Below are 63,087 nucleotides of genomic sequence, written 5' to 3' on the forward strand. Positions count from 1 at the left end.
GCGTATGCAGGAGGATCAGGCAGAAACAATCACACAGCTATACCAGAGAGCATATTGCCTGATGGAAAACCCTCCTTTCTCTCGTTCAGGAAGAGAAAAAAAAAAGTGTTTCGCTCACTTCTCTTTCCATCTCAATCCTCTCAACCGTTGAAGCATTTTGACAAATCTATTGCACACTATTTCACAACAACACCGCCCCGACGACGGCCACACATCGATCTTGTTACCGCAGGAGCAACAACCACTGTTCGTAAGTCAGTCCAAGAATATGCTGCAGGCTGAGCACAGGCTGTCTGATATTCTATTACAAATTACTGAAATGAATCCGCCACTGACATCGTTTTCTCTCCTCGAGGGCGAATAAGCAACCTTTGATAGAGACAAAGAAACGCATCTTTATTTATCAAAAAAAAACATTTTGACACAGCATGTGAATCCCCAGCAGCAAGCCTTAAACACCACCTTTCATTGAGTATTATCAATACGAGAAGTACTGCAAGTCAAATGCAGTGGTTTAGCTTGTCGAAGCTACTTCAGTGAGTAAACTATTTTAAGTTTTAAGAGAAATGCAGCTGCACTCTGAAGTGATACTCCAAAAACAATGGAGTACAGCAACAAAGTTTTGATCCAATCTTAATCAAATACACTGTGTTGAAAGGAGAGGATCTTATTCTGCGAATCAGACTAACATACTACTGAGCTATGCGTTGATGGATTTGTTATCTTGCATTTCATTTTTGAAACGCTAATTGATGTTTTGATTTCAAACTGTTGCAACTGTTGCAATTCTGGATGGATTGCGCGTACATGTTGTAGTAACACTGGGCTGGCCAAACTACGGCACGCGGCTGTTTTTAAATGCTCCGCGATGACTTGTTAAATATAAACTGCAATATGTCTTCAGCGTATAATGAATTGCATTGTATGTACATTGCACATCAGTTTAAACACTAAATGTTGACTGAATTTAGCAACATTATCTCTGTCTTAACTTCTTGGCACAGAAATTCATATTTTACCATTTCTGCCTGTTGTGTTTGTTTCATCTTAATATTAAACTTATAGATTTTCATCTGACGTTATATTTTGTATCGCAATCTTTTATCTGGGCCCATGAACAGAGACCAATATTTGGCAATATCTGCCTGTTTTAGTTACTGCTTAGTAGTGTTTTTGATAGAACATTAATTTTCTACGGCCCATGGGGTTTTCTGCTCCAGAAACACCGTGCCTGTGACTCCTTATTTTATTCTGCATATGACACACAATCAAAAACGTTTGGCCATCCCTGAAGTACCAAGTCCTCCAAATTAAACAATACACTGTCGCTCTTCTTGAGGACAGTCTCTAATTGATTTTTGAGGCAAATCGGGCATTAACTCTATATCAGGATCTTGTCTGTTTAACGACAAAGATGTGATGTTGAAACGCTGAAGCTGTGCTAAATAAATATTGTTAGGAGCATCAACTTGTAGTATCTATCTATAGAAAACAACTTCTATTTTGGTAATGCATTGTGGGCTTTTTTTCTCTCTCTATTTGTTGTAAGCCAACAACCAAAACCTGTCACTCAAATTCAACTCATCAAAACAAGGCAGATTTTTCTCAACTTGCACGGCAGAGAATAAATGTAACAACAGAATGTGATGGTATTTACTCTACGCGTGCGCTTCTGTGTGCAAAACAAATTAAAGTAGAAGAGATTAGATGGAGAGATGAGGAGATGAGAGGACGCCAGAGTGCAAACAGTGACCTTTGGGAGCCCTTGCAATTCTCCAGATGAGATTCATCACCGCCAACAACAGATTAAGAACGTGTTAGATTGCCTTGGGATGACGGACAGATGCTCTCCATGCAGGTGGCGAATCGGAGAGTACCATTTCTGTCATTAGTCAGCCGCTAATGCTCGACTGTTCATGTAACAGAGCGACTGAGATGTATTGCATTCAAGAGGAAGTCTGAGACAGCTCCTTTATCAAGGACCTCCATTCATATTTCCAGACAGGGTCCCTTTGGGAAGGGCTGGAACTGCATTACATCGCTGAGTCATCCTGGATTCGCCCTCCTGCCTCCTGTGAGGCTCAGGAGCATCTTGCTGCCCCATTACCTGCCAGTCTTCAGGAACAGCTGCCTCCCTCCGGCTGTAAATTATGCAACAGTGGTGTTTACAATAAAGCCGCGCAGGCTGTAGAAACACAAACAAGGACGTATGCCCTCAGTAGGGTGAGGATGGAGGCGGTTCCTGCCGTCGTACAGTTAGCACGAGAGGAATTTACAGCTGACCTGCTCATCGACTGACGCTCCACGCAGGATGACAGCGAGACCGGAGGTCAAGTCATGTTGAGGAAATTCTAAGCAATACAGACAGCCCGCTGTGGCAGCTAAGAGGTTTAGGTACACACACACACACACACACACAAGACAGCAGAGGAATTGCAGAAGTCAGTTCTTCGCCTGTGTTGCTAATCCTGCCGCAGTGGCAGAGCAACACAAGTTTCTCTATTACATCACACATCTTCTCTCTAAATCCGGCGAAAACACACAGCACCGACGTCCCCACGTTAAAGAACAGGGAACAAATCAATCTGTTAAACACAGTGGTTCATTAACAGATGTGATTTCGTACGGTAAACGTTGTGTCATACCGTGTACAACATACGAGGAGACGGTCATGGCATAATGAATGTCTGGTGCTCATATGTCGAGATATGTGGCTTTGAGTGCTACTTAAACACAACAAGCTCCACTTTGGGCAACGAATGAATGCACCATGAATAATATATGTTGAGAGCATACCGAAGCACACAAACACGGGCAGACGTCGTATGTGCTGATGCCGTTTTAAGTTTGAAGAGAGCGAAGATGGGACCACATTGTCATGCAAATCTCTTGCCGTGCTAATCGCTAAGATAAAACGGAGAGCAGTGGATAGAGTATCAACTCGGTTTGGGAGGATTCATGCCCCAGGGATTAACAAATTGAAAAACCCTTCGGAATGTACAATTGACAAAGCACAGTTGTCTGTATAGATAGGTAAACTGTTCTATAAGGTTATAACAATAACAGCATCCAGGCTCACAGAACAGATGCACTGAGGGCCAAAACTTTAATAACAAATAAAACAAATAGTCGCACACCTTATGTCATATGGCAAACTGTTCTATTTAGCTTGAAGGTTATAGTGAGGGTGAGTGATCATGAGAGTGTTTGTGCTTAGCCGTCCTCGGGGACGTGTTGCATCTATCTGTGAAAAGGGAGACATGCTTCAAATTGCCTCACCGCTGAGGATGACACTGTGCACGATCACTCTACCTACGGTCAAAGTTTGTGTGTGTGTGTGTGTGTGTGTGTGTGTGTGTTTGTAGGATGAGGTGTGTAATGTCACAAGGTTGAATGTTGTTCTTGACTCTTTGTGGCCCTGACAGTGAAGGAGCTGTGTGGGTGCGCTTGAGAGTCTCTCCTGACCAAAAATTAGTTGCGAGTTACTGAAGCAGCAAACAAAAGGACGGGTGCAGCAAAACATTTAGAAACCATCTACAAAACCCAACCTGAAACATGGATTGACATTATGATGGCTCATACACGGTGAAACTTTGATCCGGTCTCTGAGAAATAACACTCATATAGTTCTAATTTGTAGCGTAGATTATGTTCCGAGAAAAGCAAAAAGTCACGTGAATAAAAACTGATATTTTGTCATCAAGTCGATGGTCTTGTTCAAAAAGGATCACCTGACGAGGTGGATGTGAAAGGGGTCACTCAGAGTACAATACAACAATTACTTTATCGCCTGCCTCCAGTTCCCCTCAGCTCTATGGAGCTTCATGGCAACTTTCCTGTTTTGATTTACTCTCACCACTCTTATCACGCTCTGATGTTTTCAGTGACAAACCTCTAAAATAAAAAACCTGTACACTAACTGCTCAGCACCCAACACAAGACCACTGTTAACCACTAGCTGGCTAACATAGTAACGCTGCAACTTAATCTGAACATAATCCATGCCGCACTAACGTTGCGCTACGTTTTCGGCAGTAAGTTCTGACGTAATTTCGAGGAGACGAGGGTGTACCCTCCAAGAACTGCACCTTTATCTGTGTGTGTTTTTTTGAGGTGGGTAAATCATTTAATGGGAGTAGTGACTGCAGAGTTACTGCTTTCACAGTAGAGTTACATTAACATATTAAAGGTCATTGTCCTCCTTGAGGAGAAATGAAAAGTCTACTAATGAGAGGGGAACATTTTTTAGCACATGAAGACCTAGATTTTGTTGTACTCTCTGACAATCTCTCCTGCTTAATGTGGAATGAAATGCCGAAATCACAAAGGCGTGAGGAACTTTCACAGTCCAGATGTTATGTTTTCGTTGCCATATGTCCAGTTCAGGGGGGAACTGTTACCTGAAGTTTAACATTAATTATCACAGAGACTCTGCTCTCTGTGTTTGGTTTGATAATTTGTTTACATTTTGGGCTGTAATTTATATAGTACTATTTTTTATATCTATTTTAAACAGCCCTGTATCCCTCGATCGTAATTATGTCAACATTGGATGATTCAACAACTCACAACTTGCATCCGGGGACAACACGTTCAGTACCAATCAGGCGGCAACCTCCGGTTCTGAAGCCAAAGCCAAAGTGCCTAAAACCTGCATTCCTTCTAATGGCCATCAGGGGGCGACTCCGCTGTTTGCAAAAAAGAAGTCTGATTGTGAAGTCTATGAGAAAATTACTCTAATACTCACTTGATTTATTACCCAGTAAAGTTAATCTTCTCAATCTCTAGTTTCAAGTCTTCTTCAATACAGCGTGATGTTCGTTTAGGAAATAATGGTCCTGTTAGAGTAAAATAGACAATAAAGCAGGGCATGCTTTAGGTCAGGCTACCTTGTGATTGACAGGTTGCTACGACGTCACTCCTCCGCAGGCCAAATATATCGTAACTGCAGTGCAACTGCAAGCAAGAATTGTGTATACCAATTTTATGTGTTTCCAGATCAGTAATTATCCTTCTGAATAGAACAGAATTGTTTTTTTGGTCGTAGCAGAGTTCTCCCTTCCTGTGCTGGAATCAGATCGCCCACCAAAGCACGAGGGATCCACACAGGAAAGTGACGCATGCACATAATCCAGCAAAGTTTGAAACATTCAACTGGCGAAACACAGAGTGGCTTTGATTGTGAAGCAGCCACAGGAAACGCTGAGGGCAATCACAGAAGTAGAAGTGTCGATACTGCGTCAAGGTGAGTACCGGCACACTTTGAGCACTGCTTTCAGCTCAAGTGTCTTGTGGAATGAATAACAAGCATATATTTTAGCAAACAGACTTATTCTTTCGTAATAAATGCAACCAGAGCCACATTTACAAATCTACATCGGTCTTGTTCACGTGTGTTAATTATCTCTATTGACCCCGATGCTGGTATCTGTGTATGAAACAAAGTGAACCTCCTCCTCCCCCCCATCCTTCATCAAAAGGTGAAAACAGTCTTCTGGTGTGGCGAAGGGAGAAGCAGTGATGGCAACTGGCGCGCTAACACGAGATGTTGTGTCCATATGGCGCTCGGGGCCGGGGCTGTGACACACACAGGCAAACCCGGGGTCAGGTCTCGGTTTGAGTGAATGTAATCGGAGGCAGGAGCCAGAAGGCAGCCATCCCATGGTGTTAATCTTCAGAGGGCTCCGATCTGCTCTCTGACTCCATATCAAGCTTGCGAACTGGAGACCTCGCAGTGAAGCTACATGCGAACATTTCAGCGTAAGAAAACTATATTCGCTAGTCAGCGAGTACGATATGAAACTAATGAGGAGACAATCAATTTAACTTGGCGTTAATGAGAGGGAATCTTGCTGCAGGCAGTTCTGAGACAGGAATTGATCTTTTTTTTCTTTGCACAATGCAGCAAGAACTTAGTAATAAAGTACGATTTTTTTCCTTCCATCTTGTCTGCATGCTCGTTACCACAATGTTCCCACATGCTTGGCCATCAACACACTGAAGTCAATCTGCCATCCTGCACTTCTCTGTAATATGGATGTGAATTTGTAGCATTTGCTTTGGACCTGCCAGAGGGAAGCGGGTTTCCAAAAGGCACAAATCTGTTTTGAACAACAGGTTTCTTATATTTACAGGGAAGTAATTAAAGCCAACTTGTGATTCAAGGGCAGCGGATATTACAATGAAACCCTGTGAGCTCTGTCTCTGTCCAAAAAAGGTATTTTTATATCTGCACACAAACCACCCACAGACACAATCACCAAGAAGTGCCCCAGAAATTCAAGCAAAGGTTATAGAAATTCTCTTTGTAGTGGCAAAACAAAATATCCCTGAGCTTTGAAAATCACCCTGCATTATTTCTGCAGCATCCTTGGCGCCTTTCTGTGTTGCTTCTTCTTTCACACAGCGAATGCCTCTCTGAGTCGTGTGAGGCAGCTTCCCCATCAAGGCTGTTTCATTTCTTGTCCGTATCAGTTCGTTTCTTGCTGCATAGGATGGTGCATCAACCAATGTCCACGTGATTTAAACTCCAATTTTAATGTTTAACGTCCCCGAGAAGTCTATAAATCTTCGTAAGTTGAACGAAAAATACGGACTTCCATACGAACACTGACATTTACAAACAGCTGTTTCTGGGACCTCCTCACATTGGACACATGAGACATTATTAATCACCAGGGGACACCGACTCATTAATTGCTGTGTGCTGAATAATCGTCCCTGGTGAGGAACGTTCAGCTTAACATGCAAATTTGTGTCAGAGGATCCATTCAGCGAACCCAGGCAGGGACTTATTGTAAAATGACAGATACAGGCGCGATAGCAAGATGCGTGTCAGGGGCCTACTGTAAAACAGTTGTTTCTATTTTCAGCTCTTATACAAGAACTTGGATTGGACGAATACTGAGATGCAACGAGGAAAGACGGTTGTTTGGCGTGACGTAGCGAACGGTTTGTCCTTGAGTGAGGAGAGGAAAGGATGAAAGGAGAGAAGAGGAGAAAAAGGAGAGGAGCAGTGAGGAGACAGAAGGACAGGTGAGGAAACACAAAAGGAAAGGAGACGATAGAGAGGAGAGGAGGAGGCGAACAGAGGAGAGGAGAGGAGTAGAGTGGAGAAAAAAAGGAGAGGGCAGGTGCAGGGAGGTGAAGGAAGTAATGGAGACAGAAGGAAGTGAGAGGAGAAAAGAGGAGAGGAAAGAGAAAAAAGGAGGAGGGGAAGAAAAGAGTAAAGGAGAGGAGACGATGGAGAGGAGAGAGGAGAAGAGAGGGGGAAAAAGTAGATGGGAGGTGATGGGAGGAGAGGAGAGAAAAGGAGAGGAGATGAATGGAAAGGAGAGGAGAAAAGAGGGGGGGGGGGAGGAGGAGGAGGAAAGCAGAGGAGACAAAAGCAAAAGGGAGGAGAGGAGGAGATTGTTGAGTGCAGTGACCTGATGGCAGCAAAGGTCATTGACTCAGCAGCACAGAGCAGCATCAGAGGAGGCCGACTTTAATCACCTCCAAACACTTCACCAGCTCCTGCACGAGACGGACTGAGAGCTGCATTGCTGAGGTCATAAAACCTCTCTCCTTTGAGGTGATGCAGAGCGAGATGAGCCGCTCTCCTCTGGGACGGAAATCACACTATTTTGCTCTCCATTTGAATCCTCTTCATCCACAAATTGTAGAAGGAGGCGCTGAGACAACAGCTGATCAGATGGAGCTCTAAGACACGTCTGCCACGGAGAACGGGAAGTGTGCACATGGCTGAGCTCAGAGCAGCATTCTTCTGCCTGAACTGAAGTTACACCGATGGCTTGTTGCTATGGCAAATATAGAGAAACAACAGCTTGAAATTGTACATCTAGTGTATTTAGACAAAGTCAAAGTTACTCACACAGGCCGTAAACACATTAGTATTGTCCTTTCAAATCCTCCATACTGATAACACGAGTGTGATACATCATAACGTAGGAAGCTAAATAATCCATACTGGCTCGGTGAACAACACTACATCATTCACTACAACACAGCGTGACGGGTGACATGGAAGGCTGGTGATTCTGCTGTATTGTAATTACCTTGTTGTGTTGGTCAACTGACCTTACACCCAACACAATATGTACGACTGATATAGAGAGACCGGCAAAGAGAAGCCATGCATGTTAATAAAACAGAAAGATGAAGAGAAAAGGGAGAAGAGGCTGCGGCTTTAGCGTCCCTGTTCATTGAAATGCCAATTAGGCCAATACCTTGTGACATTTCTGCTCTTTCTCTTCTCATGATACAGCTAATGCGCCCCCAGCACGGGCAGTCATACTTCAGGAGGTCATATAATGCAGAAGCTCGAATGCGAGACGAAGATCAAAATGTAAAAATGAGAGTAAATGGTTGAAATAAACCAATACCAAATGTCAGCATCATTTACAAATAATGTTCCTCTCTTCTTAAGAAAAACAATCCATGATCAAAATGCTGCAACAGCGACACCTGCATGACATGTAAGTAAATGGCGGTGGAGGACAGAGATAAACGAGCTCCTGCTTTCCTTCCTTTAGGGCGGGACATCAGAAAACACGTGAAATTAAGCTACCAATCAACAACCAGAATACAATATTGACATTGCGTTGGTCCAAACATCACCTTCAATTTTCTTACATTGTTTGTACGTGACGAACTGGCAGTGAAATGATCGCAGCTTATTAGAAAATAAATTATAACTGCTTTAACACAACACTAAATAAATCCATTTTATTGTGGCCTTTACAAACAGAGTCAAATTGTTTTCCAGATTTAAGTGTCCCCTTTTTCATCAAGCAGAAGCTAGCTATAGCATTAGCCATCATAACAGCTTGTTGTTGGGTGACAGAAACAATTGAGATATCGCGGACTAGTGGATTAATAATAAAAATATACTTTTCTAGTTTGAGCACAAAGGGCTTTCCAGATTCAATGATTAGCAGAGTAAAAATTTAAAACAAATCTGAAACACATGATTTCCAGAAATCATGACCCGGTCTGTGGATTATCTTGAGTAACCGCATCATGATTTCTGGAAAGAGAAAAGTTTTCCACATGCATCTTTTAGCGCATTGAGCACCGCAAGCTGAGTGCCATATAGTCCCATTACATTGTAAGTAAGTAAGTAAGTAAGGTTTATTTATGAAGCACTTTTCACAAACATTAGTCACAAAGTGCTTAACAGGAGCAGAATTACAAACGTAAAAAACATAATGTGACCATGTAAGGGCCAGTAAAAATATTGTAGAGAGGGCAGACATCTCTACGGTCGATACCTCCAAAACTAGCCAACTCACACCAACAGATTGATAAACAGCACTACAGGTAAGAGGGCGGAAATATGTACTTTTGATTTTGGGATGAACTGTCCCTTTAATGTATTCAATATCACTGTTTGCGCATGTACTGGTTCAGTTATTGTAAGACTCCACAGGGTCTTGGTCTGAAAAGACTTTTCAAGCTCTGTGCCCTTTGACGTCATACTGATGTGTGTGATACTGTACAGCATCCTATCTAATCACTCCCTGCAGTAGCCCTGACTAAGCCAGTTAAAAAAAAATAAAACACCCACCATTCTGGATCGGAGCCAGCTCTGGGTTTTTCTTCAAACTCTCTGGTACATTATCATCACGGCTGTTGGCTCCTTGGCAGCAGATATGACACCTGAGTGAGAGCCTATAGTCCACCACCGCAGAGCTGCTTCATACAGGAAACCCACAGCTTTTTACAGTATACCGTTTCTACTGCTACACTACTATGTGTGTGTGTGTGAGTGTGTGTGTGTGCTTGGATTCTCCAGCTGTTTATCACACAGGTTCAGGAAACAGAAAAAGGTGTACCATCAAGCTTACATCATGACGTGTAAACCCATTAGCCTGCCCAAAGCACTCCTCTGCCAGCAGCAGAGGCTTGTACACTGCTACACTAACATCCTTCGGCGTGCCATCCACAGATTTGTGGTCCTATTGAGCTGCGGATGAATTATTAATCAGCCTTCCACGACAACAAAATGGGCTTTTAATTGTAGTGACTCCTGTTTGACAACAACTACTGAAACACGGGCCTCGATGAACTGGTTATTGATCAAAACCCTCCTAAGTGGATGCAGCCTCATCCGCAGCATCAGAAGAGAAGTGTGCGTGGTGTCCACTCAGGGAACCAGAGGACATGGGGCCCCAAGAAACATGTTTCTCACATATTACTAACATTTAATACCAGAAAACAGTTATAGTTTCCAATTATTCTAGCGGTGAGAGCAAGGAAACTTCAAAGCGAAGACATAGAAGCTGCGGTCATTCAGATTTTGTACTGATTTAAAAAAAAAACATGCAACCAAGTACAAGTAAATGGTAATTTAGTGTTGATTCATTCAAAATCTGCACTGAGTTAAAAGCTAACAGAGATGCGCCTAATTGTTCTCAAAAGAGACGTGTTTTCGAAACTCTAAATGAACTTGCTGCTTTTCCCCCCTAAAGAGATCACGAAAGCAATGGATTAACTTTGTCCAACACAGGTTATACACATTACAACTTCCAAATGTTTCAGATTTAAATATGTTGCATTGCCATTCATCCCTTTAGTGAACTGATGATTTTGGGCTCGAGCAGTCAACTTGACATGGCTGTTGACGTGACATTTACGAGTCACATATCGGCATCTTGCAGCTAAACAGACGCACTCGCGAGTCGACAGGTGAAGAGCGACCTATTTAAAGCAGGCAAATCGTTCATTTCAACTCAGGAAAAAGAGGGGGGGGGGGGGATTGTCGCTGCAACAATGCAGCTTGATGAGCTCCAGTCGAGCCGTCAGTTTCTATTTTATTATTTTTGACAGAAACCCCGCAACGCCCGCAATGTAAACCCCGAACCTGACAACAAGCTTACCTTTTTCATGTTATGTGATGAGCTGCAGATGGGAGTCGGTCACACAGGAATAGTTATCCAGCTCTTACATGTCGACCGTAATATCACTGTCAGCCGGCTGTTGATCTGTCGGGAAGGTAAACAAGACGATCCTATAATATTGCTGGAAATATATATCTTCTTTTTTTTTTTTATCCCTTAGATGTATGGCACATTCTCGCAGCGGCCATCGCTTGTCGGTCCTTCTCACCCCCCCTCCCCGAACAGTTCAGCCGGTCCTCTGGTAGCAGCTCACCGGTTTACACAGCGATCCATCGCGGCAGGGAAAACGCAGTTTGGAGGCTGCTGCCGGTGATGCTGCTGCAGCAGCGTTTGGTCCGTCGAGACGCGGGATGAGAGAGGTGGGGGGGCGGGGGTAGGGGGGGGGGGGGGGCGGGGGTGCATCCGAGGACCCACGACAAAAAAAAAAACGCTCAGCTCCGAAAACGAACTATCGGACCCAAAATCACTGTCTCGTGAGCAAACGGTGGTTGATGAATCATTCTGCGCACAGAGAGGCAACATGCGCGTGTTTTTTTCATTCTTATTCCGTCTCGTGTCTGAGGAGTGATGCTCTCCGATGAAAGAAAATTCATTCATAAAAATGCATTTGTTGCAGTCTAGTATTTTCGACTGTCATTAATGTGCTGAGTATTTTCTCGATATCGTCAACATGAAAATAAATATGTCCCCGATCCCAAAGTGTCATATTCAAATTAAGTAATTTTATCCAAACAATCCTCAAAAACCCAAAGATGTTCGTTTCACTCGTAGCCATATATGGCAAATCACAGAACCATCATTTTTGCTTCACTCAAACGATTTATTGATTATCTGAATCAATTTTCAACGAATCACCACATCACCAGTAATCTCAGCGCGGTGGGAGAGACTAACTCATGGACTCAACCCCTTTTTGTTTCAGATGTTCTTTTCAAATGACTTTTATGTGAATGAGTCAGAGAAAAAAAAATCCCCACAGACGGGATTTTAGAAAATACTGACGTCAGAGCCACACACCTTAACTGATCATTGACTTAACTGACTTTTGTATTAAAAAGTATTCTTAAAAGTAGTGTAGTATTATAGGCCAATTAAAAATGGGAATGTGTCAGTTTTGTTATTGATAGCACCCCCCCCCCCCCCCCCAAATTTACTGAAAGAAGACAGAGTATGATCATGATGGTATTCTGTCTCCCCATATTCTAGACAAAATCACTGTTATGGATGCTCACAGCTTCTCTATTATTTCCTTATTTTGTATGTTTATTGACGACCACTGTGTATGTTGGTCTCAATAACACACATACCCTTTTAATCTATGACTCTATGGCTACTCATGAACGTTTGTCAAAGTGAATGATGGCCAGACACACGTTTGAAGGCACAAATGCAAATAGTATGTCCACATACACACACACAAAGAGAGGTGTGGGCCAACAGCTACTGCGTGAGTAATGCCCAGTTTGAAATCAAACTGACAATAAACGACAATCTGTCCACTCCAGAGTAATGCCCATATAGCACAAGCATTAAGGATGGCTGATTGGATAAGACCATGACAAATAACTCTGCATCTGATCCAAGGGTGGATATCCAAAGCAGTCAATCGTAAGCTGAACACTTTTCTTTTGTTCAACTTGTCCAGTTAAGGTATCTAACAGTAATCTACTCATTACCTCCCAATAAGACAATTAATTTAACCTGCACAGTACCTCCACCTGCACGGGGAGATTCAGTCTTTATTAGCAGCCTTTCGTTCCAGGTGATTGAGTTGTTATTAAAAGGTATCCATTGTGTGTTTTAACAGCCTGCAAAGCCTGACTGGATATGGGTCATGTGACATGTGCACTACCAGGAATTAGGCCTGATGTGGCCAAACTCTGGTTGGGAATTTTTGTGCTTTTATATTATTATTGTATATATTATATCATAGTATCCTCTATGATTGTTCTGTTATACATATTTCATGGTATTGTACTGTAGAGCTCAGCTTACCTTACCTTATTTTATCTAATCTAAGTTCATTTTATTTCATTTTAGTTTGGCTTAATTTAGATTAGCTTAGTTTAGTTTAACTCATCTTATTTTAGCTTAGCAAGTATTTATAATGCAAAACAATAATAAGTATGCAGGAGCTCAAATATGTTGTGGTTTCTTCATAAACAGCAAAATGACTCAAGGGGAAAGCAAAAGTTCAAGGCTTTGTGATCTTTATCAGTTACAGTTATCAGTCCTCTCCAATGTGTTTCATGAATAACAAATACATGTTTCTTCTGAATGACATTGTTTCAGACCAACATTAAAAGCAAATGCTAGGAAAGCGTAATGGAGATCCATATTTGCAAGGTGTTAAATACAATTCAACAGCTTTGATGTGATACATTATTTTCTGGAGGCAAAACAAACCAATTTTTACAGTCTCACTGCAACATTTTGTTTAAAAATCGTGACACGTCGTTGGCAGAGAGAGTGAAAATAGTGGGACAGTTCTTGCTTTGTCTCTGGCCTCCCTGTGAGTAGTGCATGATGTATAGTGAGTGTTTTGGAGGAGGGAGAAAGCTGTTCCACCATCAACTGCCAAACTCTGTAGTGAGCTTGATCAGATCGGTCCGTTCTGTCATTGACAATCTGTTTCGTGTAACAATTCCCATATTCAGTGTTCGCTCCAGGACGAACAACCTGCTTTATCATATGACTCCGAAAACGTATCTGCCAGGTGTTTGTGTTGCGTCCACGCTCCGTAACGCTTGCAGCTGCTTATTGAAGACATTCTGGATCTGCGATTATTTTCAGATTGAATCGATGATATTTATTTTGTTGTTTTAGGAAACACGGACAAATAATGAAAGTCTAGACAGCATGCTAACATACTCACAGTGACAACATGCTGAGGTTTAGTCGGTGTAATGTTGACTTTGTTCACCAGCTCAGTTGTGTGTGCTAGCATGCTAACATTAGCTAATTAGCAGTTGAGGCCAACATGGCACTAGTCGTGCAGGTGTTTGGTCAGAAATCTGATAACAATTTTGACCTGGTGATGGTTAAAAAGTGAAGTGATCACTAAAGTTTATAATAAGCCTGAAGGGAACAACACTGTCTCTAATTTCAGGGCAATCCATCCAACAGCTGTTGAGAGATTTCACTGAAAACAAGGAGAATGTCACCTGATGATGCAGTCGAAGAGTCAGGAGATCAACAGAGTCAGTGGACTTTAACTACTGGGCACCAAGAATGTCGGCACAAAATGTTATGGTTATCCATCCAATATTGTTGAGATATTTCAGATATCAACACTGCAGACCAACACTGCCCTCGAGTCAATAATGTACAGAGATGAACTGCTGTCATCTGAGGGTGAGATCTGCATTCCAGCTGCCATCCGAGTCTGTTAACTGTTAATCAAACAGAGACAATGAAGAACTGAGTAAATCGTAAAGAATTCCAATTAAAATACTTCTGAACAGCACATGTTCTATTTATTTTACGTAAAAATCATGCAGCCGGTATGCTGCAATATCACAATATTTTCACTTAACCAAGATTATTGTCAATAATTGTATTAATCACCATATACTGATGTATGGTTAAACTCCATACTCTGTCTTGAGCTCTGTTCCAATAGCATGTGTTTCCCTAAAAACAGAGTCCAGAGAGCGTGCCCACTGGCATGCATAACTGGGTTTCTTCCTGCGGAGGATTGGCATTACAATGCAGACTGCTCATCCTGCTCGAGCCCCCAAGATATCGCGCCAATTATTCGTCTCTGTGGGAGCAACCTATTTGCGGAAGATCTCCTTAAAGTAAGAGTGGGGGAGTCACAGCCGCTGTGTATACATTCCGGCTCCTGACTGGACAGTTTACGTGGGCACGTGTCACCGCTCGCTGTCACCCCGCAGGCCCATCCAGCTACGGCTGTGGAAAGGCAGTGACGTTGCACTCTCACCTTACGAGCACAGGCTTTTGGTTCTGTTCACACCCCTGCAGGGAGAATTCAGTCCCACTGTGCAGCTCTGCATCTCCATTTTAGTGAGGTAACAGATCTGTACAAGTTGCCCACGGCTCTGTCAAACATGAAACCTAACCTTTCTTCTGCCACGACAAACACACACACACACACACTCAGTGTTTATGTTTTGGATGCCACAAATCATAAAGACAGATACTGTCACTGTGTCATGATACCACATTTTGACTACAGCGTATTGGAGGTACATGGTCTTCTTTAGAGGTGCATGCTTTGCATCCCACAGAGGTAATGTAGTGAGTATTATACAGGCTGGCAAAGACAGTCTGCAGAGGCAGTGGGATGTCAGGGGCAGCTGACAAGAGGATGTTAGGTGGGCGAGTGGCATTTCATCATACAATTCATGTGCAGTAATCAATGACCACTCACCGGTGGAGTGAGAGTGCCAGTTGGCATGTCAGATAAAAGCGTTGAAGGAGAAAAAAACAGGGAACAGGAGGAGGTTGCATTGAAATTGACAAAGGGGGTAAGATCGGGAGATTAAAGTAAGCAGATGATTATATAAGCAATTACTTGACAGGGGGAGACACATAAAAAGGCCAGGGAGACTGTGCTAATTAAAAAAAGCTGAAGAGCTCGCACCTCCTCTCTTCTGTATAATCCTTCTCTCTGAGATCAAAGAAACAAGCTTCTTTTTTTACCCGAATTAAATGTCTTTTGTTTTGACATGTGTTCTTTGTTCCTATGTGTTTTCCATTTATTTACCCATCAGTGTTCTTTTAGGAAGAACCAAAACCCACACTGTCCATGTAGTTTGCAGGAGGAGAATAGTGGATGTTTTACCTGTTACTATAGCTTCACGGTGTCTCATTGGGGCAACACTGGATACGATTCTATTTTAAAATAATAATAAAACACCAGCAGCCTTGAATGGTACCATTCAGGCAGAACCACAGATGGCTTTGTAAAACAAGCTCCAACATCTCCTGCCTGGATTCATGTTTGAGTAAAAAAAACAAACAGGAAGTGCTGAGACAAACTGCTTTCAGAATAGCTGAGCTCAATTTCTGCCAGCGAGGAGGCAATCCATCGAACGCAGGGTGATTTTGAACCCATGAAACACAGCCAGACGTCAATCATAAGTCACGCACGTGAACAACAGTGTGTAAACTACGCTCTGTAGGACATCGGCTCTGATAGAGAATTGGATTTATAGAAGATTAACGATTCAGGAAGAATAGAAGATTAGTTACAGACAATAGCGAGCTATTCTGACCATTGACTAATTGTATTGTGGGTGCTCTGATGTGCACCAGATTAATGAACATGTGCTGAGAGACTTCAGGCACAATATGCCGTCAACCAGACCATGAACACATGGTTACAGGGCTATACTGCTCCATTTGATGTCTTCTGCTTTCCTGGCTTATAGTGCTGTAATGTAAAAAAAACTCGAGCCGACAATTAAGTTACTCATTTATCCCATCAATCATGTGACAAAACAACAAAACAACCAGCCCTCGCAGAAAACAAGGGAATCCATCATGAAGCGGAAAGTCATCAATCATATTCTTTGTTTAATAAAATAAATAAAAACACCTCACAATAAACCTGAAGCACATTATTTTCAGGTCAAGAGGTTATTTCCTGAAGTCTTCCTTTTGGCCACATTGATAATGTATCAGCAGTTTTCAAATATCATCAGGGGTAAAAGCCTGCAGGGAACCACATCACACTGAAATGTAGTTTATATTCAAAACACATGAGTGGACATGTCCCTGGACTTTAGTCAAATCAACTTACCATTTACAGCAAAGGCCAATTTTATGGTCATGTTGGGCAGCTCTGCTCTTGCTTGACCATATGATCCAATTACTGACCAACTGTCTGCTCTATAATTAGAGAAACACTGAAGCCTACAGAAGCCTCTGGGTCTATACTGAGAGATTAACTGCTGTAAGATAATTAATAGAATTATTTCAGCTGCACATTTATAACGCTGACTCATTCAGCTAAATATTCCTGGCAGTGACAACTTTTCACCATCACTATCAGCCTGGTAAAAATGTTTTATTTTAAAGGCTATGGTTAGTGCTATTTATTGTTCAATAAAAGCCAGAGAGGATGTAGGATTTAGAAGAGGAGTGCAACCAGCACAATTCAGATCTCTGACACTCACAGAGTTATTGTGCCATCTGTTGGATTTACAGATAACTGCATCAGTGTGTGATTAGTGAGGACAGAGCTTCAGGAAGCAGCCACCCACTAATGGAAACAATCAACACTGCCATATTGAATGACAAAATGTGATGAATGATTTTTGCTAATTTACCTGGTTGAGATTCTATAAAGGTATCATTTTGACTATGTGTATGTTTTTCTTTTTTTGGGGCTTCTATAAACCATGCTGCACAGCATTCAGAATGTCATTTTGGCATAAATAACCATTTTCACATATACGAACCACAATTTGTTTTGCTAGTATAACCGGAAGCTGAATTCTAAAAACTAAAGCAGAACAATTCAGGTCAAGTAATATAATATAGTTGATGTCTCTCTCACTCTTTATTTTCCAAAATGAATTCACATTTTTAGCTCTTCACATCTCAAGGTCCCATACTGTTGTGTTTAACAATAAAACGATGGGATGTTTGTTGAAATTGATAGGATGGCCCTACCTAGAAAATGTTCTCTCTCCACTGTCTCTCTCTATCTTACAGTCATTCAGGTCTTAGGCAGTCATTCAGGTTTTACTGCCTTGTGCCACAAAGCCACACTGAATAAAAGCAGCGGCAGCGCTCCGGAGGGGGCGGGGCTGACCCGGGTAGAGGGGCGGGGCCGTTGAGAGGTCAAAGTTGAATTTGCATTTTGTCTTTTGTGCCAAGCAGAAGAGTGGAGTCCGATCGAACAGCGGCGTCTCTTCCCTTTTCCCCGGATCCTTTTAAAACTCCCTCCCGAACCTCTCCCCTTCCACCCTACCCTCCCCCTGAACAATCTTCAAGGGACGGTTCGGGTAAGACCTCTAAAAAAAAACATGGATTTGTTTCTGTTCCAGAGTGAAGGACAGGGATAACACGGCGTACCTCAGTGCGCCCGTAGGCCGCGGGACCAGACTAATTTCTGCATCAGGCGATGCTAATGCTAGCCAGCTTGATGGAAAATTACAGTCCTGTGTTACACTTTATGGCCGATTAGGAGTTGGGTACTAGTCGCCGTGTTTAAAGTGCGTTTTATTACATATCCTCACAGCCTAGTCATTCCTCTCGGTATAAATGTAGGACGTTACAGTCGTGATGTTACGATGCTAACTTAGCCTCCATTTGTTGCTTGCGTGACTAGCTGCGATGCTCTTTCTGAAATAGGATCTACGATGTAAACGTTATCCCACGAGCCTCCTTGTTGCTAACGTTATCGATGGACGCGCGGCTTAAAGTAGCTAACATACGGGTATTTTATTTTTTTTGCTGTCATGCCTTTAAATATAAATTATAAATAATTATAAATGTCGCCACAACTGTTTGATGCCAGGAAATAGACGTAGCCTCGGTGGAGACAGTGGGTCATTGTGCTAATGAGTGAACCCGGGCCAGTCTAACATGAATTACTGCACTGAAGCGAGTCATTATTTAGGCGTGACGAGCTAAAGTTAAGGTGTTAACCGCCCTCATCGCTCCATTGATCTGCACTGACAGCTTCTTCTTACAATTGTTTTTTTAGGAAACCAGGCATTCTGCCGACACGTCCTCATAGTTTCCAGTAACTATATTTGTCCCTGACGGTCACATTTTCCACTCTATTGCAGACGTTCAACCAGTGACCAAAGACTTAACCAGTTAACCAGTTGTTAACCAGTTTTCAGCCTGGATTCAGACGCAGAAATGGACTCAAGCCTGGTCGAAGGAGGACTTAATGTCACCCTAACCATCAGGCTACTCATGCATGGGAAGGTGAGTGTATGACTGCATGCAATGTTTGATAACGAGTTTAAAAAGACCCGATTACATGAATGTTTTTCCTCTTCCAGTGACCTTAGGGCTTGAGTTTATTGCTTTAACATGCATTTTTGTATTTCTTCTGTAGGAGGTTGGGAGCATCATTGGCAAGGTGAGTTGTTTTTGCTGCCAGAAGGATTACTATCTACATCTTGTCCCTCTGTGTGTTTTGTAAATATTGTGCGTTTGTGCTATCCTTACAGAAAGGAGAGTCTGTTAAGAAGATGAGAGAGGAGGTAAGATGTTTTTATTTATTTTAGATGTAGGGAAACAAGAATAAATACGTCCATAGTTTCCGTGACCATGACTCATTCATCATATGATACCACTGTGACTGAAGATACTTCCTGTTTTGCTCCCCTGTCTGTGCAGAGTGGGGCTCGCATCAACATCTCGGAGGGGAACTGTCCGGAGAGGATCATCACCCTCGCAGGACCCACCACCTCCATTTTTAAAGCCTTCTCCATGATCATTGAGAAACTGGAGGAGGTTAGATTTTACTCGCTGCATCTTAAAATCTGACACGTTGAAGTTGTCGTGTTGTTTTTTTTTTCCCCCGTAACTCTTCTTGTCATCCCACCTTCCCTCCAGGACATTAGCACCTCAATGACTAACAGTACAGCCACCAGCAAACCACCGGTCACCATGCGCCTCGTCGTGCCTGCCAGCCAGTGTGGCTCACTCATTGGCAAGGGCGGCTGCAAGATCAAGGAAATCAGAGAGGTTTGTCGTCGTGTTTTGTAAAGTTTGTGTCTCATCCCTGATTAGTCCTAACTGTTGTTGTTTCTGTTTTGTGGATGTGTCTGTGCAGTCAGCAGGAGCTCAGGTACAAGTAGCAGGGGACATGTTGCCCAACTCAACAGAGCGTGCCATCACTGTTGCAGGGACCCCACAGTCCATTATTGAGTGTGTCAAGCAGATCTGCGTTGTCATGCTTGAGGTACAGTGATGATGATTGTTAATGATACTCTTGATGCTTTATTGTTTTCTGTGTTTCTGTTGAAGTTACCTCGATTCTCAGTGGTGGATATGTCTGTGTTCTTAGTCTCCACCAAAGGGAGTGACCATCCCGTACAGACCCAAACCCTCAGGCTCTCCTGTCATCTTTGCAGGTGGTCAGGTAAACAACATTTGTTTGTTCTTTAGATCTGTCGCTTGTTTTATTTGTCCCAGCAGAGTTCATGTTTTCGGGGTCAAATGTTTCCAGTTTTTACCGTGTAGGTGTGCGTGCTTTCTGTAGCATGCCTGGCTCTGTTCTCGTAGCACATTAAGGACAGAGGACTGATGGATATTGAGTATACTTTGTGTGCCACTGCCACGCCCTCCTAAGTTATGTCGTCTCCTTTGCAGGCATACGCTGTCCAAGGGCAGCACGCCATTCCACAGCCTGATGTAAGTGAAGGGCCCTCTGTAAGTGATCCAACATATTTGCGTCTTCGGAAAGCCATGCCACCTTCTTATTTCATCCCACTGAATCATTATTTCTCCAACCCCCCCACTGCCTGATATCCATTTAACAATTCTAAACATTCTACTTATTCAACATGTTAATGATATATATTTTTTCCCCCTTTTTAGGCTAACTCATGAGTTCCATTTCATATTTTCCTCTCATCACTTTAACCGCTTACAAATAGAGAAACCATTTCAAAATTCCAGCTTTGACGCGTATTCTGGATCGTCCTCACTCGTGCTTTTGTTTGCTCTCTGCGTCCTTTCCTCTGTTGTTTCAACAGCTCACCAAACTTCACCAGCTGGCCATGCAGCAGAGCCCCTTCCCCATTGCACATAGCAACCAGGGCTTCCAGGGTAGGTGGACAGATTGAAAGAGGGAATGCGATTTACTGTAGATTTATAATAATCCACCCAGTCAACACTCTCATGGGCTTTCTTTGCATTTCTTCAGCTGGGATGGACGCCTCTGCACAAACTGGCTCTCATGAGCTGACCATTCCAAACGATGTAAGTTGCATTTGACTGCGTTCTGCTAATTTACTCTTTGTTCTGTGCAGAGACGTGATTGAAGCGGTTTATTTTCTTGCCGTTTGTGTTTTCGCTTGTGTGATTGTGTGTTTTCACATATTTCTTCTTCTCCCTCAGCTCATTGGCTGCATCATTGGCCGTCAGGGCACAAAGATCAATGAGATCCGTTCGATGTCAGGGGCGCAGATCAAGATCGCCAACCCCGTGGAGGGCTCCACTGACAGACAGGTCACCATCACTGGCACCCATGCCAGTATCAGCCTGGCTGAGTACCTGATCAATGCCCGGTAAGAGGCTTTATGCCACTGCAACACATCATCACAGAGCAGCTAGTTTACACTGGCGCACAGCCGTGTTTTAGGTCTCAACTGTTTACTTTGTATATGAAATAAGAAGTATTCTCTCGAGTGCAGTTTACAGGAGTTCAACATTCACAACAATAACAGTTTCTTTTCAGCATATGTCAATTTCTACACCTTCGTTCTTATTGATCATCTGGAAAATATGCTGGAGATCACGAACAGTAGAAACTGACCTTTCCAATACTTTAGTAACAATAACATCACCAACTGTCAAATGTAGATTTTAAAATAACCAGTTTAGCCTGGTTTCATGGCCATTCTTTTATTCCCTCTTTTTTTCTATTTTACTTTTTTTTTTTAAATCCATCAATATCATTAATTTCACAGCAAAATAAATCTTGACAGTAATTTGACATCAAACCAGCAACAATATTTATTTTTAACCCATCACCTCCTGTTTCTATTTCAAAATAAAAGCCCTCCAGTGTCTTTCTGTGGACAGAGAGACTACCGGCTTTTAATTTTTGGATCGCAGCAACGCCGTCTGTGAGCACTACTTGCACAAGAGACGCAGCAGTTTAGCGAGGCAGCTGTTACGCGCCGCTCACCTGAGCAGAGAACATTCTGCAGGAAAATAAGATCTCGCAGAACTCAAACTGCCTGCTGAGCTGATAACAAGCAACGTGTCACATTTAAGCTTACTGTGTGTGTTCAAGTCAAACATTATTGTGGTATTAACGGTTTCCTGTTTGTTGTCGCGCTCCTCAGGCTCTCTTCTGAAGCTACTGGACTCGCAGCCAACTGACATGGAGGATCTTCATCAGCACCTAACGTAACCCCTCCCCCTACTTTTTACCAAGAGGTCCCTTATTGAACTAAATGCAAAAACCAAGTACTATAAACTCACTGTTTTCTCCTCTGCTTTGGTTCGACACCTCCTCAGTTGTAATTACACCATCATCATGATATTGGTATTTTATTTATTTATTATGTTTTTAAATTCCCTTTGCTTATAGTTTTTAAAAGACTTCCTTCTGTTGTATTTTTCCTTTTTATTTTACTGTATATCTGTATGATCTTCTTGATATAGGTAAAAGTTTTAGAAAAATCTGAAAAGGCATAAATAATGTTTTTCTTATGTCAGATTTTTCTTAGAAAATGTAAAAAAAATGAAGAAAAAAGACACACTGTAACATTATAGATGGACTGTTCTTTCCCTTTTTAAATATCTATTTATTTTTTATTTAATACACAGCTGTGTGTAAGAGTAGAATTCATTGATATTTGCCATCTTCTATTTGAAGCTGTACTTCCTAAATGAGGCATTGTGGGTTTAACGGGTTCCGATGGGTGTAAATGATGTCCATGTGAAGATGTATGCAGGAAAATACTTTATTTTTTAAATTTTTTTATTTCTTTTTTTTAGTCGGAAGGTAATTCATCCCTCGTTGAGTGCGTCAAAAGGAGAAATCTCACCTCTAATTTGCTGAGTAATTGTTTTGTGTCATTCCTGTGTTTCCATCCGTTTTATTTCTCGATCAGGACTTTTTGGCGTTGTTGTGTATTGGATTCTGATAAGGGTGGGTGGGCGGGCCTTGGTCACCAGGTGGGGGCCTGAATGAGAGGAAAATATTTTCTTTTCTCTGAAATTACTAAGACCATAGTAATGATGATGATGATAACATTGAAATGTTTGTTTTAAATAGAGAAAATATTTTTTTTAACTGCAGGGCTGGGGGAATGCTGCAAGGGGCAAAACTACAAGACTTATTGGTCTTTATAAGTATATTATGCTGAGGTATTAAATTATGAACTAGAAGGAGAATTATAGAATTAACACTAGTTTCCTGCAATCCTTTTTTGCCTGGGTCAGATTTATTTTTTATTATTCTTTGAAGAAACTCAAGTTTTTGTGCACGTTTTCAAACTATTGTAGATCTGGGTGCAATTAAATTGTTGAAGAAATGAAATGCAGAAATAAAAAAGATGTGAAATGCTTAAACGATCCTTTTGAAAGTTATGTTTACGTGTTCATGAAGGCAGCTGACGGGACAACTAGATGACCCTGATATCAAGATCATATTTATTAATAATCTCAAAACATGGTTCTCTCTTGTGGGGGGGATTATTGTTTTATATATACCATGGTTATGAACGTTGTAAATCAAGAAAAGACACTGGAACAGGTTGGACGTGCTTAAAGTCATTGAAAATAGTCGTTTATTTCTCGTTCAGCTGTCTTCTCGGATGCAGCAACAGAACGAACTGCAGCTATGACACGGCCTGCCTTTTCAAACAAATGTCACACTTTTTTTTTTTTTAACCAATACATTATTTATTGTTACTCATATTTTTCTTTTTGATATAATTACTATGTTACAGGTACAATGTGCAATGCTGTATAAAAAGAAAACATTTCTATTTAAATCCAAAGGATACTTAGTGTACTAGTAACCACCACAGAGAAGTGCTCTATTCCTCATCAGTCATCTTAAAGGGTAAACGGGACGGTCGAGGCTCTTTGAAGCTTATGAACGTCATGAACTGCAGGAGTCCTTTTGGTTCTAAACTGAAAGGGGAACTCTCACCCATTTTACACATGAAGACTTATAAAGTTGTAAAAAATCATTTTGTGGGTTTTATACAACTAAACTACCTCGTGTGATGTCATTTGAGTCAGAAATGGAAAAATAAGAAGTGTGGAGTTAGAAAGAAGTGGTCTTATGCTCCTCATCTCTGCCTAAAGCTATGTTAGCCGCTGCTAGCATAACGCAAACCGAATTGCATTGTGGGTAATGTAGGTGCTAGGTTTTGACCAGAAAGAAGAGTGTGTGGGTTAAAGATGACGATATTTCTGGTTCTGCCCTTTTATTTATTCTTAAACAGCTCATCAGCAGTCTGATGTTCTAGGAGTGCAATGCTAAATTGGCGGAGTAGTCCTTTACTAGAGCACCAGTGTTTGTTACCTATATAGTACCTTAGTTAGCAATGGTAGTGTCTGATATTTCACATCCTACTAACAAAAACACAATCAAACAATTTCCAAACCATACAATGGCAAAAGTGCATTTTCTGAGTGAACCCAAAGGTCTCCCATCATATCATTCTTTGATAAGCTTAATAAAAAACCTCTATCATGTCTTAAGTGTATTCGAAACTCAGTAGTAGGAGGGTTAAAAATAATAATATCGTACCTACTGAGAATCCTAATTAAGAATCACGATCGACGTCTCGGTGAGATTTTCATTCCATTTTTTTTTTTTTTCTTGAGTGCTGACATTTATTAACAAAAACAAAGTAACTGAAGTCATACTTTCAGGATTAAAAAAGTGTAAACTTTCACAAAATATAAAACTGACACATTCGAATCATAAATGATAAACATGTAGTCATGCATTTGTTCACAGGGCTGCATACTGTTTAGTCTTACATCTTTATCTTACAAATAAAATAAAGTTAGATATTTCTCATGTGGTATGTAATGGATATTTACATTATTATTCATTAGTATTTGATGCATTAGTGTGTGGAGTATCATGGAGGATGCTCCCAGAGTGAGGATTAGTGTTTAAAGGACAACAAGTGTGGTACCTTGTGCGTGCGTGTGCGTCTGTGGAAGGGTTTTTGCCGAACTGGAGCAGTGGCTAAGTTTACCTCAGTAACTATTTTGCCTGAAACAAAAACCCGACTGAACTTAAATTACATTTATCTGATGTCACAAGCTGCCAAAATATCTGATGTCAGGTTATGACAAATGTCCTATGTCATCTGGCGTAGGTTTGCCAGCCAACAAACTTATGAGACACCATAAGTCCACTTGTCATAGTCTGAGTGGTGTAGTAGGTGTGATCCCTCATGACAACAGTAATGTACTGCATTACTAGTAGCTTGAGGTATTGGCTATAGCAGCCAGTGATCTACGGAGGTCCTGTAGGGGGGGCCTGTGGAGACACCCACGCTGCAGCACTGCGGGGACGACTCGGCTCTCCACTACCCGACTGATCCAGCTCTGCACTGTCGCAGTCAGAGTCATCACACACGGCCCGACTCTAGAGAGAGAGAGAGGGGTCCGAGAGGTTGAAAACCACTGATTTAATCTTCAACAATTCATTGTATTTAAAGTCAAAAGTCCAAAAGAAATTCTAACATCACATGGACATTGTTGTTAAAGTACAAGTAGGCCTACCTTCAATATTCAACTTAAGTACAGTTATTGAGTAAATGTACTGAAGGGAATCTACATCCGTGTAAGAAGATGACACAAACTGAGAGACTTTTACCTCACTAGGATTCTGCTCGACGTCCAGCTGAGCTTTGGTCTGTCCCGGCGCTCCGTCTCTCTCCGACAGGCTGTCGGAAGCCTGCGCCGGATCAGTGTTGTCCGCCGGGATCTCCGACCCCTGAGAGAGGAGATCGTCGCTGCGGTCGTCCAACTTGTCGTCCAACCTGTCGTCTGTGTTGGTGCTGACCACGTCGGGGGTGCCGCTGTGAGAGTGGTCAGTCGTGTGGCCCTCCTCGCCGTCCGACACCGACAGGTTCTCTGAGCTGAAGGTGGACACTGACTGGCACTTGGTGATGCTCGTCGGACGTCTGAAAGAGATTCAAAACAAACCAAAACGTGTGTTTGTTTGTTTTTTCAATCACAGAATTGAGGCTGTAAAAGAATGACGCAAATCAAAAATGTATTCTTTGTTCTGTGAATGAATCAGAAGCTCTGTCAGAGAGCGGAAACATGGCTCGAGGATATTTTCCAGAGACAAAGGACAGCAAGTTACTCACCGTCTCCGTGGTAACTCAACCTCACTGTCAACTTCCCCCTCCTCCTCTTCTGATGACACTCCGCGCCTCTGTAGTCAGAAACAGGAAAGATGAACAAGTGAAAAACGATCAAAGTACCAGAGGAAAGTGAACAGATGCCCGGCTCCGTACCTGTTTGCGTGAGATAGCTGCCCTGTACAGAATGGCTGAAGGAGTGAGGTGCTGACTCCCGATCCCCCCAGACGCCCCGCGGGGCAACCTCACAGCCCCGGCTCCCTCCTCTTTATCCTCCCCATCATGAGGCAGGCGAGCAGATCCCAGAGAGCCCCGCCCCGCCGCCGCCCCTCTCCCGCACGGCGAGTCCGGGCTGCTGGAGAACGGGAACGATGCCGCATCCTCGCTCGGCGTGTCACTGCGTGGAGGGGTTTCTGTGAGGTCATCTAGACCAGCTGCCCCCGCCTCTGATCCCCCTAACCCCGCAGAGGCGCTGAGGCTGCCCCCTCTCTCCAGCCCGCCCACAGAGGGCTCCCCTTTCCCCTGCCCCTCGGCCTCCAGCGTGGTGCAGATGAGGTCAGGGCTGGAGGAGGACAGCTGCCTCTGCTGCTGCTCATGGCTGAGGCCCCGCAGCGCTGCAGAGGGCTCCAGGAGCTGCTTGGAGGTGTTAGTGGTTGAACTGTTAGCCTGGGCAGTTGTGTCCCTTTTCGAGGAGGACTGATTTGCCTTAAGTCCAGCCAGGTCCCCACTGCTGCCCTTCCCGGGCTTGCGATGGCGGGTCTTTACCCTCCGAGACCGGCTGGGAGAAGTGGAGCTTCTGTTGGGGCAGGCTGGTATAGTGACTTGCATCACAGAGGAGTCCATTTTGGGAATGATTACCTCAGACTTGAGGATGTCTGGCCTGGAAGAGTAGGAGGGATTAGTCAACAACTACAATCCACAAGAATAGTCATTTCAGTATCAATCTTTCATCAAATAATGACTGAAATGAGATCTCACACCTCTTTCCCGAGGGCAGTTTCTGCGGGACATTTCTCTTCTTGATGAGTTTGTCCATGGTGTTGGAGGAGCTGGTCTGCCTGGAGCTGTGATGCTTAAACAAACCTGGATACTTTTTATCCAAAGACTGCTCTCTCCTGAAAGAAAAAGTTCCCAAAGACACCAAAGTGTAAACACATTGTGGCTTATTCATTTGAAAACGAATGTGCACCCTGTGTGCGCGGATCTATTTGTACCTCTGCAACTCTTTCTCTTTGAGCTCCAGCTGCAGCATGACAGCACTGAGCTCCATGTAAAGGTTGTTGGCTCTGTCCAGCTTCCTCTCGTAGTGCTCGCGAATGTCCAAAGCATGCCTGAGAAGAAAAGAGGCTGCTGATGTCATTGTGCATCTGCATGAGGGACTCCAAATCCTGCACAAAAGACGTGCACTCAAGGCTCTCATTCCATCCACATGGGCGGACAAAGGAGCGACATCGAGAAATGGGACGGAGTGAAAGTGGCCTCAAACATGTCAGCTAACCTACAAAACTACCATCGTCCCCTGGTTGCAACTAAGCAGAGTACGTATGGGAGATCTATAAATAAAACAAAAAACAGACCTGAGCTCCTCTCTGCGTCGGTTGATCAGCTCCTCATCGAGTCGGTGGATACAAGTCCCCTCAGATTTAATCTTCTCAAAGTGCTGTTTCACCTCTTCTCGCCATTCAGCCTGATGAGAGCACATTTCTGTTAACCAGCGCCGTCTCGCCAGAGCTGACTTTAAAATCCAATCCTCTTTTGCAAACAACATTAAAGTCTGATTACTGGGCAAGCATGTGTGGGCGCATGTGTATTTGTGTCTGTTTGTGAGCACCGTGTCCGTATAGATGTTTTGTCCGTGTGTCTTTTTGGTGCAGCTGCAGAACTTCCATATTCAGACGGGGATTGGGGAGAAGCAACCGTACCTGAGACTTGAAGTACGTCTCTTGTGGAGTGGACAGCACGTCAGCTGACGCTATATCCAGATGAAGAAGGATCTGACGGAAAGAGGGCCTATTCCGTGGCTTACAGTTCCTGCAAAAACCAAGATGGGAAAGACAGCTGTGTACATTTACAACGCACTGTAAAATCAATAAAGTCCTTAAAACAGAGACTAACGCCTCCATGTGCGTCTGCTCTCAACCCTGGCTTTTACTGCTCATTTTCTGCCTCTCTTGTCCTCTCTTCCCCGCTGTGCTCATTATTTTTCACCCACCAGCACTGTCTGAGGAGGATCTTGAAGCCGTCGGGGCAGCTCTCAGGTATGGGCAGCTGCAGGCTGTTGTTTCCCACTCCCCAGATGATGGCAGATGAGTCCACGTCTTTGTAAGGGACCTCTCCAGTTAGCATCTCCCACAGCACCACTCCGAAGGACCTTCAAGTTAAGTCAAGCTTTATTCATTCGGGAAGTCTCATTGAGGTCAAGACCTCTTTAACAAAAGAGATTGGAGAAAAAAACAACTACACACACGCAGTCTTTGAATCACTGAAATAACAAACTATTAACTCACAATGTTGATACAGTATCTGCTATCCTATAGGGAAGTCTTTGTGCCGATGTATTTGTAAGCTAGAAATGTCACTTTTAGTCAGACTTACCAGATGTCCACCTTTTCCGACACTGGCTCATTCCGAATGACTTCAGGAGCCATCCAAGCTACGGTGCCGGCGAATGACATCTTGGTGCTCTTGTCACTGAGCTCCTTTGAGGTGCCGAAGTCTGAGATCTTCACCAGGTCATCGTGTGTGATCAGCATGCTGCAAAGAGGAGATTACATGGAAAGAGTTAGGAATGAAAATTCCAGGTCTTGTGTTGGTCTGAGTTTCTCGTTAAGCCAGCTGTGTTGAGTCTGTCGACTTACTTGGGGGACTTGAGGTCTCGATGGATGATTTTGTGGAGGTGCAGGTAGTTCATGCCACCTGCGATGCCCATGGACCAGTCAACCATGAGGGACGGGGTGATTTTGCGGCCCGCCCTCAGCACCTCATACAGCTGGCCTTGGGCACAGTATTCCATCAAGATACAGTAACAAGGAGCCTGGGTGCACACGCCCCTGGGAGGAAGCACGGCAGTCAGATGACATGATGCACGGGTCAACAGAAAGGGAGAGCACGGGAGATTCATGCAGCTAAATGACACGAGAGACCCTGCAGGATATCGTGTGTTTCCTCACTTGAAAGTGATGATGTTGGGGTGCTTGAGTTTGCGGAGGTGTTTGATCTCGGTCTCTTTGATGTCCCGCACTTTCTTCACAGCCACGTCGTCTCCGTGGAACTTGCCGAGGAAGACGGCCCCCTGTGCCCCGCTGCCCACCCACTGCAGGTCGGAGATTTCCTCAAAAGGAACCTCCCAGGACTCTAAACTCAGACCAACAAGTCCACAGGAAAGAAACCCAATGAATAAAGGAGAACGAGGAGAATGAATAAAGGAGAACGGAGTCAGAGGGGTTTGCTGAGCAAATGCTAAGTCCATGCAACACGTTAGAACGGGCTGGCAGGGCACAATTACATCCCACAAAGTCCCTGCCATGTTCAAACAAATGGTACATTGATAACTTCCAGGAGAGCATTACATTTCTATCCAGAGATAAGAGAAGAATTGAGGGAGAAACAACAATCCAGTCATAGTCTAATGTGTCTGTCGTCTGTCACACTGACACGACTTTAGCGACTGCGAGAGCATGGTCACTACAGAGAGACGAGCTGGGCGGAGTGAAAGAGACAGATCAATTCTTCATCAGGTCCACTGAAGTCTGGAGAGCTGCTGCAGCGGAGGCAGATGCACATGATGCTTCCTGCTGGCCAGCTGTGAAAACTCCCTGCAGCATGATGACTGGTGAATGAACCGGGCAGTCAGACAGCAATGAAAATAAAGGGCTGGTGTTGGAAAATAAGAGAGTAAATTTACTCAAGTACGATTTGAAATACTGTACTTGTATTTCCTTTTATCCGCTACTTAACACTTTAACAATATATAACTGAGCGAAATATTGTCGTTGTATTCGTTACTGGTCACTTTTCAGATGTTGCTAAGTAATATGATACGTTTATAAATAATTGTCTGAGGCCCAAATATGCCAAATCATCCAAAATGTAACAGCAACAAAAAAAAGCGAAGATCATCGAAAAGTCTAAAATATTAATGAAAATGTTTTCCCTTCTTCCGTACTGCATTAAACATCTCACCGGTCCTCAGATTTATCTCGAGACCCTTTGAAGGGCCCCGATCCCTAGATTGGGAGCCAGTGGACTAAGCTACCTGACTGTTAATAAACTATCTCCACCTCTAACAGCTACGTGTGCATCACAAACACATGTACTATAAAGTAATATATCTGTCACAGGTGCAATTGATTCTGCAAGACTAATACTTTTACTGTTGTTACTTTGAGTACATTTTGCAAATACTTATGTGCTTTTACTGAGGTAGGCTTTTAAACGCAGGACTTTAACATGTAATGGTATTTGTTTGAATGTTGTGTTGGTACTTTAAGTTAAATAAAGGATCGGAGTACTTCTTCAACCACTGTGGAGTTCAAGCTTCATCCATGAGCTCAGATATTTATTCTCTGTGGTGTTTCTCAATGGTAACACAGGCACCACAATAATTTGATATATGATATTAAAAACACAGCAGAGGGCCGGATAGCATAGGTGGACCATTTACTGTCACATACCTTCATGGCTATGTTTGTGTTCAGTGGAGTAGGCCTTTCCAATCATGGTCCAGACTGGTTTCAGGCAGCCAAACAGTCCCTCCAAAAAACCTCCACTTCCTGATTGTAGCCGAATGCTGTCCGACTGGCTCCGGACAGCACCAGCCTCCGGACTGTGCCTGGCCTCGGCGCCGCCACCACACTGGCAGGCCTCATGTTCATGTAGTTTTAGCACGCTGTTGTCAAAGTGGGCTGAGGGTCCATCACTGGGAGTGGGGCTGCTGCCGCTCGGCGCCCCCGGTCCACCGGTGTCGATGGACAGCACGTTACGGAGGACACACTGTGTGGGGGTCAGGTCCGTTTCGGGGGTGCAGGCAGGGGTGTCTCCATCGATTCTTCGATAGGGGGGTTCTGAGATGGGGGTGCTGAAGCCTGACAGGGAGGGGGAAGGGGCACGGGGCTCATGGATACAGGTCCCACTCATTAGGGGTTTCCCCAACACGGCAGGTTAGGGTGGATGGAGGATGGAAAGATGAGAAACGTAAGCCTGAAGAGAGAAGATTTATGATAAGAAATGCATTCGAATTATTTATAATCGTGATCATGTGTATAAATGCTTTTCAACATAAAAACAAGTGAAGGGTCATTTCAGCACTGGACAGCTATATTGCAGTGTGGAGCTGTCCAGTGCTGAAATGACTGATCCCTTTACTTCTACTTTTATTTTATCCCATCAATGCAAAACACCAAAACAGCGGAGTCCTGCCGTGAATTGGGCATCCAGCCCGTCCCCCAGTTTAACTACTCCATTCCCACAACCGGATTCTGTCTGAATCATGCAGCAAAAACCTCTTCTCTGTGCCTATGAATGGGAAACCCAGTGGAGCCATCACCCAGAGTGGAGATGGGCTTTATGAATGAATCTACCAGAGGAGGTTGTGCAGCCCACAGCCCACGCTGGCACCTGTTCTTTAACCTTCCCTCTGAGGGGCATCAGTGTCTGACAACATCAGGGCAAAGCTACTCAGCAGCTCCCATATGCCGTTCGTCATGCATCAAGTAAAGAGCATTGTGTGCATCTGGGGAAAAAAATTACGAATTGCATAACCTCCTCAGTGTGGATGTGTACGGCTGAGCGTGCGTGCCTGCATGTGTGAGAGAGAGTGACTTGGAGGGAGGGAGGGAGGGAGAGAGAGAGAGAGAGAGAGAGAGAGAGCGAGAGAGAGAGAGAGAGAGATAGTGAGCACATGTACCCAATTCACATATTTTGCTCCATTTCTTGTAGGCTACTGCACCACACGAGAAGAGCCACGACGAAATGAGAGCGTGAAGAAACGGGCAATAAACAACCACTGGCCCCGTGCGAATGAGCACTGCACACACACACACACACACAAACGCAGGAAGATCAATCTTTAAATAACCGAGGATGTGATGATGACACTCAGCAGCATCATAACCGACGTGCATGAATTGCCAGCCCGATATACTATACACTCCATGCCAAGTGAAAATGCCGCAGCGTCTCAACATGTTCTCAACGTTGGCATGAACACAGATATTTCGTACTGTGGGCTTTCTCGCTGCACAAATATGATTTTCTAGCATTCATCGACGATGATCCGTTTCTTGGCAGCATCAGTTCGTTGGTGCAGTGTGAGCGGCGTGAACGCAACGGCACCAAGCGACGGCATCATACTTTGAAGTCCCGAGATACCTGATTTATAAGTTAATAAGCATTTAACCGGATAGTATGACATTCCCATACCTTTCTGCCTGGTTGATGCCGCGTTGTCAAGTGAAAGGGTGCATGGGCTCGGCTTTCCTATTTTGTCGGTGATATCGAGCTATCGTTGTTATTCTTCGGTGCGGGCTGTCTGCCGTAGCTCCAGTCACTATGTCCACGAGGTTCACGGCACTAGGATGGATTCCATCGGGGAAAATTGTGTTATCAATAACCGGGGACCAATGCAACGTGAGGCGCGCTGGGTTTTTTTTGGGGGGGGGGGGGGGGGGGGGGAGCTGTCTCCTTCCCAGTGCTGAATTGACGTCACGGAAATGCGAGTTGCGCCGCGAGGGGGCGCTGCCACTGCCCTTTGTAAACACACACACACACACGGGGAATCAGTTTTTTCCATCACAACATCCATTATTATCGTGTCGTTATGGCCGCATTTGATTTACTGATTTCTATGCTTCAAACAGGCTCATACCCAGTGCCAGCCACCGTGCTGCCCGCTGCTGATGTGTCTTTGAGCAAGACAAACTGGATCCCTGCCAGCTGCAGGGGGGCTGGTGTGCGACTGACCATGTGCTTTGCCCTTCTCTAGTGAGGAGGGAAAGACAGAATCATTATTCTTCATCATGATTAGGAATCAGACGCTCTATTTTAAGCTTATAATGTGGCCAATAACATGATAATGAACGGTTATATAGAATACATATACTCGAATAAACTCGTATTGGTTAAATAAAATGACTCATTATGTATTTCAAGTTATCTCAACTATCTAACAACAAACAGTTCGTGCCTGTTTGGCTCAGTGTGGATGTAATGTCGCTCTGTGTCCTGAAGGGGGCAGCACATCAGCGCTCTAAAGCCGAACTCCGCACTGTTTGTCCCTTTGGCGCTTCTGTAGTCCGCACGGCGCGATTAACTTGAAGTATGCTTCGCGTACGGACCCGTGAAGTGTCATAACAGCGTAGCGTGTACTTCTATTTGGTTGTTTGGAAACACAACGCAAGATAATTGACTTAAGGCTACAGGACACACTACAAGGTAAGTTTTGTGACACATAAAACGACGAATAACGGTTACTGTTGTTAAAACTAGTTAGCTAGCTTGAACCAGTTAGCTAACTTTAACCATTTATTAGCTAACCAGCTGTTTGTGTAGCGTTACAGTCAGCTGTTGACATCCACTATTATGTGTTTACCTGGCTGACCCATGGTGTGTTTCCAGGCTCCAGTGGTCCGTGTTTCCACCGTGTTGAAGATGTGCTCTCTGGCGTTGTTCCCCGCTCCGCTGCCCTCCGGACAGACCACTCTGTGCGAATCCAACAACGAGCTGCTGTCAGCAACCGCCACAGACCACCGACTGAACCAGGTCTGATTCAGAGCAGAGTATTGCTACCTGACACATAATCCCTCCTGGACATCACAGCACCAAAAACCAGAAGACAATCCTGTAGCTAATGTGCTGTAGTTAAAACAAAGTGTGAATTACATGGTTGTGTGTTTTGTCTGCAGGAGTCTAGTCCTCTGGGTTTGTATTTCCCACGAGAGTCTCTGAAGCTCCACAGTCGCACAGAAAGCAGCAGCAGCAAGGCGGCCTTCCTGGACCACTCTGAGACACTGTGGATGAGGAGTGCAGCAGCATGGTAGGACACACACACACACACACACACACACACACACACACACACACACACACACACACCAGGTGTGGGAAATGCAGCATACATTGACACACTATAAGTCATATCACAGTATATTGTAATATCAATAATTTGTTCCACGTCTTTCACAGACGAAGATAATTTATGCAACTTATCTCTGTCCATTTCAGGCGGGACGGTGGTTTCACAGGACTACTCGATGAAATTACCAACTCAAATACAGAAGGTACTCAAAAATCGTCCTTTTTTCTGATCTTATAGATCCATTGATGTGTTTATACTTTAACTCTCCAGTGTCTTGTGTTCTCGTAGTGCCTAAATGTCTGTCAGTGAGTTCTGGTTTTACACTGGCGTTGCTGCGATGGTTCTCTTCCTTTCACGGCTCCCTGTTCCCTCATCTCACAGTAAGTTGTGCCTGCTGGTTAAATGTGTCGTTGACAGCAATACACTTTATTGCCAGATGTTTGTTGTGATGCGTTTCAACGTGTATTACCTGTTGTTCGTTTGTTCTGTAGTTGAGCAGTGACGACATGCACGCTGAGTTTTCACAAGTGCTGAACTGGTATGTGCAAACTTTGTGATCTGTAGTTTCATTTTTGTTCTCAAATGATTGAAGATATTGTTTATTATGACAAACTGGTGGTGAGCAGACATGTTTATGAAGACCTGGCAGTTTAGTATAAATTAGTATAACTGGAGGGTAATTGCTGCAACAATTTGTTGATTAGTCTTTTATTGATCAACAGAAAATTGATATGCAGCAATTTTGACAATCTTAAATCAGTGATTTAAGTGACTTTTCTTCCACTTGAATCCCTCTTGCTTTACCAGGTCTGACTGTGTGGTGCGAGCCTTTGCCTGGCATCCCCATGCAGATAAGTTTGCTGTAGCCCTGCTGGACGACTCCATTAAGATCTACAACCCCAAAAGGTATCGTGACTCGGCTCTGAAGAAGGCGCACACTTGCCAACTATGGGCTGTAAGGCATACCACCTGGCAAAAAAAAATTAAACTCGCCGAGATATCTCCTTGTGTAGCAGCGGCCGAGTGGTGGTGATGCACTCAGCAGTGTCTGTACTGGTAATGGAGATAATAATGAAACTGTACGTCTCCAAACACAGACCTAAAATCTGGTCGCATGTCAGCCTCATAGAGCAGCGTTGTTCTTTGATCTCTCCATCGGTCTGTGACGGTGTTATTGTCACTTCCTCTTGTCTCTCAGTGCCACCACCCCCACTCTGAAGCACCGTCTCCAGAGGAGTGTTGCAGCAGTGCAGTGGAAGCCGCTGTGTGCGTCCGCCCTCGCTGTCGCTTGTCAGAACTGTTTGCTGGTCTGGCACGTGGACCCCTGCTCGCTGTCGACCAGGTACGTACACTCCAGTGAACCTGCACGTCTTGAGAAGTCTTCAAATCTCTGGATTCAGTTTCCTCAAAAGCAATGAAAAAGTTACTCCTATCTTTTTTTTGCATGTGGTTGCTGAATGTTGTGAGTTGTTATGCATCTCTAAACTACAAGTGTGACTGTGGATTTTGCATGCAGGAGGCTGTTAAATCCTTTTCTGTGTAGTCAACATCATCGGGCCTGTATCAAACACTGTCACTACTTCTAGCTACAGTAATCAGCCAATGTTTAGGCTTTTACCTGTCGTATAAAGGCTGTTGCTAACATGAGGCTAAATGAGACTACAGAGGTTGACGCAATATCAATCGTCATCATGCCGAACACGGAGACTCACTCTTCCCCCTTTACAGCCTCGTTGTGTTTATACCCGCGCTCTTGCAAACTTTTCTAACTTGTATGGAAAGACTTTGTAAGAGAGGTGAGCGCACAAAATCAAACTACAAGTTGGAAGCTTCGTGGTTTCATAGCCTCGTTTATAGCCTAACATAAGCTTTTTACATCTGCTGATTGCATTAACGCTTCTAAAATCATAGAAGTGTTATTTATGGAGATTATCTTGCGCCTCTTTTTCTAAACCGTGATACAATCCGAACCGTGAGAGTTATGATCCCCCCCCCCCCCCCCCCCCCCTATTAGATTCATGCTGTAATAAAAAGGTCTTAACTTTTTTCTTGTGCTGTGCTCTTCATCCTCTCGACCCATCCAGGCCTTCGTCCGGTTGTGCTCAGGTTCTGTCTCATCCTGGTCACTCTCCTGTCACCTCCATCGCCTGGTCTCCAAGCGGGTCTCTCCTCGTGTCGGCCTCGCCCATGGACACTGCCATGATGGTACGAGGCGCCCTCCTCATCCTCGAGTCCAATTCATGTCGAAAGAAAGTGCTTCACACAGTGACGGTTGTACCTTTTGGCATCCATGTGTTTCAGGTTTGGGACGTTGCTTCAGAAAGCGGTGTGCCACTCCAGCGTGTTGGAGGAGGCGGGGTCACCTTCCTGTCCTGGTCCCCTGATGGCAGCCATGTCCTGGCCTCTACACCGTCGGCCCTGTTCAGGTCAGACGCAGCATGTTTTATAATCCACCTCCCTTTTAGAGCTGCTGCAGCACTTTTCATTTATAAGATATCTAAAGCTGCCAGTGAACATGTGTCAAATCTTCTGTCTTGATCAGTGCGTGTGGACTCGAGACAATTACTGGATTATAATAGAGGCCCACTCACCTGTCATGAATATTTATGAACATGTAAGGGATGAGTGACTTTGTCTGGAGATTAGCAGCTGTTAAAAGGTAATTGAGTGGACAGAGTTTAGTTTTTACACATGGATGAGTAATATTTCTTTCTTCAGGGTTTGGGAGACCAGGATGTGGACCTGTGAGCGTTGGCCGTGTGTGAAAGGGCGCTGCCAGGTGAAAACCTGTCGCCACATTTCAACGTTATTGCCAAATTAGGTACTAAATAATCTTCTAAATCATGTATTTATGAAATAATGCGTCTGGGTTTGTTTTTTTGGGGTAGTCCGGCTGTTGGAGTCCAGATGGGAGTCGACTCCTCTTCGTCGTACAGGGAGAGACGGTCATCTACGCTCTGACCTTCAGTGATGCAACAGGTTATCCGTCTTTACATCAAATAAATAGTTGTGTTGCAGAATATACAACCTGGTTGGTAATTGATGTGCAGTTTGAATTGCAAGTCGATTATGTAAATTTACCTGTATGATGATGATGATGATGTTGTTCAGCAGGCGTACCTACATGCACATCTAAAGGACCTCAGGCAGCAGCAGTGGTGGCTGACCTATCAGAGACCACCTTTAACACACTAGACGGAGACATCATGTACGTGTTTAAACTGAACTGCTTAAAAAATACAGTGACGAACAAGGTGTTCGAAAAGGCTCCGAGACGTTTTGAAGCACGTTGTTCACAAAAACAATGACTCTATTCCAGCATTTGATGAGCACAAATCAGCAGGCAGGCAGGACTCAGTGCTGCTTGACTTCATATCAGGAACATTACAGCTACGACTCACTCACTGTCTAATTTGTCCTCCAGTGTTGGTGGAGAGATCCAGTCTTTATCCTGGGACCCAACAGGAGAGAGGCTGGCAGTGCTTCTCAAGGGTTTGTCTCACTTTTCTTCTGTTCACCCCGATGAACCCAATCAGTATTACATTGGTGTTCCTCTTAGTTTTAATAACTCATCTCAGTCTCTGCGTCTTATCTTTTCTCAGGTGATCCACAGGCAGCAGACCGGCCTGCAATCATAGCCGTGTTCAAGACGAGAACCAACCCCATTTTTGAGCTTTTACCTTGGTTTGTACTTTACTGTTACATATTTGTGGCGCTTTAGTAGAACTCAAAAATATTGCATTTCTCAGCGTAGTACTACAAGTGCTGAGTGTTTGTTGTGTTTCTCTGATTTAGTGGTTTTGTTCAAGGGGAGCCTGGCGCAGAGCCGAGACTGATGCAGTTCCACCCAAACTTCCAGCACGGAGCTCTGCTCACTGTGGTCAGTTTCACACGATAAATTCATATTCTATTTCAGTCAGCTATAAATAGAGCTTATGCAGGTCTGGAAAGTCTTCGAACAGGTGTTAAGTTGCTTTCTATGGAACATATCTCTCTGTGTTCTCAGTGTTGGTCCAATGGAAGAATTACCCACGTGCCTTTCTACTTCCTGAGTGCCGGCGTCCCACATTTCGGCTTCAGCGGCAGTCCGTCACTGCCGCGCCCTCAAGAGCGGCCTGCAGACTTTGCCAATCAGTCGCTCTTCACAGAGCTCCTCTCGTGACTGACCCTCACCCACCAGCACGCGCTCACAAGTCATTTCTGTTATTATGGATTATCAATAAATGTGTAAAGTCACTGCTAAACTGAGACTGTTTGTCTATATTGTTTATGTCACTTGAACCAAATAGACACCGTTGTGAGAAAGCTGAATCTGCTCAATTCTCCCACATAAGAAACGTAGGAGCTAATATATTGTGGGTGGTCTTGAACCGGCTCCAAAATATCTTGGAATATCTTTTTAAAAAGTCACACATTGACAACCAGTGTGACTGACTAAATACTGATAAAACAGTATTTTAGTTGTTTTAGAATTATGTTGTATGGATTTGTTACAGCTTACTTTTTTTATTCCATGCATTCAACTACATTACCAACAATGCAACTCATCCGCCAACAGCTCAGTCTAGCAGCTAATGTCTCCTCGAGCTGAAATGAGGAGCAGCTACAGAGTGCTGGCTCGATCACTTCTTTCTAACTTCAAACCTCTGATTTTATTTTATTTTTCAAAATATTTAGTCATCAGCCGCGACCTGCTGTCACTTGAGTCAGTTTATCAGATGTCACGCAGCTCTGATCCTTAAAAGAAGCTGTACAACAGTTTTTTACATGTAGTACTCTCCAATGCGCCAGTCCTAATTTTTATTGCCATTGTTTTTTCAGAAAATGAATAACTAGCATATTTCTGTCGGTCATAACTTTTTATCTGCATACGTATGAAATTGTGCGTTTATGGCACATATTTGGAATAAGAATATGTTGCTTTTATTACTCGGGACAGACCGGAGAGGAAGCTGGCCACAGTACAAGACGCTGATGCATCATTACTCTACAAAATACTAGATTCCAGTCAATAAAATGTTCTTTATTTATGCCTATTGAGACAAAACAGGAGCCGTCTACGCCCAGCCCCACCCTGACACCGCAGAACAAATACAGTACGTCTGTTCCTGTTATGAGATTCTCTCATATGAAAACACACACTTGCATCACAGTCTTTAACTTTCACACACTCACACACACGGACTATGCACTCACAGTCAAGAGTAACAAAGGATAACAAACAACAAAAATAAAACATTTAAACACACATGAACGGTTCTGGTGAAAGAAGAAATACGTTCCCACGCCATTTCTGTTTTTATTCAAAACTCAATTAAAAATCAACTTCATTCTTAATTCGGTTTACCTTTTATTTTCCAATTTACATCAATTAGAAGTGTACCAAAATAAAAACAAAAATGATCATAAAATTAATTTAAAAAATGTACACGCCCTCACACACACACAGAGACAACCCACCCTGGTTGTTTTCTGAGCAACCGTCCTCGGTCGGCCTCTGAGTATCCCGTCTCCCCCGTCTTATCCCGACTGCACCCCTCCTCCAGGGTGGAGTGTGAGTGTGTGGTGTGAGGCTAGTGGGAATTGGGGTATTGGGTGGGTGGGGGGGATTGAATTACAGAACTTATAGCACCTTCTGAAGCGAGAGCGACCCAAAGCAAAGATGGCCATACAGCCCCAGATTCCACTGAAAGCTAATTTTTGGTCAGCGCAGATTTAAACTCAACATTTTCACTTTGTTTTTCAGCGTGAGGTAGCTTTAAACAATCTGGATGACTACAATAAAAGAAATCAAAACAAATTTCCCTCAAATTCTTTTGAAAACTATTTATGGATGAGAACTGGGCCTTGCTCTGATGTACATCCCAAATGTAACCTCACTTTCCAAAGTGTTGGTGTACATAAAGACACTTGTACACACATAATGTGGAAATATATATATAAAACCATCTGGTTGTTTATAAACACAGACTTTTACAACAATAGAACCAAGGATGTATAATACACAGCAAAGGTTTTACTCCCGCTCGCGATGTACAAGCCCGGAGCACCTGGATTTGATTTTACCGAGGATATTTATTTTGGTCTACACTGATTCAAAACGCCGTATTTGTGTGTCAGGAGGGAAACATGGAGGGAGGTGGAGTAGGACTGGGACAGAGGCTGCGCGGCTGTTCTGTAGTGGAAAGGGGGCTTGTCTTACTTACAAAGTAAACCCGTCCAGTCCTACCTCAACTCTGCCCATTCGGGTTAGACAATAAATAAGTGACATCAAGTCATGTTTCTGTTCTCCATAACTTGTTCGCTTGGTCCCTCTTCCTCCTGGCTCTGACTCATTCCCGTCAACAGTGGGCCATGGGAAACATGACTGGATCTCAGGAAGCAGGGTTGACAGAGAATGCTGGTGTGGTGTACGGATATTGCCGGTGCCCTTCAGCGCTAACATCCAGGGAGTACAACTTGGAGAGCACTTCGTTGTGAGAGGAAAAAGTATCAATTTTCTTTTATAATTTCCAGTCTTCTTTATTGTGGAAGTGTGTGTGTAATGTTTCATGGTTGAGTTTATTTATTTCCTGTGTTTTCTTTGGGGGGCCATTGTGATATTCCACTTTACAAGAAGCAGACTGCGCCTACTTCGACTCCGAACTCCTGATCCGCTCCGCCGATGTCCATGGGAGCAATGTCCACGATTGGCAGACGGGAGGTCTTCTGTGTTTTGTACTCAAAGACAGTCTTGCCCCACCGGCTTGTATGTTTCTGTTGGTTGAGAGTACAGGAATGTGTTAGCAGCAGTCTCATGATACAATGACAACATATAAAACACAGGAAAGATTCATTCTTCCTGGCTCTATTTTGCAGAAGCCTCGCCTTGCAGCCGTCCTCCAACACGGTGTACGTGAAGCGACTGGTGCCCTCTGCGCGGATCTCCACATCGTTGGAGCCCTGCAGCTTCAGGGCCTTCTTCAGGTTGCCTGTGGCCTGGTCCAAGTAGGCTACGCTGTTCTTGCAGTGGTAAGTCAGGTTCTGGGACGCTTCGGTGGACAGAAGCCTCAGGAAGGTCAGCTGGATGCTGCCAGCGTTGGCAATGGGGCCGTCGTCAGCGTAGTTGAACTGCACGACAGGTCGAAGGGAATTCATTAGCAAGCTTTCACGTTTAGGGATCGTTAAGTTCCACTTCGAGATCAGTTTAACGGACATTATCCGAAGCATTGCGTCGTTAAAGTGCACTCACGTGGAATCCTCCGTTCATGGTCTCTCCGAACCAGACGTGTTTGCGGTCATTGCCCTTGCTGGTCCACCAGTTCTTCTTTGGTACCTCGGCGATGCTTGCGGAGACGCAGGTCTCTCCGCTCTCCATGTTGCAGAAGACCTTGATGGCATCAGCTATGCTGCCGATGTTGGGGTCAACCCAGTAGTTACCTGGAGAGATGAGAGAGATGTGCGTCAATAAGGAGCGACGCCTGTTTTTATTCTAGAACAAAAAGCATATATTAGCATTTCTAGATCAGGTTTGGACATCAAGGGATCTGTGTTTTGTTGAAGATGAGAGGAAAGCTGATCTTGTTCACAGAAGTAATGACATTCCGGTCTTGGTTTTAAACATTTTCACACCAGGATGTAATAATATCATTTTTGAGGTGTTGTAGAAAGACATATCTAAAATAGAATAATTCATAATTTGCTAATATGCCAGTTAAGAACATTTTAAGGCAAAATGAGGCACAAGAGTACACTTTAATTTCTTCACATCTTAGACTCCCCAGCCTACTCACCACTCTTCCACTCGGGGTGGCACAGTTTCAGGTCTCTGCAGGTGCGAGCAGGGTTCTTCTGGCTGCCGTCGGGGCTGCGCAGGTTCTCAATCTGGCTGTTGAGTGTCTTAAGTGTGGAATCGACCTCCACGTCGTGCTGCCTCAGGGAGCTGGAGGCCTCGTCGGCCCTCATGTACCTGAGAGGATCGGGGGACTTCTCGATCTGACCCAGACCAGCGAAGGCCGACATGTCGATGCCTGGGCCAGGAGGACCAGGTGGGCCAGGGGGTCCGGAGTTACCAGGAGGCCCCTGTCAGCAGGAAATGCATCAGGTGGGCATTCCGGTACAATCAGGTGTAGAGAGACAGCGTTGGAAAAAGCCCAGTATAAAGGCTCAGTGGAGTTTAACTTGTATTTAGGACATGTTACGTACAGCAGGACCAGATTCTCCAGAACGTCCACGAGGTCCAGGGGGTCCAATGGGGCCAAGCAGTCCATTTGATCCGTCTTTGCCAGCAGGTCCGGATGGTCCAGGTGGTCCCTACAGAAACAGCGAGTGTAAGTGAACATGTCTGCGTTTATCTGAAACATTACTTTATATTACGAACTTGTGCTTTCTATTCAAAGTGTGGAGCTGTGCTGGTTACTTTTTTTTAGATCCATCATGCAGTCTGAATAAAAAAAAAAAAATCAGATTCAGCAATTCAAATGTGCCAGCAGTTCCTCTCTATTACCCCAATCACCTCCAAACCCTTCTGCCTTATTATGCATGAAGAGTATTTGTGCGGTGACGTTTCTCTTCATTTTCCTTATCGGGCTCAGCGCTTAGCTCATCTAGAATAGATATTGAAGTCCATTTCTCATCTCAGCAGGAGCGGTTTCACAAATCGCGGCCCCTCCTGTCCGTCTGCCTCGTCTCTGAGCAGAGAGTAATAATTCTGAAATGCCTCAGCAGCCCCTCTTATCACAGCGGTGGGTAATTAAAGCACGTGGCCTCTCCTGTCCCCGTCTTCTTCAGCTGATTTGAGAATTACAAAAAGACTAACCCGTGCCCTTCATTACCATCACATATCTGAGGCGTTAAAGCTGCAGGATGGAAATGGAAGAAGAGTTTTTTCTTCTCTTTCGCTTATTGCTTTTTTTTTTTCTTACCTTAGCTCCGTTTGGTCCGGCAGGTCCGGCAGCTCCAGAATCTCCAGAGGAACCCTGTCCGGACGAGGACAACGATCAGAGCAGACAGATCAGAAGTGGTGTGGAGCAGGGGTGAACTATTAGATGTGGATTACTCACAGGAGGTCCGGGAAGACCCTGCAGACCAGTGAAGCCGCGGTGACCCTTCTGTCCCCTCTCTCCAACCTCACCACTCTCTCCCTTGTCCCCACGTGGTCCTTGAGGTCCCTGGAGTAAAGGTGTAACATGTATTAAAATGCATGGCTGCCTGTGTGTAGCACTCTTAATTAGCTTGATGAAATTAAAATAAAAACATTATAGTATTGTTGCCATTAGAGGTGATACTCACAGCCATCCCTCTAGCGCCGCTGGGTCCAGAGGGCCCTGCGGGTCCTTGAGCGCCCTAAAGAAAAGAAACAACAGTGTGGGTCAAAAATACGGATCGGTGCCCGACACTGGGCCTTCTGCCTGTGGGCCTTACAGGATGTTGCGTGACTTACGCCCTCTCCTCTGTCTCCCTGCTTGCCGAGGGGTCCGACAGGTCCGGTGGCACCGGGGGCACCGGGAGCTCCAGGGGCGCCGGCGGGACCGGTGTTACCTCGCTCTCCCTACAGGAGGACAACAAGGTGATGACTCAGGAAAACAACAGATCTAGTCGACTTTAGTCAAACTGTGGGATTTGCTGGAGTTTTTCGTGAGGCTGAAGTCTCTCACCTTGACTCCAGTAGATCCGTCTCTACCGGGAGGTCCATCTGATCCAGAGGTACCCTGAGATACAGAGACATGTTTTTAATGATATGACTTCTGATGGATCAAGATGAATATTGTAAATGCTGTTCCTACAGCCATAACGTGACGCACAACTGACGGGACAGCTGTCCTGCCATTCGTAACATTTTGTTGTTGTTGTTATTATTCTGTAGGTCTGACCTCTCTGCCAGTCTCTCCAGAAGGCCCGGTAAGTCCAGGGGGTCCCACAGGTCCAGGAGGTCCGCGGTCGCCAGCAGAGCCAGAACCTCCTTGTTTACCAGGCTCTCCCTAAACACAGAGGGAATATCTTCATTCGATTCCAGTAGCTCCTTTGACATCGAAGGCAGACCGAATAATCTGCTGATCTTCAGTGGATCAGCATTTTGTGTCTATTCGCTAAGAAACTAGAGGATAACTAATAAGAATAAGACGCTTTATTGCAAACTTACAGTAAGATTAAGGTTTATCCGACTGAATTGAATTGAAAGTTTTTTTTTAAACATAAGGATCTGGCTCTTATCAAAGCTAAATGTTGAAGAAAACACTTACAGAATGTCCAGGGAGACCAGCGAAACCTCTCTCTCCACGCTGACCGGGCAAACCAACAATACCACGAGATCCACCCAGACCCGAAGGACCTGAAGGCCCATCGACACCCTACAGAGTCAGGAAAGAGAAGACTGAGTCTCACACTCTTGTCACCAGTAGACAGGTACTTAATGTGTTCCTGTGAGGCGCAAAATAAAACTCACAGGTGGTCCATCCTCTCCAGCCTCTCCCTTCTCTCCTTGTGCGCCAGAAAGTCCACGGAGACCACCGTCGCCCTGTCTTCCTGGGAGGCCGGCGTCACCACGAACACCCTTTGGTCCGTCTTTACCAGAAGAGCCAGCAGGGCCGGCAGAACCAGGGTTACCCTGTCATGGAAAGAGAGAGGATTTAAGTGGGTGAGAGCAGAAATACACTCAAAAACAAGTACAAATCCTTTCAGATCGACTGAGTAAATTGATTTCCCTTTCTAGGAATTTGTTATTGATGAAACACTCACATTAGGGCCGGGAGATCCAACTCTGCCAGCAGCACCAGGGAAACCAGTAGCGCCCTTTCAAAGAGAACAAGACTTCAGTAAACAGAATCATACCCAACCTGTCGACCTGTGAATCACTCTCATCACCAATAACTGAGGTCAAGTAGGAAGAAGTGCTGTAACCAGGAAGGATTCAGCAGTTTTTACCTGCTACAAATACATGTCACCTGACTTGAGTTAAGAAGGCTAGCTCCATCAATATTTTCAGGTGGATCAATGTAGAATCATTTTTAATGTCGACAAAGATTTGATTGACTGTATGTATTATATCTTAGCTACCGCTGATATTGTGTGTGTTGTGTTTTGTCTTCACATGTTTAGACATTCCTTTAGGGCTGCAACTGATGATTATGTCAATCATCAACTAATCTCCCGATGCTCTTCCCTATTCTCCATTCACTGCTTGGTCAACAGATGTTAAAAAATGAAACATGCCTTTGACAATTTCCTAAACGCCCAAGTCGCCGCCTTCAAATGGCTAGTTTTGTCGAGTCCAACACCCCAAAAATAAGCAATTCACTGTCACATGAGACGAAGAAACTAGGACTTCATCACAACCGAGGAGTTGGAATGAGAGGATCAGTGAGCGTTTGATATTTGTGCTTTAAAAATCATTGAAATGATAATTGGATTGCTGATAAATCGACTCATCGTTTTAGCTCTCCAATCCTGATCTTAGCTCTTAAAAAAGTCAATGAATGAATCGGCATTCAGCTGAAGTATCCTTCATGTGATTACGTAAACATAGGAGTTACTTACAGCAGCACCCTGACCACCACGTGCACCTTTAAGTCCAGATACACCAGTGGGTCCCTGAAAAAGACAAAGAACTATTAGTCATCTTGATATGACACTACAGTGACTTCAATTCATATAATAAGAATAAAAAAATACCCACCACAGGTCCAGGAGCACCAGATGGCCCCTGAGGTCCAAGAGAACCACCTTCTCCCTTCTGTCCAGACTCACCAAGCTCTCCCTTAGCACCAGGCTGACCATCTGAACCCTGGACAACAGAAGAGTAATGTTATGATATCAAAACCATCTTTCACTTGTTTCATTTTAACAGACGCTGCTGCGTTGACTTTACTTACAGGAGGTCCAGCAAAGCCGGCAGGCCCATGAGGACCGATCTCACCACGGTCACCCTGCAAGAGGACAGAAGAGCTCGGGGTGAGATATATTCATGCTGTTTTCATTGTTATTCTTTGACACCATGTTTGTTTGTGTTTTTAGGTATTTTAGAAAGCGGAGAACAAATATAGAATCATATTAAATGTATCACTTCCAAAAACCCACTTGTGTTTTCAGACATTTTAGTTTGTTTTGCTCTCTCGTTTTGGCATCGAGTTCATATCATCCTCTTTGTGTTTTAAATGTGTTCTGTGTTTTATCAGTTTGTTATTGTCATTACTGTACACTTGACAAGAAGAGGTACTTACAGGAGCACCACGAACACCAGTGGCACCATTCGGGCCACCAGCTCCAGTTTCACCCTGGATAGGAGAGAACCAGTCAGTCAAACCAACCCAAATGATTCAACTCAATTGATGACATTTCCCTTTAACAAGCCAAAGGGTGACACTGTTGTTCTTACCTTGGCTCCGTTGGGTCCAGATGGGCCAGGAGGACCAATAGGACCAGTCAAACCCTGAGGAAGAGCATGGATACCAGTTATAGACAACAGAGTGATTGAAGGTGATTCTTCTGTTCGATGACTTCACTCGGAGACCAAGGATTCATTCAACTCACTCTTCCTCCGTCCTTTCCAGAAGCTCCCTCGGGTCCTTTCTGTCCGTTGTCACCCTGTTGGACAGAGAAGAAAGCAGCGTGTTAATTAAACACGGAACTACAACGGCCTCTGGTCGTGAGATTTGCTCTTTTAAATGTGCCATTTAAACTCTAGAAATAATGCATGATGTCAAACTAAACGTCCACTTTGAAGAATCCACCACTCACTCTGTCTCCCTTGGCTCCTGACATTCCACCAGTTCCTCTTTCTCCAGGCATACCCTGCAGGCCGGGGGGGCCCTGGGATCCAGCAGCGCCATTAGGTCCAATGGCTCCCTGAGTTACAATGAGGAGACAACTTCTCAGTCAAATGTGTTCACGTCTACTCGTTTCTTATGAACGAATTGAGTTGAGTGTGGACATGCTGGTCCTCTTTTTCCTGGCACAACACGAAATATATGAGTAATGTGAAAATAATTAAATATGTCCTAATATAGTTTCATTGTTCATTTAAAATATGTCAACGTTTCTCTTGAACTTGACCAAAGCTGCAGGTCCATGTTCAACATGTCCACTAAGAAATGATTCGACCGGAAAGATCTTCAAAGCTTTTTCTTAAATAATTTCAAGGCACAGTTTGGCATTTTGTAAAAATATGCTTATTCGTCCTCTGCTGAGAGTTAGATGAGGAGGTCTCTTATGTCTGCCCAGTAAATATCAAGCGGCAGCCAGCCAGTTAGCTTAGCTTAGCATAAAGACTGGAAACAGGGGGGGGAACGGCTAGCCTAGCTTAAATTTGGCCCTTTCAAGAACATCAAGGGAATTAGTTGTTGGGACAAGAAGTCCACCTTGATGAAACTGACTTTTGCAGATCTTTTCATATGTTTTTCTTGAACAACAAACATAAATCTAGTCGACTCAGAGCGACAATTTGATTCTCAACACAAAATCTGTATCCACTGACCTTGGGTCCATCAGTTCCAGGTGTTCCAGGAAGTCCACGAGGTCCCTGAAGACCCTGAGCTCCAGCACCACCCCTCTCACCAGGGAAACCACGCTCACCCTGTCAGGAGACAAAGAGACTCCGAGTCAACACGAGAAACAAGAGACGCTAGCCGTTGCTCAGGTATGTGATGGAAGGAGTGCTTGTTGAATCCTCTTGTATAAAAACAACGTAAATAAGTCGTAATATTTACGTATGAATCGTGTGTGTTTGGAAATGAAGACAGGGAGCTTTAACATGGAAACTCACTCTGGGTCCAACAGCACCAGGAACTCCGCCCTCTCCAGAAATACCCTGCACAGAGAAAAGACAGAGTTACACACATCTAAACATCTGTGTCGTAAAAACATCTGCTGAGCTTTCATCGTTAGTCCGAGTAAGAATACGACAATGATAACTAAATATAACTTCAATCCCGAATGTTGCAATGTAATGAAAGTAATCTGAGCTCGAGGAACATTCAGCAGTACGGAATGAGGCTGTTACAGAACTGTACGACAGAAAGATCCTCATTGCCAACAAAAAATACATTCAATTTTCAGTTTGAGTAATGTAGTTATGGATTGACTTGAAAAGAGCTGATAGATGTTTAACTTTAGCATGTTGTTTTTTAGATGTATAGAATGTTTTACATATTATTTGTTTGTTACAGCAGCCACTGCACATAAATCACAAAAAGCAAATGAGGCAGGTAAGAAAAAATAAGACCAAATTATATGCAATGATTAAAATAGAATATATATTTATAAAATATAAAATATGAAACAGAATATAATAAAAACTGAGAATAGAGACGATAATGTCAACTCAACTGTAACGTTAAACTAGAAGAAGAAGATTTGATTCCCAATTTGTGAGGTCGATTCGTCATTTCAACTTAAAGTTTAATGTTAAAGTCTAAAAATACCGTAATAAGATTCATGAGTGTGTTCAATAGTCAGTTGGTGATTGACATTAAGCATTCGCACTGCGATCTTCTTCCTGTTACAGAAATACATTGATTTATTTTGACAGGCTTGAACCAGAGACTGTTTCAGCTCATCGTTCACTTCCTTCATTGCTACATTATGCTGTTATTTTCAGTAGTGGTCTTCAGAAAGACCATCATTTGGCATGTAGCTGGACACAGCTTGTGTCAAAAGGGTTGTCGGCCGCAATAGACCAACAGACGAAGCAAATCCAAAGTAATGTTTGTTAGTGAGTGTCACTCACCTGGTCTCCAGCTTTCCCAGCCTCTCCTGGGGCACCAGATGGTCCAGGCAGACCCTGTCCAAGAAAGGGATTCATTATATGATATCTATAAATATAGACCTAAGTCTGCTGGCTTCCTGAATAACAGTCATATTGAATATCAATCATTTTCATAATCTCGCTTTGATTTTTCCCAGACTGGCGTTTTCTGGGATTTGAAGAGAAAATGAACTCACCTGGAAGCCGGAAGGTCCAGGCTGTCCTTGCTCTCCTCTCTCTCCAGCAGGCCCCTGTGACAGACGCAGGGGATCAGTCGAGGGACAAAGAACAAGTGAAAACACACATCTCACAACATGTAACGACACCGAGATACTCACAGCGGGGCCAGAAGGTCCAGAAGAACCAGTCTCACCATCTTTTCCAGACAGACCCTGTTCAAAGAGGAGTATTTAGGTTATGAAAAGGGATCTGGAGACCATGAATCCATTTGTGATGTTTTTGTATTCATGGGGAAAATGTACTCACTCTCAAACCAGGACGACCCACAAGACCCTTCTCTCCTGCCTTTCCAGCTTCACCCTGTTGAAGAGAAATCACAGGAAATGATCCGTAGGAAGTCTCTTTAGCTTTGAGTGCTACAAGCTAACCGACAGTAGCAGCACTAGTAGTAATATTTGGCTTCTGAAAAGCTGCATTACTGATTTGTCCCATCTAGTCATGGATGCATTTAGACCGTATATTATCAGGTTTTCATCATCCTGGATGTGCTCCTACTGTACTCCTCTAAAAACTCACGTTGGCTCCCTTTGGTCCAGGGAATCCCATCACTCCTGGCTGTCCACGGGCTCCCTGAGGGCCGGGGGGGCCGGGGCGACCGTCCTCACCAGAAGCACCCTGTCAAAGACACAAAGGTAGCAAATCAGCACTCAAGCAGTGAGAGTTGAAACGTGTGTTTGCTTGCATACGTTCATTGTGATTCACACTACAATGTAAAGTCTTATTCAGTACGAGGCTTTCATTTTAGATCATGTGCTGAATTAAGGGTTGTTATATTTCCTGTGTTTGTGCAATAAAGTGCTATTTTTGTTTGTTTCAAAATACTGCTGGGAAGCCACTTTGCATGGGTGAGTTGTACTATTTCTGTGTGTTTAAGTGTCTAATTATAAAAGTAAATAACCACATACTCACTTTTATTATAAAATCGACATAAATAAAAACATGTCACACTGCTGCTAGTGATGATGGGATGCTGCAACCTTTCATGAGCGTGACAGGATGAATATGGTACTCACAGAGGGTCCACCTTTGCCTTGAGGACCAGCATCTCCGGGACGACCGGTGAGACCCTACGAAAGGACCACACATGTTAGAGATCATCAGCATCAAAAACAAATAAAATCAATCCGATCAAGCCTGCCACACTGAACATCCAAAGACTACATAACGCTGTCTGACTGCTCTGACTCACTCTGGCTCCGGGGAGGCCGGACTCTCCTGTGCGTCCAGGGTCTCCACCAACACCTTTGGGCCCAGTAGCACCAGGAACACCACGTTCACCAAGGGCACCCTGAAGTAGAGAAGATATCAGCCAGTTCAACAACAACCTGGGAGACATATGGCAGCTAGTTTTATGACCATAACAGCATCTTTTTGGTGCTGCAGTGCTCAGATCATCTGTTCACGGTGTCGGTGAGCTGAGATCAGTTCTGGCGGGGTCATACCTTCGCACCAGCAAGACCGTCCTGACCTGGGAAACCACGGTTCCCAGGACCTCCCTGGAAAGAATCAGAGTTGCATTTGATTAGATTGTGCTGAAAATAGCAACAAGCAATTTAAAATGTTGTTGAACATCCTGATGACTGACTCTCTCTCCTGGAGGTCCGAGTGGTCCGGCAGATCCAGGCTCTCCTCTGGCGCCTCTCTTTCCTTCTTCACCAGCGGGACCAGGGCCCCCTAGAGGACCAATGGGGCCCTGGAGAAATGAAGATGTGTCAGTAAATCTCCTGTGTGGTCTAATTCTAAAAGATGCTTCAAAGTGGTGTACTTAGCATATACTTACGAGCTCTCCCTTGGGTCCAGCTTCACCTTTGAATCCAGGAAGACCAGGGTCTCCCTAAACACAGCAAGAAAGAGGACAGCCACAACAATAAATAGTCACAACACAAACAAGTATGAAGGTTTCACAGATGATTTCGATTATTCCCAAGTGACTTACAGACTGTCCCTTTGGCCCCAGAGGTCCTGTGGCTCCCTGTGGTCCAGGGGGGCCACGAGGACCGGGGAATCCAGGAGCACCAGCAATACCAGCACCACCCTTCAAGGAAGAAAAAAAACCACAAGAAAATATCAGAATAAGATATAACGGTGATATCATGAATTACAAAGAAACTATGGAGGACTCTAAAACAACGAATACAGAGAGTGGACTCACAGCAGACCCTTTAGATCCAGGGATACCATCAGTACCGGGGTTACCCTACACCGACAGAGAAGAAGAAGTCCATGAGTGACAAACACAGTATAAGAACAGTCACGTTATATGTAGCCAATCAAAAGTCTGGACGATCAGGTTGATGGTTAACGAACCGATGCTCCGGAGGGTCCAGGGGATCCTGGGGTACCGGCCTCTCCGCGAGGTCCCTGTGCTCCTTCAGATCCACGGCCTCCAGTAGGACCAGCTTCTCCCTGACAGGACACAATAACTTATCATTAACATTTAATTTATCTGTGAATCCAAAATGTGTACCTCCATTTAGAAAAGCTGAAGATAATGGTGTGTTTAGTACCTGTTCTGTCTGTTCTTATATGGACCCAAATATAGATATTTATGGACAATTACCTTTATTATAAGTAAGTTAACTGAATATGGCATGACTATTAATGCATATTATTCTTTCTTGAAAGGATAATACAGTAGTTTGTAGAATATACTACTGAAGCCGATCACCTGTGTATGGAAACACTCGCCAGACTTTTGTAACGTAATGTCTGCCACAGATATGAAACGCTAGTTTGTGATAATGTGATGTGCACAAACCTTGGATCCTGGAGATCCTGGGAAACCGGGAGCTCCAGCAGGACCAACGGGCCCCTGTAGACAGAGCAAAGACCTGCTGGTTGGGCTTCATGTCTCATCACTTTGTGGATGTGTTATCCAGAGACATGGCATTATAAAACATCACAAACTAAATTGGGTGCAAAGTGGGAACTACGATACTCACAGGTGGACCAGCAGGACCGGACAAGCCATCATTTCCACGGGCACCCTGAAGAGTAAAGAGACAGGATAGTCAGTGGTGTACTCCACAATGGAGAGATTATATGTTTCTTTAAGTTGTTACAGAAAACTAGAGACATATTGATGCATCAGTTTGTTACTCACTGCAGCTCCGGTAGCTCCAGAACGTCCCCTCTCACCGGGCAGACCACGTGGGCCCTGTGACAGAAGATCAGTTCATCTTGATCATTATGAAACACACAGCTTCAATTTATTCACATTCTGCAAATATCAGATAATATAGCAGACCAGAAAAAGCACTGGAGACTCACCATGGGTCCAGGGGCGCCGTTCTCTCCAGAGGAGCCGGACTCGCCCTGATGGGAACAGAGAGCAGAGAAGTTCGAAGAAGTGAGCGGAAACATATTGGGAATATTTGCAAAATGATTCCAATGATATTTGTCACAAAAAGATACACGTGGTGGTCTTACCTTGGCTCCCGCGGTACCAGTCTCTCCCTTAGCTCCATCCAGACCAGAGTGACCCTACAGAGACACATCAGTCAGTCATCAGGGTGCAATGAATGAGCATGAGTTGCATAAGCAAGTTTGAAACACTCACTCTGTGTCCTTTGATTCCAGGAAGTCCAGGAGTTCCAGGGAATCCACGAGCTCCCTATAATAGAAAATAAACACACAAAATCTTTACACGAGGAACGCTGAACCGCATCTCTATTTTCCTCTTTAGACTTTGACATGCGTGGTAATCCTGGAGTTAGTCACCTGAGGCCCTGCAGGTCCACGCTCACCAGCTTTTCCAGGTTTGCCAGCATCTCCCTAAAAACAAACAGGAAGTGGGATGATTATTTCCTGAAGCAGCTGAGATGTAGCAGCACTGCACTTCACAGCAGTGCTGGGCCGTCAGGGCCAGCTAAGCCTTCTCTGCTGGCCTAAACACAATCACAAAGTTATAGCTGTTTCATCATTTCATAATTTAATAACAATAAAGATTCAGCCCCTATTTCTCTATGCTGTGCTATTCTAACCTGAGGACGCCGGCAACAGCTGTTTTTTGTTGTTGTTCCGGTTCAAAAGGTCACACATCCCGTTGTCTGTCACGTGAGCGCAGTCCACCGAAAACATGATATTTCCCACAATTTAAGCTTCTGCATTTTCCAATTGCACTAGTATTATTCAAACGAATTGTTCGGTTCGTACGCCTCGTACCAAATGTTTTAATACGAATTAAACATGGTATTATTACACCAATAGAAACAAATAACCGTAACTCAGTAGGACAGCACAGAAGGCCCAGGTATAAAATGCACAGGCCGCCATTGGTTTAAACTTTACAGTAGAGGAAATATACCATCGTTCTCAGCAGCGTTGTTAAGAGACTGCCCTCTGGTGGTGCATTTAGAGGGTAGGGAGCTTAAAAGTTGTTGAAACGACATGAACGTGAGGAACATCTGAAGGCCGTCAAAGTGAGGAGTTACTTTTTTTGACCTTAACTTTGTGTGAGTGTTGTGCTTATGCTTCACTGAGCTGTGAGTTTCATACAAAGATGAGGCCTCGACACTTACATCGCTACCAGGTTTTCCAGAAGGTCCAGATGGTCCACGAGGTCCCATTGCTCCCTACAAACAAAGGTGAATCATGAGTAACAGTGATGTAATTGCTTTAAATACATTTAGAAATTAGACTTCAGAACACCGCCTTCACACCGTTGAACTACATTTTGAGGAAAATTTGGTGACGAAATCACAGATTTTCACTGTGTCAGAGAATTCAAACAGCTTAAGTATGCTTATAATATCATTCATAATCAGCATTTGTTTCTGTGGAAGTAGATGTTGCTGTTAAACCCTAAACACTTCAGCAGTACGGTGTCTGTTGGGCACATAGATGCATTCTGGGATACGTGTTAATACTTACAGAGGGACCATTCTCTCCTGCCTCTCCAGGTCCACCTTGGAAACCTTGTGGGCCCTGTACGTACAAATGACAAAGTAATAAAGATCCATTCATGCAAACAACTCTTCTCTATATGTTTCTACAGTCGCTGTTTGATTATGATGACCGGTCACATTGTGATGTAGTGCTGTAATGGGTGCACTTACAGGAGCTCCACTAGGTCCAGGGGGACCACGAGGACCCATGGGACCCTGAAGGAGACACACAAGACAAACAGAGAAAGTTAACCCGGAAATCTATCAGGTAGCTTGAAGTGAATCTACTGAACCACAAGGCGGCAGCATTGTAATCATTATTGTTCTCCACTTATCTTCAGCAGCAACTCTGAGACCAGGTAAATGTGTGTAATGAGTTTTATGCCATTGTGAGAGATGAAACTGTTTACATAGCAACAACGTACACACTTCCTGTTAGATGTATCCACTGCACACGGCGCTGCTTACCATCGGTCCCTGCATCACACCCATCTGAGCGCCTCCGGACTTCTCATCGAAACCTCCAGCCATCTGAGCAGCAAAGTTCTGCAACACGCAAAACAGACAGAGACTGAGAGTCAGTTATTATCCGGTATCCGGCCTGAGCTAAGTGGGTCATTACGCACAGCAGCAAGTGAACTGCATTAACTGAATTAATGACCCAACAGGTGGATCAGTTACCCTGAGGGAAAGTAGAAAGACAAGCTTCACATTCTTCTAGGTCGGTCCGGCATGAAGCAATTATCAGTCGACAAACACTTTTATGATTTTGCTGTCGAATTGATGAGTTGATTTAATCTACAGAACTGTGAAACTGAGTTTCTCTGCAAATAATCACACAAAGGCACCACTTTAAATCTTGTGTTCACCAAAGATGTGTTCATACATTTCTTAAAAATAAGTCATTTACCATGAAAAAGCAATAAAAAATGACTAATCGCTGACAGAAATCTTTGTCGACTAAGATCAAAATGACCAATTAATCGACTAAGAAGAGACTACATTCTTCCCTCTTACTTCTTTGAATAACAAATCAACTCATTTGGGGCTGTTTCTGTGTATCGACTGAGTCAAATGTAGCCAAAGAGAAGAACAAGGCATTCAGTGATTGTTAAGACACTGATGTGCCGGGCCGATTTTATTTCTTAATGACTCGCCTGGTTAAATAAGAGTTGAACTTTTACATCAACAGTTTACTATCAAGTCATATATTTATACCTCTGTTTGAATGTTTAGCTCAGCATTTCTATCACTGTGTGATACGGGAATAAGAAAATGGGATTTTGTTAAATTGTTGTTGGTGCCATTGTGTTACAGGAGTGCCCCAGACTCACCCCTCCAAGTCCTGCTGGTCCAGGTGAGCCGGGGGGTCCGGGGTTTCCAGGGATGCCGGGCTCACCATCTCTACCACGAGGTCCAACATTTCCCTAGGGACAAAGTGAGCAGGTTATCTTCTCTAAATTCATCAGGACTACTGGAGAAGATTCCAGGTCAGAAATGATATCATTTTACAACAAAACATTTGCGGAAGAAGTCTAATGTCTGTTGCGTGATGATTCGATTTGGATGTTCCTACACTTGAGGAGTAATAACGCTGCAATCTCAAACTATTACAGAACTCTGCCAGCTCAGTTGTTATGATCACCAGAGCTGCTGTTGCTTGACTCAATATTTGTCCGTCTGATGCTGCACTCACATATTAACACCAGGCAATCCCCTGTGAATGCTGTACTGAGAGGTGTTTCTTAGGGCACAGCGTGTCGGCTCTTACCGTATCACCCTTAGCGCCAGCTTCTCCGCGTCCTCCCTGCTCACCTGAGGGGCCCTGCAAAAAACAAAGATATGTGTCTCAGTAAGAGCCCCAGGATGAACTAAACTCCTATTTATCATCAAATTATTGTCAACCAATAAATATTTATCATCAAGCAATGCTTGAATAAGTTTAGAATAAATGTAATAAGCTCAACCTTCTCTGTGAAATGAATGAAGTGTGTAATATTTACCATAGGGCCCGGTGGTCCTTTTGGTCCTACAACCTGCACGGTGAAAAAGAAAGCTTTTGTCAATTACTCTTCATTAGAAGAGCAGTCGTTCATATTGTGTCCGGTTAAGTTCAAATGAGAGAAGAACATTCCAGCTTCGCAGGAGGTGGCCATCAAGCTAAAAACACAATCTGATGAGGATTTCATTTGACAGGACAAGTTTTCATGAAAACATCACCTCCTCTTAACCTCTGGTGCGGCCGACTCTGGCCACCTGACATGTGCACTTGCAGCAAAGTTGCTGAGAGGATCTAAGAGGATTTGATTGGGTTCATTATGTCCAAGGAATGCGGGGTTTATCCTCGTGTAATATAAAGTTCAATGAGGGATTGTTGGGCATTGCAGTTAGCTTCTCATGAGTGAGAAATTGCCCCTCTAATGATCAAAAATGCTTAAAACTGGATCGTTTTTCAGTGTTTGGAGATAAATCTATGTCAAGAGAGAAGAGTCAAATTTGACGACGCAAGAACTTGTGAAATATGTGTGTTTTAAATGTGTATTGTGTAGGTGGTGATTGTGGAAACGAATGGGCACAGTGTTGGACATTTAAAGTTCCCAGAAAAAAGAAAAGTCTGCAATTGTTCATTCCAAATAGCAGCAACATAGAAAAGGAAGGTTTGTTGGATCATGTGTTCTCAGGCCCATCATGGCTTTGTGCATAAAGCAGTTTGGAGAGGAAGGTTGTTGTACAGCAATGAGACGTTCCTTCAGTTTGACAGACTGCAGAGGATTCATACTTACATCTGCGATATCTCCTGGTGCACCTTTCTGGCCCTGATTGATAACAGAAAGAAGTGATATCAGTGGCCTGAAACACTTTACTAAGAAACAAACTACTAAAAGCTCCAGATTTGACAAGAAAAGTTATTTTTAAAGTTACTTGTTGAATGAATGGATACCAGTATTTTCCCACAATCCCCGGCCTCACCTTAGCACCAAATGTCTCTGATGTTGCAGACGGATGTGTGACGGGAGGAAAAGAAGAGCAGAACATTAAAAATGAACAAGTCAGTAAAAACACTTCAGACGCTTGACTGATTTAAATCCTCGTTTGTGATTCTTAGGAAAAGAGACGGGGAAGGAAATCTAACCACGCTAGAAAGGGATCAAACACCGTTCACCAAACCCAAAGGCCAACAACCCATCCAGATTATATTTATGGTGAAATGTAATTCCAAGAGGGATGAAGCAGAAGCAAGCATGGACCAGCAGATGAGATTAAAGTGTTTCGATCATTGAATCAAAATGTGAAAGAAAGTAAAGCTGTAGCTAGATAGCTGGTGTACACTTGTGTATCTTATATTGTTATAAAAAAGACTGTTTATAATCAAATTTGTGGAAATTAATTCATATTTAAGTGATCTTAAACTTATTCTATTTCAAATATAAAACCACAACCCTCTCTTTAACAGCTTTGTGCCTATTTATTTGGATAAATCTGCCAAATCAAGACGACAGGAACACAGTGTCTCTTTACACGGAGCCTTCGATTCGTCGAAATAGTCTTGACGTGAGGCCTCATACATAGAAGGCCTGAAGACGCCTTCATTTTGCAGAAGACCTCCAAGTGGGTCAAATAAATCATGGAGTTTAGGCTGAGTATGAAAGTAGGCATCATCTTAGTCATGAGTTAAAAAAGAAGAAGAAGCAGGAGGGCGTCTCTACTGGTTTAGCTGAGAGCCAGACAACACATGACAGGATTCATCCAATTACAAGAGGATCCTGTTAATGTTGCTTGTCCGGCCGCCGTCCAAACCAAGCATGTAGAGGGGCCACTTTGGAATCGGGAACATCATTATCGTTAAAGCTAAAATGTTTCAGAGCAGCCAAATCTGTTCAAAATCACATTGAGAGACAATGATCAGTGACTGCTGCAAACCCCCGATCGGGCAGGAAATTTGGATCCTAAAGCAGTTCCCCATTCTAAAGTGTGAGCCAGGGTGAGATAAATGCAAGCTGAGAGAGTAATTTATTTATAGGTATGTGAATAAATAAATTACAACCAATGGGGGCACTGGCATCAGCAGGGCAGATGGGACAGCACTCTCCAGATGGGATGAGAGGGTTGGCACATTCTCTGATCTCCTCGCAGATTATCTCATCACACAGAACCGCTCCGCTGTCACACACGCAGATGCGACACGGCTCGGGCTTCCACACATCCTTATCATTATACTGGTGGCCGTCCTGGATGCAGCCACCTGCCTCCTCTGTGGCGGCCAGCAGGGGGCGCGTGGCAGGTGGACAGAGGAGAGGGGGGGGGAGAGACAGAGGATGGTTCAAGAGAGAGAGAGAGTTAGAAAGGTATTGGGGTTCATACAGTGTTGAGGGTACAAGTAGATGTTAAAAAAAAAAAAGTTGTGAGGGAGTAAGAGGATGAAAGGGGGGGGGGGGGTCAAGGGGTACGGCAAGGAAGTAGGAGGAGTAAAAGCCGTGTCGGGGTGAGATGGAGGAGGAGGAAGGAGAGAGATAAAAGTTATCCTGCATCAAAAAAACGCTCTGAACACTTCATGATGGAGTGCAAAGTACACGAAAAGGTGACATTCAAGAAACAGCATTACATGATAAAACACATAATTGATGTCAATGAATAGGAAGTGGCCTTGTTCCTTTGATGCTGATGAACAGGTGGTGGTCTGACCCAAAAACACACTGGTACAATTCAGAAGCTGTGGACTATAACTCACACGTTTTCAAAAATAACTAAAGAAGTTATCATAAGGAGAATTTTTTGACAGCCGCATAAAATGTAATGTCAACAGGAGCCACAGTTGGCAGCTGTGTCTGAAGCCCCAGTTGAGGTATTTCACGTGGTCGGCTGAGTATATTTGACCTGCAGGCCGGCTCGTATGAATGAACCTCTCTTACAGGCATACTGTGCCCATTTGACAAGCTGCTGCCTTAAGTAAACACACGGGTCCTTCTAAAGGTCTCCATCTGGATCCCGTAGCTGTGTCGAGCGCCAGTGCAAACACCTTGGGGAATTAAGAATGGGTGTTTTGTTTAATATGTACAGCTTATGGCTGTGGCCTTCCAACCGCTGTTTGTTTTTTAAGCCAAAGTGATACTTAGCGCATACACGTCACAAGGAGGTTTAGTTCCTGACAGAAATTGGCTCCTGAAACCTTTTCTTTCTTTACCACCAGTCTTCTTTTTCTTTTACAATCTATGTTTAATGTAATGCTCAAAGCCTATAAATGCTATAAGAGAGGGAACTGGAAGCAGTAAAGCCCATCTTTCTATAAATACAACTACGTGTCCGTCATCTGTTGGCTCCCTGCTGTGCACCCTGTCCTCTGTCCCACTCCCTTTGAGCCTGCTAGCCTGGGGTCAAGCTCTGTCTGACCCCGTCACTTCACATCAAGAAAACCTCTGAATCTGCTCCGGACAAATCCTGTGGGTGAGGTTTGCATATGTTCTACATGTCTTCAAAATAAAACTTACATTTTCATTCTCAGGACTAATTTTCAAGAAAATCCTGATTTGACTGACAAGTGTGTCTTCTACATAATGGTTGGGGAAAAAATGAATCCAACAGCATTTAAGGCATCAATAAGCTTGATTAAGCAAGATTCGCTGCTTAAAAACTAATACTGCAGTTTGAGCAAACACAGCAGGACATGCTGAGCAGCAGGACGCAGGTGAGGACAAACGGACACTTGTTCACCTTGTCCTCCATCCCACACTGATGTTCCTTGACAGCCTCACCTGTCCCACAGAAAGACATGGACTGGCTGACGTGGAAAGACCACTGGTAGCCTGCTTGACATTATACACTCACATCAGCAGAAACAATTATCGACACAACCGTAAAATAGCATGTCATGCTGGCAATATGGCAGATTTAAAAACAGAGTTGTGCTCTTCCTGCTCATCATTTGACATCACACCTCCAGCATTGGATTCACTTTTCACTATTCTTCTGAGACATCAGGTAGAGAAGACTGGGAAGGCAACAATGTCATCAGAGTAACAATCCACATTTTCGTTTTTGCAATTAAAAAGAAGAAGAAGAAGTTAAGAACAAACAGTGCAACTTACGGTCGTCCTCTTCCTGACATCTGACCACGGAGAGTAAAACAACTTGGGATGCTACAAGTAGCAGAACAGTCCTTGAATCCACAAAGCCGAACATGTCTAAATATTAGACAGTAGCTTGGGTGAGAAGTGAAGGGATGGACGAGGCCAGGCTTTTCAGTCAGTGGTGTGTTAAGTGTGCGTTCCCAGAGACTTATGGCACCATGCAGTCAAACCCTCCAAAATGTAAGTGAAATCCAACGTGGGGCCCCAGCTGGCACTCTGCACCCACCACGTCAGGGCAAGCAGCACGGTTTTATGTCCACTGTGCCTTGTATGGATCCTTCGTATATTCCAAAATGCCAGTCCTTCCCCCAGACCCCCTGTGAGGCTGAAACCCGAACCTCACCTCCCTCCCCTCAGTCCAGCAGCATCTACCCTCCCAGGTTGTTGTTTTTTTTTTAACTCCAGCCCTCCTTCCTCCCTTGACCTGGCCAAGAGATGCACCTTCACTTTCACATTAGAAAGGGAGCACAGGTCAAGCACTGACTCCACCAATCTCAAAGCTGACGGAAAAAAGTGTAAAAGAAATTTCAGTAAATTTGAAGGAAAATCTTTGTTGGAATAAAATTGATTATTATAGTGTTGTTACGGTGTACACACACATGATTAAATGATGTTAGATTTTTAAAGAATAATATATTCTCTGCTATCTGCTGTTTACAGACCAACTACAGTATTGTCTTCATAAAATAAGCTGCTGAATGTCGATTGTTCTGTCTTAATACTTCTAAGTAAAATCAATCCAGAACTTTTCCAGACCTGTCCTGAACCTGGTCTTTCCAGTCCTTGGTCAACTTTAACAACAACAACATACCTAAAACATTATAAACCAAAGTAGGTATAAGAAAACTGATCACAAACCTAAAATTGCAAGAACTAAAAAATTGCAAAATCTGTTTTTTAGCCATAAAATAATGGTGAAATTCACAAAATCATTGTGTGATTAAAGCTAGTTTTCATCTAACTGCTGTGTAACTAAACTTAAATCCTCTCCCACTTAATTAACTGAACATTGTTGCTTTCAACTTTCACCTGAGAGCTAGAATTCATTTCTTATAAAAAGAGGTCTCAAATAGTCTGGCGAGGACAAAAAAGAGCCATGTGCAGTTAAACTCTCAGCTTATGGGAACTCAACAATGGGTCAGTGGGGTTGTTTGCTTCCGTCTATAGTCTCCTGGATTATGGATTAATCCGCAGACTTTAGACAACCTCAAAGTGTTGCGCTGACCAATCAACAGTGCAGTTATGTCGTGTGCACATGGCGGTCAAACTTTCTGAGAGCCTTGTCTGTTTGGACAAAGGCCGTTGGCAAGAGGCTGTGGGATCCAGTTAAAACAACGATCACAACAGAAGGACATTCCCCTTGAGATAGGAGTAACATTTTCTGTATTTAGAAGTTAAATATTGCATTCATGTCTGGATGTCACTTCCCCATATGCATTGTAATTGTCCAGTAGATTTGCAACAGGATTGATTTACCTTCACAGAAAATTCCTGACGAAATAGCACATATATGGCATAATTATCTATTGTGAGGTCGAGCCAGAAGGGTGATTGAACGCCTGTGTGATCTTTATCATGTACCTCTCTCTAGATAGCCCAGGTGAGTGGGCTTGAAAGGGGGTCTTTGTCATGAGGAGAGGCGCAGTAATTCCAGGGTCACAACCTTTTAGAGAGCCCCCCTCATTCCACATACAGGAAAGAAAGATTTGAAGCCTCTTAGCTCTCGTCTACCAGATCTACGAACTGTTTGGCATATTGGGATCATGTTTAACTGCTCCAACCAAAAGGCATCTCCTCTTTTTGTGTTTTGTCCTCTTCCTCTGACTATAACGAGCTCAGGTCCGCACAGTGCAGCACCCTGGTTTCATAGGATCTTCTGGTTTTCGTGATCTCAGGTTTAGACGAAGCAACCAGCGATGATACGCCAGCAACGAAAACCTTTCAAGAATTCAAACAGCCAGTTACCCAGCTGAATAAGTAATCTGTGGCATTTAGACAACAGAGGCAGTATACTGTGCCATTTTGTGTTAAGTTTGCTGTGTCAGGTCAAGTCATTGTTGCTGTGTCACGTGAAGAAAGACGAAGGTGCAGTTCTGTTGGAAGAGGCTTTAACTGGGGAATGAATGAGAGCCTATTCTATTACAGATGTTAACACAGGCTTTTACAGCTCCTCTTGTAAACAAGAAAATACTACAGTGAAATAGTAAAAATAGCCAAGAAACCAAAACCACTCTGAAATCACAGATATATGCAAGGAAGTCAAAAGAGACTACAAAGACCATTTGATTATGCGTCGTCAGAGAAAAGTCTGAGGGAAAACAGACGATGAATCTAGAGACGCTAAAGAATGTACTGCCTCCATTTATAGCATCCTACAAGTGCAGAGGATGTACAATCTAAAAGAGCACAGCTGAGAACTGCGGAGCAATCATTCAACATTCACCTTCCACTGCTCTCTTTTAAAACCACGTTGCAGCAAATGTCACTGAGAGCTGCTACAACTTCAACTGCGGATCTGTACCAACGTACAGCAGGGATACTGTGTTCATTTCAGCTCTACACATCCTTTTTTCTCTGCTGCCCGGACTGTATGCTGCCGTCTCTCCCGGCACACACAATAGGCCTCTGTGTGCACGGCCCGCGGAATGCTGCGAGATGGCAGGGCAGTGGGATCGCTGCATGGTGAGGATGGGGGTTGGTGGGTGAGGAAGGGTGTGGAAGCTAGGAGGATGAAGGAGGAGGGGTTGGTTTGAGGGGAAGGTAGGGGAAGAGATGGCAGTGACGGAAGGAGGGGTGGTGGTAGGGGGGGGGGGGCTGACCTTTCACAACTGTACGGGTGCACAGAGGCTCCAGGGGTCTAGAGGGTGTCTAGGTTTCGGCACAGTGACCACAGCAGAACGGGTGGCTGAGGTCCTCTGTGTACACACAAAGTGGTGACGGGGGAGGGGGGGGGGGAGTCAGACCCTACCTGGGGGAGAGGAGGGGACGGTCAGGCCCCCGAGGGTGGACAGCGTCCCACAATGTCTCCCAATCCTCATGAAAAACTGACTGTGTCTAGATGTTCTGGTTGTAATTAACCAAAAGGGAGTCATCAGAGGATGGATAGCGCCCTCAAAGAGCCTTTTCAC

The 63,087-nt window shown here is 44.0% G+C and overlaps 4 protein-coding genes across 6 annotated transcripts; 2 read left to right on the forward strand and 2 right to left on the reverse strand.

The window, feature by feature from the left end:
- The first annotated feature begins 17,743 nt into the window (after positions 1 to 17,743).
- Positions 17,744 to 22,706, forward strand: pcbp2 (poly(rC) binding protein 2). Of its 2 annotated transcripts, none has more exons than XM_079273399.1 (13): positions 17,744 to 17,878; positions 18,668 to 18,812; positions 18,946 to 18,969; positions 19,061 to 19,093; positions 19,230 to 19,346; positions 19,449 to 19,580; positions 19,669 to 19,797; positions 19,903 to 19,977; positions 20,208 to 20,267; positions 20,594 to 20,666; positions 20,764 to 20,819; positions 20,958 to 21,127; positions 21,911 to 22,706. In XM_079273399.1, the coding sequence occupies exons 2-13, from the start codon at positions 18,744 to 18,746 to the stop codon at positions 21,945 to 21,947; spliced, it is 975 nt and encodes a 324-aa protein (XP_079129525.1). In that variant the 5' UTR covers positions 17,744 to 17,878; positions 18,668 to 18,743; the 3' UTR covers positions 21,948 to 22,706. The 2 variants fall into 2 exon arrangements, with proteins under 2 accessions (XP_079129525.1, XP_079129526.1); XM_079273400.1 differs by having other exon boundaries at positions 20,208 to 20,249.
- A 2,353-nt stretch (positions 22,707 to 25,059) lies between these two features.
- Positions 25,060 to 32,457, reverse strand: map3k12 (mitogen-activated protein kinase kinase kinase 12; the record flags this gene model as incomplete). The annotated part of the gene is made up of 14 exons (XM_079274390.1): positions 32,336 to 32,457; positions 30,589 to 31,114; positions 29,086 to 29,269; positions 28,774 to 28,965; positions 28,511 to 28,669; positions 28,128 to 28,286; positions 27,838 to 27,946; positions 27,493 to 27,602; positions 27,130 to 27,246; positions 26,896 to 27,030; positions 26,072 to 26,795; positions 25,922 to 25,989; positions 25,423 to 25,732; positions 25,060 to 25,191 (listed from the first exon to the last, which is right to left on the reverse strand). Exons 2-14 carry the CDS (start codon positions 31,049 to 31,051, stop codon positions 25,060 to 25,062), a joined length of 2,862 nt encoding a protein of 953 aa, XP_079130516.1. The 5' UTR covers positions 31,052 to 31,114; positions 32,336 to 32,457.
- Positions 32,458 to 33,212: 755 nt separating this feature from the next.
- Positions 33,213 to 38,222, forward strand: aaas (achalasia, adrenocortical insufficiency, alacrimia). Of its 2 annotated transcripts, none has more exons than XM_079272771.1 (17): positions 33,213 to 33,346; positions 33,530 to 33,673; positions 33,817 to 33,947; positions 34,136 to 34,191; positions 34,278 to 34,369; positions 34,481 to 34,527; positions 34,797 to 34,895; positions 35,188 to 35,331; positions 36,074 to 36,194; positions 36,291 to 36,415; positions 36,708 to 36,768; positions 36,878 to 36,968; positions 37,101 to 37,197; positions 37,414 to 37,481; positions 37,592 to 37,673; positions 37,785 to 37,869; positions 37,996 to 38,222. In XM_079272771.1, the coding sequence occupies exons 2-17, from the start codon at positions 33,563 to 33,565 to the stop codon at positions 38,149 to 38,151; spliced, it is 1,566 nt and encodes a 521-aa protein (XP_079128897.1). In that variant the 5' UTR covers positions 33,213 to 33,346; positions 33,530 to 33,562; the 3' UTR covers positions 38,152 to 38,222. The 2 variants fall into 2 exon arrangements, with proteins under 2 accessions (XP_079128897.1, XP_079128898.1); XM_079272772.1 differs by having other exon boundaries at positions 37,104 to 37,197.
- A 1,024-nt stretch (positions 38,223 to 39,246) lies between these two features.
- On the reverse strand, positions 39,247 to 60,177 carry LOC306780951 (uncharacterized protein). Its single transcript, XM_079273507.1, has 53 exons — positions 59,918 to 60,177; positions 56,805 to 56,821; positions 56,618 to 56,650; positions 55,838 to 55,870; positions 55,606 to 55,659; positions 55,169 to 55,261; positions 54,303 to 54,380; positions 54,006 to 54,050; positions 53,821 to 53,874; positions 53,469 to 53,522; positions 52,669 to 52,722; positions 52,508 to 52,561; positions 52,378 to 52,431; positions 52,219 to 52,263; positions 52,052 to 52,105; positions 51,891 to 51,935; positions 51,707 to 51,760; positions 51,256 to 51,354; positions 51,101 to 51,145; positions 50,885 to 50,983; positions 50,729 to 50,782; positions 50,534 to 50,641; positions 50,391 to 50,444; positions 50,138 to 50,236; positions 49,962 to 50,015; positions 49,465 to 49,563; positions 49,195 to 49,248; positions 49,047 to 49,100; positions 48,906 to 48,959; positions 48,691 to 48,744; positions 47,728 to 47,772; positions 47,440 to 47,538; positions 46,704 to 46,811; positions 46,497 to 46,550; positions 46,342 to 46,395; positions 46,187 to 46,240; positions 45,839 to 45,892; positions 45,643 to 45,750; positions 45,504 to 45,557; positions 44,706 to 44,759; positions 44,413 to 44,574; positions 44,210 to 44,317; positions 43,841 to 43,948; positions 43,625 to 43,678; positions 43,411 to 43,518; positions 43,260 to 43,313; positions 43,031 to 43,138; positions 42,893 to 42,946; positions 42,174 to 42,281; positions 41,762 to 42,050; positions 41,221 to 41,408; positions 40,857 to 41,099; positions 39,247 to 40,745 (listed from the first exon to the last, which is right to left on the reverse strand). The coding sequence occupies exons 1-53, from the start codon at positions 60,009 to 60,011 to the stop codon at positions 40,599 to 40,601; spliced, it is 4,257 nt and encodes a 1,418-aa protein (XP_079129633.1). The 5' UTR covers positions 60,012 to 60,177; the 3' UTR covers positions 39,247 to 40,598.
- Between the last annotated feature and the right edge of the window lie 2,910 nt (positions 60,178 to 63,087).

Source organism: Melanostigma gelatinosum (assembly GCF_949748355.1).
Source record: "Melanostigma gelatinosum genome assembly, chromosome: 8".
Lineage (NCBI taxonomy): Eukaryota > Metazoa > Chordata > Actinopteri > Perciformes > Zoarcidae > Melanostigma > Melanostigma gelatinosum.

Bases quoted from the DNA above. Each gene is read 5' to 3' on its own strand.
- aaas (XM_079272771.1), top strand. From the start codon at position 33,563: ATGTGCTCTCTGGCGTTGTTCCCCGCTCCGCTGCCCTCCGGACAGACC. The intron at 37,198-37,413 runs GTACGTGTTTAA...TTTGTCCTCCAG, and splicing joins ACACTAGACGGAGACATCAT to TGTTGGTGGAGAGATCCAGT. The intron at 37,482-37,591 runs GTTTGTCTCACT...ATCTTTTCTCAG, and splicing joins GCTGGCAGTGCTTCTCAAGG to GTGATCCACAGGCAGCAGAC.
- LOC306780951 (XM_079273507.1), bottom strand. From the start codon at position 60,011: ATGTTCGGCTTTGTGGATTCAAGGACTGTTCTGCTACTTGTAGCATCC. The intron at 49,564-49,961 runs GTGAGTACCATA...TGTCTTTGACAG, and splicing joins AAGGCAAAGGTGGACCCTCT to GGTGCTTCTGGTGAGGACGG. The intron at 42,051-42,173 runs GTACGTAACATG...TCCTGCTGACAG, and splicing joins CTGGAGAATCTGGTCCTGCT to GGGCCTCCTGGTAACTCCGG.
- pcbp2 (XM_079273399.1), top strand. From the start codon at position 18,744: ATGGACTCAAGCCTGGTCGAAGGAGGACTTAATGTCACCCTAACCATC. The intron at 18,813-18,945 runs GTGAGTGTATGA...TTTCTTCTGTAG, and splicing joins GGCTACTCATGCATGGGAAG to GAGGTTGGGAGCATCATTGG. The intron at 19,978-20,207 runs GTAAACAACATT...TCTCCTTTGCAG, and splicing joins TCATCTTTGCAGGTGGTCAG to GCATACGCTGTCCAAGGGCA.